This window comes from Lygodium microphyllum, chromosome 30 (assembly GCF_053477565.2).
Source record: "Lygodium microphyllum isolate KBCC chromosome 30, Lygodium_microphyllum_v1.1.10, whole genome shotgun sequence".
In the NCBI taxonomy this organism is placed as follows: Eukaryota; Viridiplantae; Streptophyta; class Polypodiopsida; order Schizaeales; family Lygodiaceae; genus Lygodium; species Lygodium microphyllum.
The window spans coordinates 37,772,330-37,844,418 of NC_141164.1; positions in this window are offsets into that span (position 1 = coordinate 37,772,330).

Below are 72,089 nucleotides of genomic sequence, written 5' to 3' on the forward strand. Positions count from 1 at the left end.
AGGTATTCATCTTCAGAGGATGCGTCCAAGAATGTCACATAGCATGGACCTTCTAGAAGCCGAGGCTTTGATAGCTCTGGCTTCTATTGGCAGGGGACATCATCATTATCTTTTCTTTGGATTGAACGGTCAGGGTGACAGGAGCCACTGGTGAACTTAATTTTTATGCTTTTAATCCATTGCTTATACAGATTCTACATACTTTGTGGTCCATTGGTCAACCCAAATGGAACCATGGTCATTCCATCCAACACCCTGAGATCTTCAGTCTCTGAGGTCTCTATAGGGACCTCAACAAGATCATCCGCTATTAGAGGAAATTCTTCATCTGCACTTTCATAACCTGCTTCATTTTCTTCCTCATCATTTTCATTCTCTTCCTCTGGAGGCTCTGTCTCTACTTCTGTAGAGGCTCTGTAGGAGAAGAATAGATCCTTTGCCTCTACATCTGCTTCTGCTTCTGCTTCTGCCTCTGTGTGACTGTCTCTGGTTCTGCCTCTGCTCTGTATCTGCTTTGTCTCTGTTTGTCTTTGTTACTATCTCTGCAAAGACTGCCATGTAACAGGGAGAACAATATATCCATGCTTCTATTTCACTGTTAGAGGTGATTTTAGAAGTCAATTCATGTTGAGGCAGGAGGTATTCTCCCATGGACAAGGACTTTGCTTCCTTTGGTAGTTGGCTTATAGTGCCCATTGTTAGGGGCTGTGCCTCTATTTTCTTGGGAAAGATCAGTTTAACAGTCTCTTCATCTCTTGATGTACCATCTGTTACCTCATTAGAGGAGTCAGTTATGACTTCAATGGATGTGGATCCATTGCCTTTTTGCGATCCATACAACTTTAACACCACTATGTTGGGTCCTCTGCCTAGGGTTAGGGTCCCTTTGAACCAATCCGTCCTGGCTCTTGCTTCAAAAAGCCAAGGTCTTCCCAACAACAGAGGGTATGAGATCCCATAAGAATTTGATTTGACCACCGGATATGTCAGCCAATAATCTCTTCTTGCAAGGGTTGTTTTTATCTATGGGAGGACGCCCAACGGTTTAATTTTGCTTTGGTCCGCCAATCTGATAAGCCATTGTGTAGGTTGAATTCCTTGCAATCCTAAGTCCTTCATTGTCACATCTGTCATTATGTTTATTGATGACCCTCCATCAATCAATGTATTTGAAATAAAGCATCCCTCTATCCATAAACTAATCCTTGGGGTTCCAAGATCTAGGAAAGCGTTAGCCAGGTCTACTTCCTTTACAGGCTCCGGGGTCTTATTGGTCTTGGTCGCTATTGAAGGAGCGATCCTTAGTCCACATCTTCTTGTCAATATGCTTTTGAATTTCTTTCAGCAGCTAGGAGACAGCATCAGCAACTATTGGGATGTTAGGTTTGGTTTAAAGGTGTCTAGGTCTTTTACCAAGTCATATTCTTTGATAGGATCCATAGGCTTCTCCAACTTGTTGGGGAATGGGGCTACACCCATTTTCATCTTTCCTTTTTCTTCTAGCAATGGCAGCATCGGCACTTCTTTTGTTTCTGGAGGTGCTTCTGCTCTCAAGATTGTGGGAGAGAAGGAAGGAGTCTTACTTGTAGCTTTCTTGCTTGCACAATGGGAGAATACACACAAAGGTGGAGGCTGAAAACAATTTTTCTCTTCTTAGTTGTGTAAGCCAAAAAGAACTCTAGTACATAGAAATAGAAGAACCCTATATATGGGTCTCAAACCAAACTCAACTAACTAAGGTGGCATACTAACTGAGCCACGAACTAGAGTAGAGATATCTCAACACTCCCCCTCGAGCTCAATCCCAATTCCTGCACACCAAGTAGGTCTCTGAACTTGCGCAACTTCTCTACGCCCAATGCCTTCGTGAATATGTCAGCTACCTAATCCTCTGTGTTGACATAAACTAGATCAATAAGACCTAGTAAAACCCTCTCCCGCACATAGTGATAATGCACCTCAATGTGCTTTGTTCTAGCATGATAGACTGGGTTATTTGCCAAGTGTATACTACTCATGTTGTCACAATAAATGACAACTAGCCCATCTGTAGATTGATGCATATCATAAAGTAGCTTATGCAACCAAGCTACCTCACATGCAGCCATTGCTACGCCCCTGTACTCAGCCTCTGTGCTCGACAAGGCAATTGTAGGCTGTTTCTTAATACTCCAAGTGACTGCAGCACTCCCAAAAGAGAACACATATCCACTGGTAGATCGTCTATAAGAAATACTACCAGCCCAATCAACATCAGTGTATCCATACAACTGTATCTGAACCCCAGTCTCATAAAGTAGTCCATACTGCAATGTAGACTTCACATACCTGAGTATGCGTCTAGCTGCATCTAAATGCAGTTTCCTTGGAGCCTGCATAAACTGACTTACCAATCCAACAACATAGCTCAAATCTGGCCTGGTAATAGTCATATAAATCAAACTTCCTACTATGCGTCTGTACATAGTAGGGTCTTCGAGAAGCTCACCTGCATCTGCACCGCTCAACTTCACATTCTGCTCCAAAGGAACTGAAATAGGCTTACAGCCTGTCATCCCATATTTGGACAGCATGTCCAATCCATACTGCCTCTGCAAGAGCTGTATCCCACTTGGTGATCTAATCACCTCAATGCCCAAGAAATAACGCAGCTCTCCCAAATCCTTCATCTCAAACTTCTGCTTCAATAGCATTTTCACATGAAGGATATCTTCATCACTGTCACCTGTCATAATCAAATCATCAACATAAATGACAAGTAGCATAATACCTTTCTCTGTTTTTCTCACATAAAGTGAAAAATTTACCTTGGAAATCTGAAAGCCATTAGTGACAATATACTGTCCTATCTTGTCAGACCATGCTCTAGGTGCTTGCTTCAAGCCGTACAATGCTTTCTTCAACCTGCAAACAAACTCAGGATGAACAACATGCACATAACCTGGTGGCTGCTCCATATAGACCTCTTCTTGCAAATCACCATGCAAGAAGGCATTCTTTACATCCATCTGATGTAAAGACCATTCCTTTGATGCAGCCATAGCAATGACTGCTCTTACGGTTGCCATCCTTGCAACCGGACTGAATGTTTCTTCATAATCAATGCCATATGTTTGTGCATACCCCTTGACTACTAATCTTGCCTTATATCTATTCACAGAACCATCTGCATTGTGCTTCACCTTATAAACCCACTTACAGCCAATTACATTCTTACCTTTAGGCAAAGGTACCAATTCCCATGTAGCATTTGCTTCCAAGCCATCCATTTCTTCATCCATGGCTTTCTCCCATTTTTCTTTTCCCATGGCTTGCTCAAAAGAAGTGGGTTCTGGTTCCTGTATCACTTTGACCATATATGCATAGTGAATGGCTGTAAATCCATCATATTTCAGCCTATCCACAGGATACCTAGCTCTGGTAGTCCTGCGCAAAGTAGGTTCCTCCCAGGTGCTCTCAAAACATCCCTGGTCTTCCTCACTCCAGGTGTAACAATAGAAGGAATACCCAACTCATCATCAATGCTCTGTTCTGAGCCACTGGATTCACCATCCACATAAGAGTGACCTGCATTCACATCAAACATGGGTTGATCTACCTTCTCTTTTCCTTTTCGTGATACATGCATACCACTATCTGCATTGCTTTGAGAAGATTCTCCTAATCTCAATCTGCCTGTCCATGGCGAAGAATGTGAACCACTGCTAGAGGACGCTCCAGGTCCACTAATATCTTGTGACTGCTGCTGTGAATTCTGTGCAAATCATCATAGTAAATATCTCCCACAGATTTGATAGAATCAAACATAATCTTCAAGATCTTCATAGAATCCATCAATAGAAAAAGGAACATAAAATAATACACCATTTTTGAATGGAAATCAATCACATTGTATTCATCTTCAATGTCTTCATAGTTTCCTCTCTTAATCTCTCATATACAGTTGCACTATTTTGATAGAATTGGCTATCTCTCTCTCTCTCTCAATAATACATCATCTCCTCACTACCATACTCTATAATGACTCTCAATAATCTTTCTTAGGTCATGGATGCACCTCCCAAGAGGTATGTTTGATGTGAAGAGGCACCAGAGCCACTACAGTGTCTCTTCATAGCTCACTACTGTCACTATCACTCCAGTCTTCTCTTTAGTCTTCAGCATCTGCTTCTTCCATTTGTTTGAGCTCTTTTGACCTTAGATTCATCCTTTCCAAAAGTTAGAAAACTTTTCCAAAGTCACACATAATTTCTACAGAACACTTATTTACAGAATAGTACAGAATAGGAACATAGTAGATACAGAACAGAGACAGAGTAGATATAGAGGCTCTACAGAAGGTTTACAAAGGGTTATAGAAGGCCATCAACAAAGAACATCAAATCCTCATAATTCATACTAAAACCATTCCAAACTATCAGAAACTATTCAATAAGCTTTCAAAAGATTTCAATCTTCATCAATCATCAATCCATGCTTTATACAGAAGAAAATCAGAACAAAACAGAAGCTATATAGAAGGTATACAAAACCAATAAAAACCTCAACAGAACCTATCAGAACATCACAAAGCCTCATATTTCTACTAAAAATCATCATGAACTTTCAAAACCTAATCAATATCATCCAAAACACTCTCAAAGATTTCCATTAACAACCATACATCACTCTAAATCCATAAAAAATCAATCATTCAAACTTCAAAAACAACAAAAATCAGTCAAAAATTTAGTCTTTTTCCACTCTCAACACCATCAACGCGTAATTCAGCACAAACCGCCGATAGTATCTTGTATGGCCTAAGAAGCATTGGACTCTCTTATAGTTGATTGGGGGTGGAAGGTCAACAATAACCTTGACTTTCGAGAAGTCAGTGGCAATGCCATTCTTCGACACCACGTGGCCTAGGATGCATCCATGCTTCACCCAAAACTGGCATTTTAAGGGGTTCAAGGAGAGATGATATAGGCGACACCACTCAAAGATTGTTTGGAGTTGTCTAAGTGTTCTATCCAGGTCGAGTGAACGTAGAGGTCATCGACAAAGACTTCCAACTCTTTGCAAAGCATGCCTTTAAATATGGTGCACATGAGGCATTGGAAAGTGGCAGGGGCATTAATCAACCTGAAAGGCATGACTATGTAAGCAAAAACACCCCACTCAGTGGCGAAGGCAATCTTATGCCTGTCGACATAATGCACTTGCACCTGATTGTATCCTGAGAAGCCATCCAGAAAACTATAGGCCTCCTTGCCCACCACTCTTTCAAGCATGTGCTCAGTGTATGAAAATGGGTAATTGTCCCTCTTAGTAGCAGCGTTCACCTTCTTGTAATTGATGCACACTCTAATTTTTCTGTTTTTCTTCATCATGATGACTATGGGTGATACCTAGTCCATGTGCTCAATTTCGTAAATGAATCCTGCTCTCATTAGCTTATCAATTTCTTCCTTGACAGCATGAACGTATTTTGGATTCATAGGGTATGATCGCTGCTTCACCAGTGTTGCGTTTGGTGTCATGGGTATATTATGAGTCACTACACTCGGATCTACCCCTTTGAGCTCTTCCAAGGACCAAGCGAATATGTCTACATACTCTCGCAAGAGAGTGACAAGACTCGTTTCTTCTTTCTTAGTCAAGTCATTGGCAATGAAGGCTGGTCAGGGTGTCTCTCCTTCCTGGGCTAGGTTCACCTCCTTGACCTTGGCTGGTCCCTCAATTGGTTCGCTTGTTTTCCCTTGTCGTTTGGCACCCAACAGGATCACTACCCTATCTCCTTTCTTGAATTTCATAAATCTTTTAGGGAGGTCCCGTGGTTTTCGTTGTTCGTCTGTTCGTGTGTCCCTGGATTGTTTCGTCCTTTCCTACTTCAATCGTCTGCACCTTAGGTGGATGGGTAAGTCCCCTTGGTGTGTCACCTAGGTATTTCTGGGTCACTATCCGAACTTACCTTTGACTTAGAGTCGAACTCCCTGTCTTCACTAGAAGAGGTGGTCTCCCCTGGTGGTCGCAGTTCAGATGGTGATTCTGTCCTAGCATTGGTGTCATTCTCGGTTGGGCTAGGACTGGTTGCTCAAAGTCTATGGCTCCTATGTGTTCTAACCATGCGTGATCACAATCCATGTGCATGACCCCTCGCTCTATCCTGAAGACACTCTTTTTCTGTGGCTTGGAGGCCCGTATTTGTTTTATTTCATGTCCCTCAGTGTCGTATTCTACGGTATCTATCTCACCCTTACTTTCATCACTAAAGGATTGGCAGTCTTCATACTTGTCATTAGAGTCCCTTGCATCAGACTGCTCGTCCTCTCCTAGGGCTTAGTATATCTCTTGTCATTGATCAAGGACTAGGGCCCAGTTGTACATGAGGTTTAAGTCATATACCCTGGTCCATTGCCACTTGGATTCATTTAAGAGATCCTAGAGTGGTTTGAAGTTTACTGCTAGATTGTCAGCTAGCTTGTCCGTTAAGTATTTCAGAATCTCGTGGAGTTCTCTTTTGTTGTTTGACACTTGGAAGGTGACGGGCTTAGGTCTCCCACGAAGGGTTCCTGCCATCATGCAAACTGTTACGGAGGGCGTGCCATTAGACTTGCCCATCATCTTGATGGCTTGCTCATATGCCTCATGATCCGAGAATGGCAGGTCGATCGTAGCAAGGACATGCATCCAATCTCGCTCATCCTCTGGGCATGGGATATACTTGATCAAGGGCCCATAAGACTTCTTCACTTGAGCATTACCTTTGAGCATCGCGAAAATGGCATCCAAGTCAACTGGTGAGGTCTTCCAAGTGTCCATCTCTACCCTCACAGCTTCCATTTTGTTGCCTAGGAAGATCAAGCCATTACCCCAATCTTTGATAACTTTGGCATTGCATATCCAGGGTTGGCCTAATAGGATATTGTAGTCCACTCCCTTCATGACTATAAAGTCGACAGAGAATTGGATACCTGCGATTTTCACTAGCCAGTTTTTAAGTATCTCGAATGGCTTCACTCTCATGCTGTTTGCTAATGTGATATTAAACCAAGCGGTCTCGATAGGTGGGTTTTCCCAAGTCTGAAGTACTGCGTGGCTCAGCACACTAACCCCAGCTCCCGTGTCTATGATCCCCTTTCTTGTTGTGTTGCCTAGGGCTAGGACCGGTATTACTGCATGCATCTCGGTGCCTTCCCAGAAAGCATTAACGTGCAAGGATTTTGGCACATAGTGCAGCATTAGACTCGGTATTTGTGTTTCTATATCATGGTCGTGCAGATCAACAGCTTGTTCTCATGGCCCCTCAACCCACTATTTCAGGTCTTGCCATAGGGTGGGATGCTGCTTAAGTAGGTCTCCCAGGCTTAATGTCATAGGGGTGGCCACTAGTGTGGTAAGGAGGTCGTTGGCTGCTCGTCTCTCTCCTAAATCAGATTGTCCTGGCCAATGGCCATGACTGCTTTGCGGGCCTGCAGCATCAAGGCTTGGCCTAGGCGGTGTTGCTTGTGGTGCGATTGCATCTCTTGACTTTGGTAAATGGGGTGAGACTGGCGTGCTTATGCTAGGGAGATCATCGATCTCATCCTCTAGGATGGGCTCAGTGTCCCTTAAGTGCTCTTGGGCCTCTTTCACCCTGTCCTTCACTTTCTCTATGGCCTCTAGTTGGCGCTTCGGATGCGGGTATTCCCCTACCTTGGCACTTCCCTTTTCGGCCGTCTTAGTGGCTGAAGTTTCTGCCTCTGCATCTGTGACCTTCTTTCCAATAAGCAAAGTTGTAGCACTCTCAGTTTTCAGTGCAATCTTAGCTTCTGACCTCTTCTTTCTTTGCTTGCAGCTCTTCTTCCCTATCAAGGTTGCATCGAGGTTGCTAGGTCCTGGCAGCTGGCCTGCTTTGTCTGGGCATAGGTCATGACCCGCAATGGGATAGGTGTGGCCTCCCCATCAAGGTTCTTGACACCAAACAGTCCCAATGGGACATATGGTACATTGACTAAACTTGAAGAAGGTTTCCGCTTTTTGGGCAATCAACGAAGAGATGGGTGATTCCGCACTCACGCACCTTACGGAAGTCTTCTCAGCAATCTGCAATGCACGACGTCGTTAGTGTAAGGTCTCGACCTAGGGTCTTGACAGTCGGCTGGCAAGTGGTTTCCACCACAGTACACGCATTGGAGGTGTGGGCGCATTGGTCATCTCGACATGTCTTGCAACTTGGCTATCTCCATCTTGACATCAGCCAAGTCTTGGTTGTCTCGGTGGCTTTCCCCTTATCTTGGGATGATGGGATTGATCGTTCACTAGAGACTGACGCTCTCTCTGAACTTTGCGAGTTGGTTTCTTCTGAGTTTGAGCTCCTGGAGCTTTGCTCTTTAAGTTGATCGTCAACTCTGATGACTTCCTCAAAAACCCTAGCTATAGCGCCTCACTACAAGCTCGACTTGCCTGCCAAATCCTTATATAGATTCTCATTTCGAATTCCATTGATGAATACAGTTGAAACTGCTCTTTCAGTCACCCATAGGGATTCTCTTGAAGAGACTCCTCACATGGGTTACGTAATCGTGAATGTCCTCCTTCTCTTTCTGCTTGACATTCATAAGTCATACTAGTAGATTGTCAGAGTATCCAGGCTCCGCAAATCTCTTGATGAAGAGATTCTCGAGGCCATTGAAGTTGGCTCGCTGCGGTATCTAAGCTTGTATACCAAGTCCTACCCTTGTCACCTAAGCAGAGCTTGAACGCTTGAGAGGGCTGAGTCAGGTCCTTGAGGCCGTTGGCTTCGCAGAATTGCTCGAACTGCTCTACAAAGCTATATGGATCGTCATGGGGTTGGTACTTGTCGAGTTGCTTTGCGACTATTGGGATTTTAGATTGGCTCTTAGAGCCTTGGGTTGCTCCTAATCCTGCCACCAGTGATGTCACCAATGCTGCGGCACTTTGCTTTGTTGAGGTGTTGTTTAGTAGTCGCTTCATGAGAAGCTCGCTCATCGTTAAGTATCCTTCTAGGGCTCTCTCATGATCCATTCGGTTTCTACTAGCTAAGTTCAGCACCCGCTGCACCTCTCACACAACTCCGTGCATTGCCTTTGACTGCTAGCATGCTGGTCTCTATTGTATTTGACTATGCTTTGCGATGCCTTGTGGGCTAGCTTTCTCTCTTCTTCTAAGTCTATGATGATAGCATCTGTTGTCCTGCCGCGGTGCTCATACCAGGCGTGCGCATCGTAGCTACTGACCAGCTGCTGAATAGCCTCTGGGAAGACGCTTAAGTCGAGTTCGTGGTTAGACCTGCGATCTAATTTGAGCTTTCTTCTACCATAGTCGAGTTCTCATGCTCCACCAAGCTATCGATCAAGTTGAGTAGATTTATGAAATCCACTTTGTTGGCGCCGCTTGCTTGGTCCTACTTTGCGTGTTGATAGTTTGTCTACATCTTTGGGTCCTCTCCTATTGGTGGGTTCCTTGAGTGGTTTATCTAAGTGAGTTTCTTGACTTATTAAATACAATCCTCAATTTATCTCCACTCAATGTGTGTGTTCTTTCTAGTGCACTTGTGCTCAATCAGGCTTTCAATTTTCCTTAAGTCCACTTCAAGTGCGGAAATTCAAGGTGAGTGCGACAAACAATCTCTAAGTGTCTTACACACTCTCGCTTCGTTTTGGGCCTGTAGGCTTTATCGATCAATTCTCTGGCCGTCTTAACGGGGTTTAGGGTTTTTCTATTATGTTTCCTTGCTCATTTTTTGGTCCAATCAGGGTTTTATGGCTCAGCGGGTTGCCTCTAGGTCTCTAGGTCTCGCGACAGCCTATTCAAGGCTGCTAAGCGACTGCGCCTTACGATTTTGTCTATTTCGTGTGCCAGAATCAAGTTTTGAGCATCAAGAGGACTTGCGACAGTTTGCGCTGCTGAGCTCTAGCCGGGTTAGGTCAAATTTCTGAAAATTTGAGACAAATTCATACTCGGCCCAACTGGTCCGAATTGCATGGGCCAAGTGGGTGATTCGGACGGGCCGAGAGACATGGACTGAGGGCCAAAATTTTCACGGGCCAAGGGCCAAGTCTTGTCATTTGGACAAGCCAAGGGCTGAATCGGGTCTTGGGCCGAGGGCCGAGTTGGTCAATGGGGCTGAATGACATCACTTGGATGGCATGAGTAGACTTTGGGCCGAGGGCCGAATTAGGTCTTCGGGCGAGGGCCGAGTTGGTCAATGGGTTTGAGTGTCGTCACTCGGACGGGCCGAGTAGACTTTGGGCCGAGGGATGATTAGGGTTTCTAGGCCGAGTCAACCGAATGGCAAGGGCCGAGGGCCGATTCTGGGACTCGGCCTAGAAATGGCCGCTCGAACGGGTCGAATGCGGCGCGATGAATACAGTGCGATGATGATTTCGATCAAATCTCAAATTTAGACAATCACTCCTAGCACAAACTTCCAGATCCTAACTAGGGTGCCAAGGGAAGTGATTGGTATACCTGAGGTGAGCGGTAATTGAATCTTTGTGGGGGCTCTCTCTCTCTCTCTCTCATTGCAATGGTTGCAAATGAGCTCTCCCTTGGCCTTTTGGCTCTTAAACCCCTTCTCGGGTAAGGTTTTGACGCTCCCAATCACTCACTTGCCGACACTAAGCATCCCAAGCAAGCTTTTTGCCATTTTTTACATGATTTATGCCCTGTTTTGCAACGGTAAACCCTACCCTTTCCCGATTTGATTTCCTAATCCTATCCTACGCTAAATGCAACAATAATCGAAAGCAATAAATTGAAATGATTTCTCCATGTTTTCCAATCATCAAACAAACTAACTAACCCAAAATACTTAATTGTTTCAAAGATCAAACCACCCAAACTTCCTACCTATCTCAAGCTTTGTTTCAAGGATGAATCCCTTACTTCGATGCTCGATATGAGGCGTGCAAGCACTCAAGCTTGAATCCGTTGGTCTCGGCACAACGGAACCAAAAATGTAGAGGGATCTCACACTCAATCGCCAAGACCCACGGACCGCTAATTGTTTCAAGCATTTCAAGCAAGCTCTAATGGCTATCTCTCACCTAGCCGACGCGCCGTCGATCCTACGATTGTAGTGATCTTACCCTGATGCCGATATGAGTTGCCTCCTCTCTTGCATACACTGGTAGCTCCACGATCCTAGATGCTAGATCAAGCATCCTCAAGCCTACTCCATCTCCAAGCTCCATCCACCATAGCTGCGTGCACGAGAAAAGAGAAGAGAAGAGAAGAGGAGATGGTGAAGAGCTTCACCCTCGATCCCTCACTCCCACACACTCACTCTCTCACACTCTCACACTCCCTCTCTCAAGAGCACACACAAGCAAGGAGAAGAGAAGAAGAGAAGAATAAGAGAACTCTTGTTAGCCACACACAAGATAATGAGCTTCCATTCACATTTTGAACTTTATATACAAGCCCTAAAATCCCATGGGCACCCATCCCTTTTTTACATGACCAGCCATTGTGGCAAGGTCCTTTCTCTATTTCCTCTTCTAGCCTTATGCTTCTAGTACAGGAGGGATCTTGGCGCTCTTTTACACGAGTTTTTGGAGTTTTTTGAGGGACTTTTTATTTAAAATTATGCTTTTGGCCCCAGCTTAGCTTTAGAGGCCGCGTGCATGTCTTTGCTCTTTTTCCATCATTTTTCTACTTTTTCGTTCATTTTTCCGCCTTCTTGACTTGGGGTTAACAATACACTTCAATCTCCCAAGAAAAAGAGGAGAAAACAATGGCAGTTACAAGTGATTGTAGATGTTAAGAAGATTGAGACCATAAGTGCTAAAGAGCTGAGGAATAAAGCATCAAGTCCATCCACCAATGAACCCATTGCCAACTCTCCTCACAGCGGTGAAACCTCAGACACTTTCATGTGTTCTAAAAAATCAAAGCAACTATTACCATCAATGGTTACTTGCAACACTCAAACCACCAACAATAGAACTCACATTGACCAATCAAGAGTGGATACAACACTGTCACAACAGGGTGACAAGACTATACCATTCACATCTGACGAGAACCATGACACAATAAGAGCAAAGTCTCAGGAGAAACATGAAAACTCCGAGGATATAAGCAATCCTAGCATTGACCAATCTTGCTCATCTAGGCCTGATTCCCCAACTATACTAAAGCCTAGAGAAACTCCTAGAACCTTGCATGAGATAGCAACCGAGCAAGCCTTCATAGAACATAGAAGTGTCACATAGTGCTTGACTGAGTTGGATGCTAAACTCAAATTATTTGCACGTGTCTATGTCCTTACAGACATGGGCACATTCCCTAGGGAGCAGCTTGAAGAATACTTGCAATGTCCTCTATCCTGGGAAGAGCAAGAATATCTTAATGACCACTATGACATGCTCCTACATGAGCGCGTGCAACTCATCTCTGACAAGGAGGCCGACGAACTATGGTTAACTATGACATTCAATGAAGCACTTTGACAACCAAATCTCTTAGAGATAGAGCAACTAAAGTGACAATTAGAGGGTTAAGTCAATTTGAAAAGCGTTGGGTTGAAAACTGTGTTACAATGGCCAAACTGGGAGTCCATATTATGACTCTGAGAGGAGCGATTGGCCAAATGGCAATCTCAACGAGACCGCCACATGTGGCTCCAACTTCCTTTTGAGTACTGGCTGCCATTCGGGGTATGGACTTAGTCAAAACTAGCCAAGAGAACTCTTTGGTTGATAAGATTCTCACGGAGGAGGAGCTAAATGTTGCGAGCAAACTCGGACAGGGTACCATGCTACTCGATGTTGCAAAATATATGTTGTTATTCAATAGGTTGCCACGAGTACTAGATGTGTGTGTCACACTCCGATACAATCCTAAGTTCTACAATTGGTTTCTATCCTCATGAAGTGACATGGATTCATAAATGTGTACATAAATAAAACAATGAGTTTTATGACTATGTATAAATAATACCAACACACACAAGCAATGATAGTCAAGAGCACGAATAAAAGTTTGGGTTTGACAGGCTAAGCTTCTCAGGTCTCCCTCTTGCCACGCGTCTAAAAGTCGTGTGACTGCTCCTGCCTCTAGGTGGAGGGGATGCAACCCTCATTACTGCCATGGAAAGCCCTGGCCAACACATCTAAGGGTGTAGATGGGGCATCGTGGCCTCCTTTTGGGGACGAGCCCTGCTCCATTCCATCTCAACTAGTCCATGCAACTCGGCATAAGCAAAGATCTGCTGTTGGTTGGAATCCGCCCCACATTTGAGGTAGGACGAATATCATCATAGGGGCCATCCCTCTACAGCAAATATTGCATGCCTCGCCTCACCCCTCATAATATGTGCTTGATAATCCGCTGTTTAATCCCTTTCATACGAGTAGCTTTGTCCTGCCTCAAGACCTAACCCTTGGTTCACATTTTGCAGGTTCCTCAACTTTAACCTATCATGGAGCACCCCATGCCACTAGCCTTGTAATGTCCCCATTACTTAGTTTATTTTAATAAACAATGTGCATATACATTCCAAGGAAAATTGATTTATATTGCACATTTTTAAAAGAATTATAAAATTGGCTCTACTTATGAAGATAATTGTTATTATTGATAAGGTATTATATGCCAGTTTATGGAAGAAAGACTTGGGAATCCCTCCCAAGACTAACTTATTAAAACTATGTTTGTAGTATAGAACAACAAAAAGAACTAGCCTAGTGGATAGTTGCTTGTCAGTTAAATGCACTTGGTGACAACACTGCCGGGATGGGCGACCTCTCGGGAAGATTTTCCTACAAGCTAGTGGGAGTTTCTCATGTGTAGCCAACGGCGCTAACGAAGTCTTCGTAGCTTGTTGTGAAGTATGCCAAGGCCAAGATGCCAAGGTCTATGCCTTGGTCGCCGCCTTGGTCCACTGCCTTAGTCGCTTGCCACGTAGTGCATAGTGTGTTCTCGCCCATAAATCTATCAATTTTTATCTTTGCACTAAAAGAAAGTGTTCACTCTTTATCATCGATGATGTCATCAAAAAAATGCTAAAAAGCAAGAGCTCTCTCTTTACCCCCCCCTCACTACTATATAAACAGGGGTGAAGCATCACATAAAAGACACAACAACCCATGCAGAAGTCTCTTTGCTGCTATTGACACGACAAAGCTCTGCTACAATCAGCCAAGCCTCTCTTTCTGTCTCTCTCTCCAACCCAGCTGCCCAAACCATCAAGCTTCTTCCATAGCTCCCAAGAGACGTCGAGGTGCTAAGTAGGATCACACTCAGAGAGCTCCCCCAGTGCAAGGAAATTGCCGATGCTAATGAGGAAATTCAACATGATGTTGAAGCGCAAGTGGAGGTTAATCCCGAATCCATCCAAACCGAAGAACCAACCATCCCACCTCAAATTGAGGTTGGGTCCATAAATCATAATCACGATGGATGGCCTAATAGAGATAATTAGATTTTATACATAAGAAAATGATTACTTTTTAATCTATTAATTCTAAAATTTCTTAATAAGGGATAAGCTAGTCCGTTACATAGATTATGATCAGTTAGAACATACTTAAACTTACAAAAGAAACATGTTAGTATTATCAAATGATTTTTAAGAAGGAACACAAAAATTGATGAAGGGAATAGATTTTATGCATCGCATTGATTGTGTTAAAATGTCTTATGATTATGACTGCTTTTGGATTTTTGAATGATGAGTTATGACTCTTATGATTCCTTGCTTGCACAGATAGACGGATTGTGGATTATGGTGGTTTAGGACATTGGGGTTCCCAACCCAATGCTCGTTAACACTCTATGGAGTGTAGAAAAACTCACCTGCGGGTGGGTCCTATGCTCCCGAGGGAGGTAGGTGTTTTGATTTGATCACTCGAGCACCTGAGAGGGCAAAGGGCCGAGTGGTAAGTGCCCCTGTTATGTAGGATGGATCTTGAGGCTCAGGGGAGCATAGAGGGGCTCTGAGCTAGTAAATTTCCCTGTTGACTACGGATGGAGTGCGATCACATACAACCCAATCTTGAGGGATTGGAAGGTCCTATCCTAGGCTGGACGATGTCTTTTGGTGGAAAGATGATTTTGTACCACTCTGCGGAGTGATGGTTTGAGATGTTATTATGAAATAAAGTATCTGATTTTTTGAATTGTTTGTTATGTGCTAAAGGTTGAGTTTAACGAACCTAGTGTAACATAGTAATGAAAGGAAGTTGATTTTATATGTCCAAATAGCGTGGTAGTATGCTTTGCTAATTAGAAAACTAAGCAAACCCATCAAGGAAAGTGGGTGGCTTCAATCCTGACGATTGGATACCTATGGCTGGGTGGGCCCAATAAGTTGGGCAACTTTCTAACATTAGATAGAGTTGATTAAATTGTGATCCTCCAGATACCGGTAGGATTAGTTACTAGGTTTAACACTGTTTTAGGGGGCCGAAGTTGAGATTTTACCTTATGGGTAGGGGGATCGAGTTACACTCTCCCTCGTCTCTCACTCTCTTTGAACCAAGTGCGGTGTTAACCTCATTTCTACCTTTGATTGATTACAAAGTGGTCTTTCTTAGGTGGGCATTAGATTGCTGTGGGAGCTTTCGCTCAACCACCAAGACCCACGGACCGCTTATTGTTTCAAGCATTCCAAGCGAGCTCTAATGGCTATTTCTCACCTAGTTGATGCGCTGTCGATCCTATGAGTGCAGTGAGCTTACCTTGATGCCGATACGAGTTGCCTCGTCTCTCACACACCCCGGTAGCTCCACGATCCTAGATGCGAGCTCAAGCATCCTCAAGCCTCCTCCATCTCCAAGCTCCATCCTTCATAGCCGAGCACACAAGAAAAGAGAAGAGAAGAGAAGAAGAGAAGAGGAGATGGTGAAGAGCTTCACCCTCTTGATCCCTCACTCTCACACACTCACTCCCTTACACTCTCACACTTCCTCTCTCAAGAGCACACACAAGCAAGAAGATGAGGAGAAGAGAAGAAAAAGAAGAATCTTTTTGCCACACACCAAAAGAATGAGCTCTCATTCACTTTTTGAACTTTATGTATACAAACCCTAAAATCCCATGGACACCCATCCCTTTTTTACATGAGCGGCCCTTGTGGCAAGGTCTTTTTTCCATTTCCCTCTTCTAGCCTCATGCCTCTAGTCTACACCCATCTAGTATTTTACAATTGGCACAGGAGGGAGCTTGGCACTCTTTTACAAGAGTTTTTCGAGTTTTTTGAGGCGCCCTTCATTTAAAATTGCGATTTTTTCCCCGGCTTGGTTTTGGAGGTCGCCTGCATGTCTTTGCTCTTTTTCCATGTTTTTTTCTGCTTTTTTCTTCATTTTTCTGCCATCTCGACCTGGGGCCATCTCGTCTTGGGGTTAACATTACCTCCTCTTAAACGGTTGCTAGTCCCATGGCACTTCTGTGTTGTTGTAGGTTGGCAGGCAATTGGCCAAGTTGTGGAATGGTGAGGGCCACTTGGAGACTTAGGTGCTTGTAGGAGCTATGAATTTTTTTGTTGGAGGAGCCAAATGGGCATTGCGTGGTCAACGGGGCCTCCGAAGTTGGTTGTTTGTTGCTCTCTGATGTTTGGAAGGAGAAGGTGCGGTGCTGTTCCTAAGGGGAGTACTTACCTCATCGTGTTAGTGCATTGTGCTCGTGCTAGTGGAATGGGGAGGTGGGTCCAAGGAGCCTGGGTGATGTCCCACACTTGAGGACCCCATTTGTGCCAAGGGGGGTGCGTTGCAAGTGGCTTAGGGTGACAGGTCTAACCATAGGTGAGTGTTACCTCCCTAGGTATGTCCTGCCCTTGATGTGCCCTAAGGGTGAAGTGGGGGAGCAAAAGGGCTAGGGGGTTGGGAGTGGAGCCAGCTGACCGAAGCCACCGGACACGCCTAACTTAAGAACCCCTAGGTGCAATGATCGTGCTTTATGTGGTGGTAAGTGCTTCTGCAAGTGGGTGGTGTTGTCCAATCAGTGTATTTTTTTTTGCCAGTAGTGGAATGAATGATAGCAAGGCCTAATCCTCTTCATCTGAATGAGGGGGGGAAGGAGGGTGGATGGATTTGCACAAAAATTGGTGGCTTTGCATGTACCCTTTCAGGTTCATGTGGACGTGGAGAGAGGTGGTGGAGAGGAAGGGGTGATTACACCTAGTAAATTGGTTGTCACTCATGTCCTCTAGGAGAGCTAGGCAAAAGGAGGGGAGTAGGCTAGCTCTCATCATTAAGAGTGCCATAGCGTAGCTATCAATAGCATTGGGATCAAAAAAGAGGGGGGGCAAGCCATTCTCCTGCAGTGTCAGATCTTGCTTGAGTAATAGCTTAAGAAGCCTAAGGTAATTACATGTAGTTATAAAGGCGGGATCTGGACAGGAGGAGAAGTCTGTGAGAAAGCGCGTCATGGAGTCAGTTAGGCTTCCTAAATCAAAAAGGAGGGCATTCTCAAAGGAGGTGGCGTTGGAATTGTAGATGATGGGGAAGTCATGCCGCCCATGGAGGGTGGCAACAAAATCCACGCCTACCCTATGAGGATACGCCATGAATGTGGGGTCATTCCTCTTGTAGAGTAGGGTGTTGCAAAATGCCATCCAGGCGAGCATGTTAATATCGCATATTCGCCTTCTCTAGAGAGGTTGGCAGTTGTAACCCCTTACAATGTATGGCACCTCGAACACTTTGTCTTGCCAAAACTCTGCTTTCTCCATGCCCCACAGAGTGAGGGTCTTTGCCCTATCTTCCAGTCCTTTTTGGCCCAGTCGGCCTGCCAGCCCCGCGATCACCTCCTCCATTACTTTAATCGGTAGGACCCTTCTTAGGTTGTTAGGCATAAGGAAACTGAAAGAAAAAGGGTCCTTTTCGATTTCCTGCCGTTCCCAGATCACCAATTCCGTGTGGAATTGCATTGGCAGGTCATCAGGGCATGGTGGGAGGGATGCGGATGGCCACACGACTGGCTTGGCTTGCAGTTGCCTTCGCTCCTTGAGCATGGTTTGTCTGTCCAGGGGTAGGTCGAGTTGTTGCTATTCCTGATCATGCGGCGAGGGGGGTTGTGGGATTACTTCTTCGCTGGTTCTTCTTATGACGGATTCAATGTCAGTGTCCTCCCCTTGCCGATCGTCTAGCTGCGCCCCTTCCTCAAAGCCGAGTGCATCCACCTCCTAGGCGGTTAGGCCGGCCAATAGCAGGTACTTTCGTTGTTCTTCTAAGCCTATCCTAACCTCCGCAGGTTGGGGTGGCATTTGTAGCCCCGCATGCAGGTCTCTGCATGCGATGCTCAGTTTCTTCTACACCACCTCCAACAACTCCTATCCCTTCGGCCAGGTTGTGTCCAGTAGTGTGTTGAGGAAAGCCTGCTTTGCTAGGCAGTGAAGGCTATCTGGGCGGAGTCCGCTTTGCTTTCTGCCAAGATTTTTTCTTTCTCCACCAAAGCGAGGTGTTGCGCCAGTGCCTTTACCCATTTCTTGTTCTGCGTGGTCCATTCCTCGGCCCTTTTGCTCATTTCTTCCATGTTCTCCCCCTACTTTTGTGCTAGGGTTACGAGCTTCTGCTCCTGGGCTCTGAGTTCTTTGCTCATGTTATCTTGCTCTTTCCTCCCGAGGTGTAGTTGATCGGTCATGGAATCGATCTCTTTTTGCTGTTGCTTCCTCTCTTGTATTCTCTCCTCTTCTTTGGCGTTTAGTTCCTCCATCAATGGTGGCGGTTTTTGCCTCTAGTTCCTTATATTGCATCAGGAGGAGCTTGTATTCCTGTTGCATTTGCACAAGTTCTCGTCTTCAAGCCGTTGTTTGTAGCTTTCTTCCCTGTCATCTTTTGCTTTCAATTCTTGCTTGAGTTCAAATATTTGACGTTGTTGCATGGTGATGATGCGGGTTTTCTCTAGTTGGAAGGCCGCCACACAGACTCTTTCTTTGCCACCAACTCAGCCACCGCCATTCTTTTTTCCTCCTTCGCCCTCTCTAGTTGGGAGAGTAGCTCGGCGATGTATTCGTTGTAACTGGCTGATGGCGTCATTATTGCATGGGTGGGGGTGGTTGAGGCCTCCACACGCAGATGCTTCTGGTCCTGCCTCGATTCTGCATCTGCAAGGCTGGCCTTTTTGGCCCTGTGGTCATGGTTTCCATGCTCTTTCCTTGGGCCATTTTTTTTACTGATGAAGTATTGCATCTAGGCCACTAGGTTGGTAACTTCCAGGCTGGTGGGGATGCTAGGGGTGAGCATAGTGGGTTCAGCGGAGGGTGCCATGAGGGTGGGGATAGGATGGAGGGGTGCTTTGCCTTTTCCTTTTGGAACTACGGGCGGCGGGGTTCTAGTACCAGCATGCTGGAGCTAGGCCCTTCTTCCCTCAGCTGGTTCCAGGCTTCTGGATCATCTGCCCTGCATTGCTGCTCGATGGACCGGTGTGTGGCCTCGGCCAAGTCCTCCTCTTCCTTTCTTATTAATTCCTCTTCCTCCTCCACAACTCTTATTCTTCTTTCCCTTTCGGCCTTTTTGTATTCTTCCTCTAGTTTCTATTTTTCTTCTTGCTCTTCTCTTCTTCTCCTTTCAGCCTCTTGCTTTGATGCCTTTTTAGCCTGCTTGACTTGCTCTGTTGTTTCTTCTTCTTCCTGCTTCCTCTTCCTCTCTTTCTCCTCAGCCTCGTTGAGGGATTGCCTTTTTGCTTTTTCCAAGTCTTCCTTCTCCTTCCTGCAGCGTTCATCCTGTTTCTTTTTCTTCTACGCTGCCTTCTTCTTGGTTTCCTTGACTTGATTTTTGCTTTTCTGTTCTTCCCCTTCTTCCTCGGTCTCAGTCTTGTCACTGGACCTCTCCTGGTGTTGATGAGGGGGTGACTTGTTAGGCATTTCCCCTTCCCCCTCTTCTGCATTCTACATCTCTTTCACGGCCTCTTGGATGAGCGTTGTTAAGATGCTCCCATAGGCGATGAACGAGGCTTTGGAGGAGGCCTTCTTTCTTTCTGCGGCCTTAGACGCTGGGGATTCTTCTCCTGCGGGCATGCTTCCTAAGGCTAGTGCTCTAGCTGCCTGGTCAATGGTTTTGCGCATGTAGCCGTTCTAGTCGACTTCATGCAGGGTATGGGCCGCCACATTCTCCAGTATCGGCACACTGATTCGGTGCATCAATGCGTTGTAGCGCTGGCTCAAAAAGAGAGCATGTATGAGTTTTTCCTGCAACCTGGCTTCTGCATCGGGGATATCTTGGATGCTGATGCCGTCGTTCAACAGCACATCCTCCTTCCTCATCCCTAGCATGGCATACATGTCTCTCTTCTTCTTCTTTTCCATTTTTGGTTCTAGTCCCAGTGCTTTTTCCACCAAGGCCAGGGTTAAGCGAACCAATACTTGCTTGGCATTCTGTCCCCTTTCCACTGTGACAGTGTCGTATTTGTTGTCAGGGTCGTAAGACGTGAGAAATTCCACACAGCTTGTGTGGTCAGGTTCTTGTGCGAATCTTTCCAGGTACTTGTTGAAGTTGCAGCTTTCAACGACTCTCCTGGCCGCCTCTTCCTTGGCCACTAATCCTTCTATATTATGAATAGTTTGAAATTTATAATTGGTTGTAGGTGCGGCTCTCCACGGTGATGCTGTACTGTGTTCTCTCCTCTTCTGTGAATGGAAGCCCGTGGGCTCGGTCTTGTTGCGACATTTTTCATTCGTGTCATAAATCAAAATTTTCATTAGTACTTTCCACATAGTAATTTGCTGATTGCTGAAAAAGAGAAACTCTATGCTTTTTGAATGAATTCATTAAGAACCATTGTAGATTTTCCTTTTCAGCCTTTGACTTTTTGCCTGTTTTTCATAATATATGTTTATGTGTTTCACTAATTTTGATTTGGTTGGCTTGATTTGATTCACCTCACTCATTCCCCCTCCCCTTCCAGCTTGAGAATAATCCTTCCTAGGATTTAGGGTCAGAAGGGCAAGGGCATTTGGCATGGTGGCGTAGGAGTTACTTGTGAAGGAGCCAATCATAGAACTGGGGTTTGTACTCCAAGTGAGCGTTGCGGTCCAGATCAGAGGGTTGAATCCCCACTTGCGTGATGTATGTGAGAACATCTGTTAGGAAGTCACCAGGTAGGGATGTTCTTTGATGTGTTCTTCCATGGGGTGGCCCCAAAGAGTGGTTAACACTCGATACGAGGTTGGCGTGACATATGTGGGGTCGTATTCCGGTGTTTTGATAGCGTGGCGTTGCTCAACGTTGGTCATTATGCGGCACCCTTCGATCTCCCATTACAGCCTAAGAGTGTACCAATGCTTTAAGAATGGGGAGTCAGTATCAACGAGCTTTGATAACACTCTGATTTCTTGATTAGTGATAGCAGAAGTGGTTCGTCGATTGTATGATGTGATGAGGTGCTGCTTTATGGCTTGCTCCCTGGAGATCTCGCTATTGAGCAATTTAGCAGCGGAGCGAGAAGCATTTGCGAATGCGAATTTAAAGGTTTCCCAAGAGCAGGGCATGGTTTGAACTTTAGTTGCAAAGGGTTCCTCTAATAATCTTAAGTCCAAGCGGTCGTAGCTTAGTGCTAACGACATGAAGGTGGTGTCTAGTCATTTAATGGATTCCACTACGTCATCCCCGGTGTCCTCAACGAGGTCGGCGGCGGCTAGCGCTAAAAAGGATTTGTGTTCGTAGGAGAGTGTAAGGCCGACGGGTGGTCGTGGTTTGCTAGAACTAGTGCTGGTGGCAACGACGAGTTGCGATTGGGTGTGTGCTTGAGTTTGGGGTTGAGCTACTTGGATTATGGGTGGATTAGGGGCAGCCATGACGGACGGGCTGCTGCACTCAGGGTGGATTTGAGGAGTCAGATTGACTGGGTCGGGTGATGACTCATGTGACAGAGTCTGTTGTTTGGGGCGATAGGCTTGTGTGACTTTCTTGGTTTTAGGTGTGGATGAGTCGAATGGCTGTGGTTTTGGAGGGCGTTGTGGCAAATGGTTTGGAGGGTTTATGGGACTTGGGTTGATCAAGCTTGAGGGCAGCATATGAGTAGCGCCTTTGGCTGTGTAGGCCTTAGGGATCCACAGCCAGGTGTTGCCCATGTAGTAGCCTTGCGCATGCAAGAGGGTTTTAGGGACCCATCTTTGCTTGATCATGCGGCGCTTGTTGTGACTGCGTCCGGGCCTCTTAGATTTAGCATTTTTGGTTTTATGAGGATAGGAGCGGCGATTCCTAAGCAGCGGTTGCGGCTGCTTAGGCTGCCATTGAGATCTAGGCAGTTGGGCTTTAGGTTTTGTTGTTGCCGCCTGTGATTCATGAAATATGGGTGGTAGCAGTCGAGCACTACTCCCTCCTTGGAGTTGGTTACGTATATTTCTACCGGTGGCGTTGCGGACAGTGATGAGGTCGCACAGCCCTTGGTGAAGGCTGTGACAATGCGAACGTTGCCTATTGCGAGGTGGATGCACTGCAACTCATAATCAACATTGCAGTGAGTCTGCTTTTTGAAAGTTCGCCCCAGCAGTGACTCCCTGCTTGCATGTCTAGCATTGGGCAACATGTAAAAAACCATTGGCACAATCTCAGACTCGATAGAAATGGCAGCTCTACATTTGCCGAGAAGTGCGTAGGAATGGGCCCCATATAGGCTTAATTTCACATTAGTGGGTTGAAGTGGTGGTCAGCCAAGTTGAGTCCAATGATCATGGGTTAAGACATTGAAGTTTGCTTCCTCGTCGATCAAGGCATTGAAAGCGCATGTTTGCTTTGCAGTGACCGTGATATGGAGGTATGCGGGCTCTACGGCTTCCTCATCCTCATTATCAATCTCCATGATTGTGGCCACTCGTATCTTGACAGGTGGTTCTAACATCGGGGGCTTGTGCAAAGGATGGGTGGGAGGGTAGAACTTCTTGACACGACTGCCATTGAAGAAGCCTATGCCCTCACCATCTAAGGTTTCGAGCTCGACATTGCCCGTGCAGCTGATCGCACGAACCTTGAAATGTCCAAGACCTCTAAATTTCATTTTCTGCTTATGCCCCTTAACTGAGTAGAGGAGCACTAAGTCGCCCTGTTCAAAGTCGCGCTGCTTGACATGCTTGTCAAACCAAGTCTTGCGTCGGGCCTTCTCACATATAAGTGCATGGGTGGCTAGAAGGCGAGTCTCTGAGAGGCGCTCGAGTTCGACTAGGCGTTGCGTCCATGCCTCCTTCCCTTCCCATCATTCTTGAAGTGCTATTCTCACGCTAGGAATGAAGAATTCTAATGATAGAACTGCTTCAGTTCCATAGGTCAGCGTGAAGGGGGTTTGATCGACAGCCATTTTATAAGCTGTGTTATAAGCCCATAGAGCTGCCACATCAGCTTGTTGTCCTAGTCGCTGCATGAGGCTGAGGCCACCTTTGTCAGGACATTGATAAGAATCTTATTTGTGGATTCTACCTGTCCATTTTCCTGAGGGTAGTATGGCCAGGATTTGCGATGGATGATGAGAAAGGTGGATAGGAGATGCGCTATCACTTCGTTGATGAAGTGCGTGCCTTGGTCACTAACCAGTTTGATGGGGCAACCGAATCGTGAGATCACTTGCTCCCATAAGAACTTGGCAGTCTTCCTAGCATCATTTTTTCGTGTCGCTCTTGCCTCTGCCCATTTCGTAAGGTAGTCCTGGCCACAATGATGTACTTGGCCTGTGAATACTGGGCCGCAGGACTGATGGGTTTTATGAAGTCAATTCCCCATTTTTCGAAGGGTTGCCGTGCGATAACAGGGATCAACTCCATTTGATCCTTGCAAATCGGGACTTTTTTCCATTGGTACTCGTCACAATGCTTGACAAATCGGGTTGCATCGCGGAAAAGCATGGGCCACCACAATTGAGATTGCAACACTTTGTGCTCTCATGTCTCCGCTAAAGTGCCCTCCAGCAATGCCATTGTGCGCCTCCGAGAGCACGTCGTGCATCTCATGTTTGCATACGCATTTGTGCAGCAATCCATCTTGCCCCAGCCTGTAGAGTTGGCGTGCGATTAACTGATAGGGTTGGATCTTAAGGATTAATCGCCTAAGTTGGGCTTTTTCTATCGGTCGATCTGGTAGTCCGTGTTTAAGAACTTGGACTATATCATCCGCCCAATATGGCGTTAGATCAGCCTTGAATAAATCTCTCTCACTGGACAGGTTAAAGATATGGGCGTTAGGTAATTCAACAATGCCTTGTCCAGCGGCCTCTCCCATGGGAATGAGCGACATATGGTCTCAGCCATGTAGTGTTGTTTTCCTTTTCGTACAACCACGGAGAAGTGAGAAGTTGAATTCCAAGAGCAGAAGGAGCCACTGAGCTATGCGTCCTATATCACAAGGTTTGTTTACTAAATAGAGCAGGGCTTGATGGTCCACAAAAAAGGTAAAAGGTGTGGCCAATAGATAGTGCCGGAATTTCTTCACAGCAAACACCATGGCTAACCCTTCTCTTTCTGTCGTCGAGTAGTTCATTTCCATCTCAATGAATTGTCTGCTAGCAAAGCTCACTGGATAGTCTAAGTTGTGTTCGCCAGGTTGGCACAACACTACCCCCACGGCAAACTTAGGAGCATCGATATGCATGTGGAAAGTAATGGTCCAATCTGGGGCTCGTAGAATTGGTGCTATGGTTAGAGCATTTTTCAATTCTTCATATGCTCGTTGGCATGCCTCAGTCCATTCGAAGACGATTAACAGCTTGTACAAGGGTCTTACGATCAATGCATAGTTCAGTATGAACCGCCGATAGTACCCCGTATGGCCTAGGAAGCATTGATCTCCCTTGTAGTTGATTGGGGGTGGAAGGTCGACAATAACCCTGACTTTTTAAAAGTCAGTGGCAATGCCGTTCTTTGACACCACGTGCCCTAAGATGCATCCATGCTTTACCCAAAACTGGCACTTTAAGGGGTTCAAGGAGAGACGATATAAGCGACACCACTAAAAGACTGTGCGGAGTTTGTCTAAGTGTTTGATCCAGGTCGAGTGAACACAAAGGTCGTCGACAAAGACTTCCAACTCCTTGCGAAGCATGTCTTTAAAGATGGTGCACATGAGGTGTTGGAAGGTGGCAGGGGCATTCGTCAACTCGAAGAGCATGATATGTGTAAGCAAAGACGGCCCACTCATTGGCGAAGGCAATCCGCAGGATGCACTTGCACCTGGTTGTATCCTGAGAAGTCGTCTAGAAAACTGTAGGCTTCCTTGCTCGCCACTCTCTCAAGCGTGTGCTCGGTGTACGACAATGGATAGTTGTCCCTCTTAGTAGTAGCATTCACCTTCTTGTAATTGACGCACACTCGGATTTTTCCATTCTTCTTCATCACGATGACTATGGGTGACACCCAGCCTGTGTGTTCAATTTCGTAAATGAATCCCGCTCTCATTAGCTTATCAATCTCCTCTTTGACAGCATGAGCATGTTTTGGATTCATGGGGTACGGTCGCTGCTTGACCGGCGTTGCGTTTAGCATCATGGGTATGTTGTGAGTCACGACACTTGGATCTACCCCCTTAAGCTCCTCTAAGGACCAGGCGAGCACGTCTATGTACTCTCGTAAGAGAGCGACAAGACTTGTTTCTTCTTCCTCATCAAGTCATCGACAATGAATACTGGTCGGGGTGTTTCCCCTTCCTAGGCTAGGTTCATCTCCTTGACCTTGGCTGCTCCCCCAATTGGTTTTCTCGTTTGCCCTTGATGCTTGGCACCTAACAGAACTACCACCCTATCCCCTTTTGTGAATTTCGTAAATCGTTTAGGGAGATCTTGCGGTTTTTGCTATTCTTCCGTTTGCGTATTTGTGGGTTGTTTTGCCTTTTTCTGTCCTAATCGTCTATACCTCAGGTGGACGGGTAGATCCCCCTTGGTGCATCTAGCCTTAGGCAGCCTAGGGATTTCTGGATCACTATCCGAACTAATCTCCGACTCAGAGTTGAACTCCCTGCCCTCGCTAGAAGAGGTGGTCTCCCCTGGTGGGCGCAGTTCGGACGGCGACTCTGTCCTAAGCACTGATGTCGTTCCTAGCTGGGCTAGGCCTGCTTGCTCAAGATCTATGGCCCCTATGTGTTCCAACTAGGCACGATTGCATTCCATGCGCATGACTCCTCGCTCTATCCTGAAGATACTCTTTTTCTACGACTTGGAGTCTGCTCTTTTTCTACGGCTTGGAGTCTACCTCACCCTCACTTTCGTCACTGAAGGATCGGCAGTCTTCGTATTCATCGTTAGAGTCCTCTATCAGACTGCTCGTCGTCTCCTAGGGCTTGGTATATCTCTTGTCGTTGGTCAAGAACTAGGGCCCAGTTATACATGAGGTTTAAGTCATGCACTCTGGTCCATTGCCACTTGTATTCACCCAGGAGATCCTGGAGTGGTTTGAAGTTGGCAGTTGGATTGCCAGCTAGTTTGTCTGTTAAGTATTCCAGTATCTCCTGGAGTTCCCTTTTGTTGGTTGGGACTTGGAAGTTGACAGGTTTAGGTTTCCCTCGAAAGGTTCCTGCCATCATGCAGACTGGTGCGGAGGGTGTGTCGTTAGACTTGCCGATTGTTTTGATGGCTTGCTTATATGCCTCGTGATTGGAGAATGGCAGGTCGATTGTAGCGAGAACGTGCATCCAATCCCGCTCGTCCTCTGGGCATGGGATATACTTGGTCAAGGACCCATAGTAGTTCTTGACCTGGGTGTTACCCTTAAGCATAGCAGAGATGGCATCTAAGTCGACCGGTGAGGTCTCCCAAGTCCATCTCTATTCTCACGGCGTCCGTTCTATTGCCAAGGAAGATCAAGCCATTACCTCAATCTTCGATGATTCTAGCATTGCGCATCCAGGGTTGGCCTAATAGGATATCGTAGTCCACTCCCTTCATGACTATAAAGTCCACAGAGAATTGGACACTTGCGATCTTCACTGGCCAATTCTTAAGCACCCCGGACGGCTTGACTCTCATACCATTCGCTAATGTGACATTAAACCTAGCAGTTTTGACAGGCGGGTTTCCCCAAGTCTGAAGCACCGCATGGCTAAGCACACTAACCCCAGCTCCCGTGTCCACGATTCCCTTTCTCATTGTATCACCTAGGGCTAAAACCGATAAGACCGCATGCATCTCGAAACCTTCCCAGAAGGCATTGATGTGTAAGGATTTAGGCATAGAGTGCAGCATCAAACTCGGTATTTGCGTCTCTGCATCATGGTCATGAGGGTCTGCCGTGACTTGCTCTCGTTACCCTTCAACCCATTGCTTAAGATCTTGCCATAGGGTGGGGTTTTGCCTAAGCAGATCTCCCATGCTAAGTGTTACAGGGGTAGTTACCAACGTGGTTAGGAAATCGTTGGGTGCTCGTCTCTCTCCTAACCTGGATCGTCCTGACCAGCGGCCGTGACTAAACTGCGGCCCTGTAGCAACAAGGCTTGGCCTTAGCGGCACTGCTTGTGGTGCGGTTGCTTCTCCCGACTTTGGTTGAGGAGGTGAGATTGGCGTACTTATGCTGGAGAGATCATCGATCTCGTCTTCTATGATGGGCTCAGCATCTTTTAGATGCTCTTGAGCCTCCTTCACCCATTCCTTCAATTTTTCTATGGCCTCTAATTGTCGCTTAGGATGCGGGTATTCCCCTACCTTAGCACTTCCCTTTTTGGGCGTCTTAGGGGCTGAAGTCTCTGCCTCTGCGTTAGAGACCTTCCTTCCAGCACAGTAGGCAGAGTTGTAGCACTCTCCATTTTTAGTGCGATTTTAGCTTCCGACCTCTTCTTCTTCCGCCTGTGACTTTTCTTCCCTATTGAAGCTGCGTCAAGGTTGCTAGGTCCAGGCAGTGATATGCCGGCCGACTTTATCTGGGCACGTGTCATGACCCGTAACGGAATAGGTGTCACCTCCCCATCGAGGTTCTTGACTCCAAATAGCCCCAATGGGACAGATGGTACGTTGACTGAGCTAGAAGATGGCTTTCGCTTTGGGCAATCGACGAAGAGATGAGTGATTTCACACTCAGCACACCTTTGGTCAGCCTTGTCTCTGTTTTGCTACTCCCTTTCAGGGCAGCGTGATGAGACATGACCTGGGTGCCCACAAGTCCAACAGGTGATTGGATCCTGCATCTACCCTCCTAGGCCTCCACCTCGTCCTCTTCCTAATGCCATCACTGACACGAGGAGATAATCCATGAGGACATCGTTGCCCTCATCGTCCTGCGAGACGTAAGGGCATATGTAAGCTTCTTCCTCATTTGGTTCTTCCACGTAGTGGAGTGGAGCATCGCTCGGTGGATGGGTCACGTAAGGACCAGGTGGTTTGGGTATGCCTATAGGGTTTATGTCCATCCTAGGAACAGTTGGCTTAATGTCATTAGGCACAGGAAGGGCTAATGGGGCTCCCCTTTCGAAGAATGGCTGCGGCCTATTCGCTAGGTAAGGCTGGCCGTAGGGTTGCGAATATGGAAGTCTTCTTGGTAATCTACAATGCGCGATGTCATGATCGAACCTACCGCAGTTAGCACAAGGTCTTGACCTAGGGTCTTGACACTCGGCTCTGGTAAGTGGTTTCTGCCACAGTACACGCATTGGATGTGTGGGCGTGTTGGTCATCTCAACATGTCTTGCAACCTGGCTAACTCCATCTTTACATCAGCCAAGTCTTGGTTCATCTCGGTGGCCTTCCCCTTATCTTGGGATGATGGGACCGATCGCTCACTAGAGGCTAACTCTCTCTCTGAGCTTCGCGAGTTGGTCTCTTCTAGGTTCGCGCTCCTGGAGCTCTGCTCCTTCAGCTGAATATCGACTCTGATGGCTTCCTCAAACACTCTAGCTAGCGCATCTCGCTGCAAGCTTGAATTGCCTGCCAAAGCCTTATATAACTCCTCATCTTGAATTCCACTGATGAATACAGTCAAAAATGCTCTTTTAGTCAGTCGCTCGCCCATAGGGATTCTCTTGAAGAGGCTTCTCACGTGGGTTATATAGTCGTGAATGTCCTCCTTCTCTTTCTGCTTGACGTTCATCAAGTGTACTAGCAGATTATCGGAGTATCCAGGCTCGGCAAATCTCTTAATGAAGAGATCCTTGAGGCCACTGAAGTCGGCTTGTTCTGCCACATCTAGGCTTGTATACCAAGTCCTTCCCTTGTTACCTAAGCAGAGCCCAAACGCTTGAGAGCGTCGAGTCAGGTCGTTGAGGCCGTTGGCTTTGCAGACTTGTTCAAACTGCTCTACAAAGTTGTATGGATGGTATTTGTTGAGAGCGGAATTTAGGTGACGGGAAGTGCTTAAAAATAGCAAAAAATTATGAATATCAAGGGAAAATTATTCACTATCAAAGGCAGCGGCTCGATCTAGGACGATTTTAAGCGTCAAAGTGCTTTAAAGGTGCCCGAGCGACACTTGTTGATTTTTCATAATTTTTCAGACAGTCGTGCAGGTTAGCAAGAGCTACTGGCCAATGCGGGATGCTAAGCCGGACGCCCAGGATTTTTCAGAGCTCGATTCCGAGTCCGGACGGGGAAATGGCCAAGAAACCGGTCAAGATGCGAAGGGGTGGACAACATTTGGCCCAAATGAGTAAGTGACTCTTGGGAGCCCAAGATTAAAAGTCACATGAAATGCTTAGGAGCAAATCGTGGTGTGAGAAGAAGAAAAAACATGATCAGAGGGCGCCGAAATTTGCGCCCTCTATGTTGATCTTGAGGGATGGAGGTTGCATACAACCCCTACAGATGATGATTGCCCTTCATTCCCCTCTGAATCCTGACTCTATCGCCGCCCTTCGCTCGCGCAATGATGCCCTCTTTAAAGATCTCTGATTTCAGTCTTTCTCTCTCCTCCCTCTCTCTCTTCTAAAGGCAAGTTCATGTGGGAAGAAGAAGGAAGAAGAAAGAATGATGGAGGCTTGTCCAGCATGGATCGGATTGCTCCACGGGCTGGAAATGGTGATTGGTGATTGTGCTGGACATGAAGTGCTGCTGATTTTCAAATTTGCAGCCATGGACATGAAACCCGAAACATGCAAATAAGCGGTAATTTAAAATTTTCAAAGGAAATTTGAGATTCTATAGCTTTTGATTGATGAAATGTTGTTCATGTGGGCTAAAAATTGTTCATGTTGCTGTTTTCCATGAGTCCTTGCTGGTCATAATCAGAAAATTAGGAAAATATGCATCTTGTGGTTCAAAATAATACATTAAAACACGAAAAACATGAAAAATCAAGGGAAAATGATGGTTTTTGGCATAAAAAGGGGGAAGTAAATAGGAACATCAACTAAACTTTCATTTTTCTACAAGAAGGAACTAAGGGCCACAGCCCATAACCTGTTTTGAATTTTCAGTAATTAAATAATGCAGGAAAATAAGGAAAAATACAAGAAAAGTGTGGAAAAAACCTTTAAAAATAGGGGAAAAATACATTTTGGGTTTCGGAAAATAAGGATAAATAAGAGCAATGTTTGTGAATGTTTGTGGGGACTGAAGCATGAGGATTTGCCTCAGTTCAACCCCACTTTCTTGTTCTAGTGTGTCTTTTTCCGCTTTCTACACATAAAATGATGGTAAAATACCCTATAAACCTATCCAACGATGCACTATTTAAACGAGGAAGGGTAAAGGAGTTGAAATATGTCTAAATGCCGTGTGAAATTATGAGAAAGTTACTGATTTCTATGCATAACATTTAGGACGGATGATAATTAAAATTAAGAGCTTAGTAGCACGAGGATCACCTCGGTGCTAAGCCCATGCAACGAAGCACGAACGGTAGTTGGAAACCATTAAAAGAATGTTTTTGCACTTGTGCACAATATTGCTTTGCTAAATGTTTGAGCACTAGGCATCCACCAAATGCATAGAGCATGAAAAAGAATTTAAAAGTATCAATGACCAACTCCTGGACATGCATTGCAATTGGTTTATTAGAACCTGGCCTACGATGAGAGGCAGTGAGGTACCCATGCTGTAGGTAGATGCGGGTCCTAAAGGGGAAAGAGAAGTAAGGACAATGGTACATTCCTGGACACGTTTATTTGGTACCTTGAGCGACTTTTGTGCGAAATGTGTAGATGTTGAGCGACGCATCGAGGGGCCAATCCCCAAGGTGTAGGAGAGTCGCAGAGGGTTGACGGCACTCAGCCGTAGGAGGAACCCCATGTGTATGTGATTCGAGCCTTTTGGCTATGTGAAAGGGACTCCCTCTGAGGAGTAATATTGGGTTAGGATCAGTTGGACTACAACGTATTACAAACGCAATGTTTAGGAAGGCAGAGATTTTGATAGACGCTCCTGGCCGCGAGGCCGAGGGGTTGTCTTGTGTGTAGTGACGAGGCCCGGCTAGTGCATGAGCCAGTGCCGGCCCATTTTTAGGTCCATCAGTGGTGCGTTTGCCGGGAGCCGCTTAAAAGTGGCGGTTCTCGAATCCTGGTTGTTTAGGGACCAACTAGCAGTTTATGCCAAAGGATACTGAGATTGATCCGTTATTTATTGATAAGCATCGTCTAGCAGAAATCCAAAAGCAAGAAAGAGACGAAAGAGCTAGGCGACGTGCTGAAATTTTTAGGAGATATTCTCCTAAGCGTAGCGGCACTGAACCCTTACGAGGGAGTGGATCTAGTGGTCTTGGGGCCACAAGAAGTAAGTTAGGAGAAGGTGTAAGCTTTAATGCTCCCCTTCCTTCTATAAGCCAGTCCACGTCAAGTACGGGAGGTGTAACCCCACCGTCCCCTATTCCTAGTGCAAATCCAATCCTTGTCATGGCGCAGCCTATTGCAATTCCAGCAGGAACGACGGATTTGCCGGCTCTAGGTTACCCGCTACCCATTTTTAATGGGCTAGTTGAGGAAGATGCTGGACTCCACATTAGGGAGTTTCAAAAGCTGATGTTTAATTGTCGCATCCAAGAAGAAGGACATTTAATGATGTTCTTCAATATGACTCTTAAAGGAAGAGCCGCTATATGGTATCATGGTTTAGAAGCCGGAACCATATTGAACATTGATGCATTTTATGGAGCTTTTCGAAGGGAGTTTGCCCCTGAAAGGGGTGGGCAATATTGGTTGCATGTACTTAACGTGACCCGCCAAGAACCTCACGAGGATATTCGTGCTTATGCGAAGAAGATAAAAGAGATTTTCCGTAAGTTGGACACCTCTATTCCTATCCCCGCAGCTGCCCAATTGCAATATTTCCTACATGGTTTGGACTTTAATATCCAATTGCAGTTGAGTAGTGTTCCCTTGGGGGATATAGATACTGCCATTACACGAGCACAAGAGGTGGAATCCCGACTACAAGCGGCCTATGCTTCTCGAGGCAATTCGAATATGGGTTTAGTATTGGGAAACAATATGGCAATGACCAATGGCAGTAGTGGTCAAGGGATAGCGATGGCTAATGGGAGAGGAAACATGATGTAGAATGTCCCTTTATTACCAGCTCCCCCTAGCATGTCGATGCCTAGGGGCAGTCAAATGATTCCAAATGGTGGAGGCTAGGTGGTCAATTCTAACACCATGCCTGTGGCTCAACAACCTGTGCCTAATCGAATTGTTAGGCCGATGGAACGACATGGTAATGACCAAGGCTATGAGTCGAGTGCTTCCAATGTTCTTGGCGAGGTTAAGGACATGATGAAGCATTATACCGATATGATTACGGAGCAGTATCGACAAATAGCCGTTGATGTCAACTTCCTTAAAAAACAACAAAATTTGATAGGAAGTAGATACCCAGAGGAGGGTGCACCTTCGAGGTTTAGTTGCAAATGGTGTGGTGGGCAGCACTATCCAAGGAATTGCCCGAATGTTAAGTGCGACATCTGTGGAAAATCCGGCCATTTAGCAGCTACTTGCTGGAGTAAGATCAGTTCCCTCCAGCGAGGAAGTCGGAAACCAGGGCCTGTTAATCATCGTGCCCAAGGAAATGATTCCCAGCGAGAGGAAGGGCCTAAACAAATACTTCAACGACCAAAGACTACAGTGGAGGAGCTACCAAGTGGTAGTGGGGTTAGTTTGATTGAGGCTATACGCGTTAATGATGCTGAAACCTCTAATCTGCGAGCTGTCCTTACAAGAGGTCAAAAAGATAGAGAGGCCGACAAGGATAAGCCTGTCGATGGAAACCCTAAACAAGGCGACAAAGGAATGCAAGTTTTGGATCCTGCCATGGAAGGGGGACCTTTGAAGCCCATGGAAAGTAAAGCCGATAAGGAACCACCAAAGAAGAAGGTGAAAGTTAAGAAAGAGGCAATAAAGCCGGTTCAGCGACCTAAAGAGTGGATGGTTTGGCGTGAAAAGCAAGCTCTATCAAACTATCATGAATTCGATTTGGCGAGCTCTCTTTGCGAAGTCAAGCCGGATGTGAATCTTTTATAGCTTATTAAGCTTTCCCCAGGAGTACGTAAGGAATTTAGAAAGATTCTACGTACCGGGTATATCGTAGAACCTTTGGGTATTGCGCGAGTTGGTGATGACTGGTTCGAGCATGCTGAGAAGCATTGCCCAAGGGTTGCGGCCTATATCGATGGGATATTAGTAGATTATGGCATTGTCGACACGGGATCATCTGTTAACATTATGAGTTCTGAACTGATGGAAAGGTTGGGTCTTGCGATCCAGAAAGATACCTCCACAATTCTCAGAATGGCAGATGATAGTTTGAGACAGCCGGAAGGCTGCATTACTAAGGTCCATGTCACTGTTGCAAATGTAGAATGCATGTTGGACTTTAGGGTGATTCGTTTTGCAGGCCGTCCAAGTTACCGAGTATTACTCGGACGACCTTGGATCTTGCAAGCGGACTGCCAAGTAGATATACCTGCCGGTCGACTGATATTCGGCAGAGGTGCCCAGCGTGTGGTGGTTGATGCTTATCCTGAGTCCCCGCAGAGTGAGAGAGCTCCTCTATCTTCTACAGAATTGGAGACATTAGAAGATTTATCTGCCAGTGAGACATCATAGAGTGATGAGTCCAAAGAGGGATCCACCACGGAAGACATCTATCAGATCACTTTGAACGAGCCGATAGAGGGCCAAGATCGTATAAGAGATGCAAATGTTATCGAGCTAGACCTTGGTATGCTTGATGATTCGCGGCCAATCAAATTAGGTTCTATGCTCAGCTCAGCAGAAAGGGAGGACTATGTGGCCTTGATCCAGGAATTCCGTGATATCTTTGCCTGGAGTTATGATGAGTTGAGAGGCATTCCTCCTAGTCTTGCTATTCATACAATTCCGTTGAAAGAGGGCAGTCGTCCTGTACGGCAGAAAGTAAGGCGTATGCCTTTTGAACTGAGGGACGGCCTGTTTGAAGAGTTACAGAAGCTTCGAAAAGCGGGTTTGATTTTTCCTGTGCAACACACGGAATAGTGTTCGCCAGTTGTGATTAGAAAGAAGAATAATAATCAAATCCGTTTATGTGTAGACTTTAGGGAGCTGAATAAGTAGACAGTTAAGGACTACTACCCGTTGTCATTTATTGACCAGATTTTGGATCAATTAGCGGGTAGGGAGATATATTCGTTTATGGATTGCTTTGCAGGATACAACCAAATGGCAATTGCAGAAGAGGACAAGTTGAAAACTACTTTCATCACTGTATTTGGTACTTTTGCGTACCATGTGATGGCCTTTGATTTATGCAATGCGCCTGGTTCGTGGCAACGAACAACAGATAAGACATTCGGTGACATATCCCCCGAAGAGTTGAAGGTGTTTATTGACGACTTAGGGGCCACCACCGTGAGAGAAAGGCAGTTGATCATTCTAAGAAAATGCTTTGAGCGTTGTAGACAATTTTGCAATGCCCTAAACCCACGAAAGTGTGTTTTTGGAGTACCTTATGGACTATTGCTGGGTCATGTGGTCAGTTCGGTAGGAATTGCGACAGACCCCGAGAAGGTCAAAGTTATAGTTGCCATGGGTCCACCATGCACTCCGAAGGAAGTTCATAGCTTTCTGTCTTCGGTTGGTTACTACCGTAGATTCATCAACGCCTTAGCAGAAAGAACATTGCCGCTTACAAATTTATTGTCCTTTAGCTGTTCATTTGTATGGGGTGACCCTTGTAAGGTAGCATTCGAGGATGTGAAACAAGAGCTAGCAAGAGCACCCGTTTTAAAAGCACCTAAAAGAGGAGAGGTGTTCTATATATTCTCAGCGGCCACCATGTATAGTATCAGCTGCTGTTTAGCCCAAATTTGGGAAAAGAAGTGGTACGACCCGATTGCTTTTGCTAGCCGGAAGCTGGGGATATCCGAAATCAACTATACTTACATGGAGAAATTGTGTCTAGCGATGGTCTTTGGGACCAAGAAATTCAGGCATTACATTCTCTATGAGAAAGTCGTGCTTTATACGAAGGCGGAGGGACTTCGACTATTGATAAATAAGTTACAGCCGCCTGATCGTCTAGAAAAGTAGTTAATCACTTTGCAGGAATTTGATTATGAAATCAAGAGTAAGCCACCAAGGTTGCAAGGCATCGTGGAATGTCTTGTGGACTTTGGGGAGCCGAAAGAATCTGGGCTGAAGGTAGTGACATGGAGTTGTTATTTAAAATAGAGACGGCATATATTCCCTCCTGGTATGCTGCAATAACACATTATTTATCGACAAGAGAGGTGGGATCCGAATTATCTAGAGCTGAGAGAAGGAAAATTAAGCAGCAAAGCGTTAAAGTTTGCGTTGATCGCAGGTACATTATATCGGCAAGGGGTTGATGACATCTATCGCTGATGTGTGATGCCTGATGAGGTGCCATTTATTTTGGAAGAATGACATGATTCTGCTTGCGGTGGCCATTTTGCTGGACGGCTTACAGCACAAAAGGCTTTAAGAGCAGGTTATTGGTGGCCTGCCATTTTCCAGGATGCGTTTGCGTATGTTAAGCGATGCGATATTTGCCAACGACATGATAGTCGAGAGAATAGGAAACGACCACTCACCCCTATTATGGCGATACTTCCATTTGAGAAGTGGGGAATAGACTTTGTGGGTCCTATTACTCCGTCGTCGACTACACAAAAGAGGTACATCATTGTAGCAACTGACTACTTCACAAAGTGGTCAGAAGCACGTGCAACAAGGAAAGATGATGCTAAAGAAACTGCTAGTTTCCTTTTAGAGCAGATAATATGCCGGTTTGGTCCGCCGAAAGAATTAGTGTCGGACCGCGGAACCCATTTCCTGAATAAGGTGATCAAAGGTTTGACAGAGATGTGGCAAATTAAGCATAACAAGACAACCCCATATAACCCGCAAGCCAATGGGCAAGTTGAAAGCACCAACAAGCAGCTTGTGGGCATCCTGTCCAAAATTGTGTCGGAAAAGAAACGGGATTGGGATAAAAAGTTATACATGGCAGTGTGGGCTTACAATACGACTTTCAAACGAGCCACTGGCCATACCCCGTTCAAGTTAGTATATGGGGAGGAGTGTGTATTGCCTTTAGAAATTGAGCTGCTGACTATTCGGTTTGCCATCAATCATTCTTTGAGTGATGAAGATGCACTTTTTGAGCGCTTGACGACACTGGCACATTTAGATGAGCTTAAGTTGCAGAGCTTATTGCACCAAGAAGTGGCGAAGCGTCGAATGAAGCAGCTACACGACCTCAAAGCCAAGAAATACACCTTCAAGAAAGGACAGCTTGTTCTGTATTATGACGCACGATGTGAATTATTTCCAGGCAAGCTAGAGCCCAAATGGGATGGGCCCTATAGGATCGTTAGGATAGGAAAGAATAATTCCACAGTCTTGTTAGCTGACCTGGAGGGGATAGAATTTAAAAATAAGGTTAATCTTAATAAGATTAAACCCTATTACTTCTGATTGCACTAATGCTATGACTGCCTTGCAAGTCTAGGCGAGATCGATCAAACATCTGCAAGGAAATCGTGATAGAGGTTGATGGGTCGTCTGATCCCTTATTTAGAAACCCATATTTGGAACAGAGGTATCATCAGGGAAAACTCATTTGGTGGAGCAAAGGATACAAGGTGATTGAGCAAGAAGACGGGACATTTATTTGGGAGATCAAGGTCTTCTGCCATCACTGCCTGCAAATTTTGACGAGTATCCCTGTTGAATTCAATGATGATGGAGGGATGGAGCCTACAGTCCACCCATTGAATATGCTGAATTTCGATTACCATAATTACGAGTAGAGTTCCAGATGGTGGGATATGTAAACCCTTTATGGACGTACACCTTGTACTTTGATGGGGCATCCAGGGGTCCATGCAAAAAAGGAAGTGTAGGAGTTGTCATCCGAGACCCCGACGACGCATTGTCATGAAGTTAGCTGCTTATCTCGGGGCGAATTTTACCAATAATATGGCAGAATACAAAGCCCTGATTATGGGTTTGAATATTGCGAAGAAGGGTGGTATCCGCCAATTGTTGGTGAAAGGGGACTCTCAATTGGTTTTAAATCAACTCAATGGGACATACATGGTCCGGAACCCCATCCTTTGTATGTACCATCATACTACCATAGCCTTGCTAGACGAATTCGATAGAGTGTCTTTTCAGCTGATTCCACGGAATTGGAATCAGTTTGCTGATTCTTTGGCTAATTTTGCGTATGAAGAAGACATCTTCTTTAACTGTGGCCCGTGTCCCAATATATCTATTGATGCTGAGACAGGACCTGGTCGTTTGTGGGGTATGCTTTCTGAACATGCCCTCTTTGGCAGATGATGGTTAATTTGGGTGATGCAGAGGGTAAGCGAGACTCATCTGCCCTTATTATCTTGGACCCATAGACTGGTTAGATGACATGTGATGCGAACACCTCTTGCGATATACGCAGGAGGGATGGGTCATAATTTAATGCACCTAGTTTAGGGCTACGAGCCTTTGTTCCCCTAGGAATGGTATGCTTTGATGTCTATCCTAGTTGTTTCCAGGTGGATGTTACGCATAGTATTGTTTTATTTCATTAGGCCAAGAGGGCCGATGTAGTTTTGTAGTGAAGTGTTTGATTTCATTAGGCCAAGAGGGCCATTTCCCTGTCTAGTGCGGGTGCGTTTAATTGAGTTTTTGTTTAAGTGTTGTGCTGGACAGGTTTAGTGGAATTTGGTGGAGCCTGGAGGAGCCTTTGCTGCGATGGAAGCTTCTTGTGGTCAATCCAGGTGATATCTCTCCTTTACGAGTACCTTTATTTCCTGTTATATGTGTATTTGTACTTATCGAGGGGATACATTTTTGTTGGGGACCGGCAATCAAGGCATGAAGTCCCAGGTTTAGGTTGAGTATGATTGAGGGAGGTCGGAGTAGTCATTGCCTCCTGCAACGACATTGTTAGACATTGAAAGATCTGTTTTAGACGGAAGTCCTAGTGGCCCTGTCCTGCTAGCCTGCTAGGCAGCCGTTCTAGGAGTTCTTGTTAGTAGTGAGGCAGTTAAAGAAGCCTGCCAGGAGATAATAAAGATGATGCCCAGAAACTTTGTACATCCTGAAAGATGAATATAAATACGAAGGTGTGTAAAAAGGGGTTCTAACCCCTATCAAAGAAAAGAAAAGAAATGAAAATATATAAGCAGTTGATCATTGCCTTGCGAAGGCCTGGTAGGTTCCTGGGGACGAATCAGACCTGGGGCCGATACCTTGTCTTCCTAGGGGTGGCTTCTTGCTGGAAAAAATTGACAAAACAAGGAAGGTTGGAGCGAAAATAAAAGTGAGCATTAGAAAAGGATTAAGTGTCGCCTTGCGAGGGCTTGGTAGGTTCTTGGGCGCCGAGACAGGTCCTGAGACCGATGCCCTGTTCTCCTTGCGTCACTACGCTCAGCTCCCTCCTTTTTACATGCCCAAGTATGTTGATAAAATAAACAACCCTAAAAGAAGAAATGTACTGAAAGAAAATACTCTTTGATCAGGCTAGATAAATAAGAGCAATGTTTGTGAATGTTTGTGGGGACTGAAGCATGAGGATTTGCCTCAGTTCAACCCCACTTTCTTGTTCTAGTGTGTCTTTTTCCACTTTCTACACATAAAATGATGGTAAAATACCCTATAAACCTATCCAACGATGCACTATTTAAACGGGGGAGGGTAAAGGAGTTGAAATATGTCTAAATGCCGTGTGAAATGATGGGAAAGTTGCTGATTTCTATGCATAACATTTAGGACGGATGATAATTAAAATTAAGAGCTTAGTAGCACGAGGATCACCTCGGTGCTAAGCCCATGCAACGAAGCACGAACGGTAGTTGGAAACCATTAAAAGAATGTTTTTGCACTTGTGCACGATACTGTTTTGCTAAATGTTTGAGCACTAGGCATCCACCAAATGCATAGAGCATGAAAAAGAATTTAAAAGTATCAATGACCAACTCCTGGACATGCATTGCAATTGGTTTATTAGAACCTGACCTACGATGAGAGGCAGTGAGGTATCCATGCTGTAGGTAGATGCGGGTCCTAAAGGGGAAAGAGAAGTAAGGACAATGGTACATTCCTGGACACGTTTATTTGGTACCTTGAGCGACTTTTGTGCGAAATGTGTAGATGTTGAGCGACGCATCGAGGGGCCAATCCCCAAGGTGTAGGAGAGTCGCAGAGGGTTGACGGCACTCAGCCGTAGGAGGAACCCCATGTGTATGTGATTCGAGCCTTTTGGCTATGTGAAAGGGACTCCCTCTGAGGAGTAATATTGGGTTAGGATCAGTTGGACTACAACGTATTACAAACGCAATGTTTAGGAAGGCAGAGATTTTGATAGACGCTCCTGGCCGCGAGGCCGAGGGGTTGTCTTGTGTGTAGTGACGAGGCCCGGCTAGTGCATGAGCCAGTGCCGGCCCATTTTTAGGTCCATCATTTGTCGAGTTGCTTGGCAATGATAGGGATTTTAGATTGGCTCTTTGAGCCTTGGTTTGCTCCTAATCCTGCAAGCAAAGATGTCGCTAGTGCCGCAGCACTTTGCTCTGCTACTGTGTTATCTAGCAGCTGCTTCATGAGAAGCTCGCTCAATGTCAAGTCTCCTTCTAGGGCTCTCTCGTGATCTGTTTGGTTTCTTCTTGCTAGATTCAGCACTCACTGCACCTCACACAACTCCGTGCTTTGCCTTTGGCTCCTAGCCTGATGGTCCCTATTGTATTCGACTATGCTTTGCAAAGCCTTGCGGGCTAGTTTCCTCTCTTCTTCTAGGTCTGCGATGATAGCATTTGTCGTCTTGCCATGGTGCTTGTACCGGTCGAGTGCATCGTAGTCGCTGACTAGCTGCTAAATAGCCTCCGGGAAGACGTTCAAGTCGAGTTCCTCATTAGACCTATGGTTTGAGCCTTCTTTTGCCATAGTCGTGTTGTTGTGCTCTGCCAAGCTGTTGATCAGGTTGAGTGTATTTGTCAGATCCACGTCATTGATGCCACCTGCTTGGTCCTACTTCGTGCGTTGATGGTTTGTCTACGTCTTGGGTCCTCTCCTATTGGTGGGTTCCTTGAGTGGTTTATCTGAGTGAGTTCCTTCAGTTATTGAATACAATCCTCAATTTATGGTCACTCAACGTGCATGTCGCCCCTAGTGCACTTGTGCTCAACCAGGCTTTCAATTTCTTTAAGTGCATTCAAGTGCGGAAATTCAAGGTGAGTGCAGCAACAACCTCGAATCGTCTTATGCACTCTCGCTTTGTTTCGGGCCTGATAGGCTTGTTGGTCAATTTTCTAGCTTCCTTGACAGGGTTCAGGGTCTTTTTAGTATGTTGCCTCGTTTGTTCTTGGCCAATCAGGTTTTAACTGCTCAGCGCTTTGCATCTAGGTCTCTGGGTCTCGCTGCTGCCTACTTCAAGCTGCCAAGCGGCTGCTCCCTACGATTCTGTCTATTCCAAGTGCCAGAATCGACTTCTGAGCATCAGGACTTTAAACAAGTTGCGCTATTGAGCTCTAGCCGGATCAGCTCAAATTTTGGAAAATTTGATAAAAATTTCCACTCAGTCCAACTGGTTCGAATTAGAGGGTCCGAGTGGGTCACTCGGACAGGATGAGGCGCATGGGGCCAAGGGCCAAATTCAAGACTTGGACAGGGTAGGCTTGGACAGGTTGGCTCGGACGGGCTGAGTGGTCTATTCGGACGAGGTCACTCGGACGGGCCGAGGGACTTGGGCCGAGGGCCAAGAATGACACGTGGCCGAGGGCTGAATTGGTCGATGGTCCGAAAGGTCGACTCGGACGGGCCGAGTAGGTCTGGCCGAGGGCTGATTAGGGTTTTGGGCCGAGTGGGCCGAGCGAAAGGGCCAAGAGCCGATTCTAGGACTCGGCCCAGAAGTGACCATTCAGACGGGCCGAACGCGGCTCACGTTGACAGCGAGAGTTTGATTTCGGTCGTTTCTTGCAATTTACCCAATCGTATCAAGCACAAACCTCCAAATCCTATCTAGGGGGGTAGGGAAAGGGATTCATATACTTGAATAGAGCGGTAGGCTTGTCGATGGTGTGATCGGATCGAATCAGGAGATAGCTCTCTCTCTCTCTCTCTCTCTCTCTCTCTCTCTCTCACATACACACACAGAGAAATGGTCACAAATGAGCTCTACCTTGGCCTCTTGGCTCTTATGCCCCTTCTCGGGTATGGTGTTGATGCCCCCGATCACTCACTTGCCGATCTTAGGCATCACAAGCGAGCTTTTTGGCAAGTTTTTCACGATTTTTTCCCTGTTTTGCCCTACTTTGCAACAGTAAACCCTACCCTTCTCCGGTGCGATTTCCTAATCCTATCCTACTCTAAATGCAACAAGAATCGAAAGCAAAAAACTGAAATAATTTCTCCATGTTTCCCAATCATCAAACAAACAAAATATACCAAAATACTTACTTGTTTTGAAGATAAAAAACACCCAAACTTCCTATCTATCTCAAGCTTCGTCTCGGGGATGAATCCCTTACTTCGATGCTCGATATGAGGCGCGCAAGTGCTCAAGCTTGAATCCCTTGTCCCGACAATGGAACCAAATTAAGTTGATGGTTTGAGCCACCATAGATCTAGCACTGCTCTTTTGGATCACCTTATTAATTGTAGATAACTTGATCTCCTTTAGCCCTTGGGGAATACATACATAATTTTCTCCCCAATCCTTTTTCAATTTAGCTAATTTAAACCAAGGTCTATCCAAAAGCATGCTGTAAGCTTCTCCAACTTCCAACATTCTTGACACTACAAAAGTGACTTTAAACTTCAAGCTTGCCATTTTTCAAAATTCCTAATGGCTGTAATCTCATTTGATCTACTAGGTGTAGGAAATAAACTTCCATACTTCTTAGCCAAATATGTCTCTTCCGTCAAAATATTTACTTCGGAGCCACCATCAAGGACATCATCAACCCCAACATATTCAACTTGAACTGTAGGAACCTCATAATCCACCATATCTATATTTGTTGGTATCATTATCTAACATTTAGGAATTCTTAATCTTGCCAAAATTCCCCTTCAAGAACTTTGTGCTACTTCTATTTAATTTTTAGAAGAAGCCTTTCATTGAATCTAGGTATCAACCCCAAGATCTAATCCAAAGTCAATTGTAGAGAACATGTTGCTAGGGCCTGGAATAACTCATATGAGCCTCCTCCTTGCAAATTTTTAGAAATTGTATCTTTAGATTGGTGGTTTTCCTGATCAAGACTCAAGCTATCCTGCTCATCTTGATCTTCAAAATCTCCAAGAACTACTTTTCTTGACTCTTTTTGCAACTTCCTAACTTATTTAGTGGCCATTCTCTTGGCCTTCTCTTGCTTTTCCCAATGAAGCTTCATATAGGCTTGACTTCTAATTATGGATAATACAATAACCTCTTTAAGGGCAATCCTCAACATTAATACAATTTGAACAATCACATTGAACATGCATACTTACAGCATTCATATTATTGCACACCTCCTCTACCCTCTCTTTCTCTTGCTTTTAATGAATGTCTTCATAACCAGTAGTCACTGCATCTTCAAGGGGCTGCATTTGCTCATCTTAGTCAGGTAACTCTATTAAGATTTTTGCAACAACAACTGGGTTGGTGAATGTTGTTGATAAGGTACTCTTGTTGCAGGTCTTCTGTCATTGCGGGTCCTTGCTACTACTGGCATTTCTCTCTTAGTCCTATGTCTTGCCCATAGTTCATAATTTGGTCCTACAAAGTGGCATTGACCTCCACAATAGTGGCATGCTCCTGTTTGTGCAAATTGTTGTTTTTTGTAAAAGCTATTCCATGACTATTGTAGAGGCGCAACTGCCAAGATCCACGGACCGCTTATTGTTCAAGTGTTTCAAGCGAGCACTAATGGATACCTCTCACATAGCCAATGCGCTATCCCCCTCTATGAGTGTAGTGAGCTTGCCTAGATGCCCAATAGAGTTGCTTCCTCTCTCAAGCACTCCGATAGCTCCACAATTCGTGATGCAAGCTCAAGCATCCTCAAGCCTCTTCCTTGAAGCTCCATCTTCCATAGCCACATACGAGACGAGAAAAGAGAAGAAAAGAAGAAGAAGAGAGGAGATGGAGGAGGGCTTCTCCACCATGGTTCCTCAACCTCACACACTCCCTCCCTCCCTCAAGCACTAATAAGCAAGCAAGAGAAGAGAAGATAAGAGAAGAAGAGAAGCCGAAGAGTCCACTTTGCCACACACCAAAGAATGAGCTCTCATTCACTTTTTGAACTTTATAAACAAAACCCTTTTTCCCTTGGGCGGTCATACCCTTTTTACATGGCCCCTAGGCCCTTTTTTCCATTGTTCTCCTATCTTCCTAGCTTCCTTCCTACTGCCCATCTACCTTTACAATTTTCACGGGTGAGAGCCTGACACTCTTTTACAGAAGTTTTGGTTGCGCCTTTATATTTAAAGGTGTGCCTTTTTGCTTTTGGCTTCTTGCGGCTTCCATGGTTGCATCTTGTACTCCTAGTGGTTGTTTCCATGCTTTTAGATTTCTTCTAGGCCCATTTTCTTGTATGACACCTTTTTCTTTTTTTCACCTTGCCTCGTTTCCCACTTCCTTTGCTTTGTAGTAAACATTACCCCCCTTCTAGTTGAGTACCAGTCCCATGGCACGACTGGGTGGTGAGTCGAACAGTGTTGTTGGGGTAGCCATGTGGCTTTTTGAGTGTGTATACAAGCCCTGTTGGGAAGTGTGTTCGAGGGATTTATGGAACTAGAAGGCCCTTGCGTTGGATGTGATCCCTAGTGTTGGAGGGATTTATGGAACTGAAAGGTCCTTGAGTTTGGAATGAGCCCTAGTGTTGGAGGGATTTATGGATTTGGAAGGCCCTTGCGTTGGATATGATCCTTTTGGTGTTGGAGGGATTTTTGGACTTGAAAGGCCCTTATACGAGCCCGAGTGTGGAAGATGTGGTGGAGGGATTTATGCCTTTGAAATGGAAGATAAAGTTGGACGAATCCTTGTGTGGAGAGAGGTTGATGGGTGGATCCATCTTTAAATTGAGGGGAGTGCATTGCATGGATGATGGGGTCTCCGGAGCTAGTGGTTGGGGCCTTTGTTTGTACCTGAAAAAAAAAGAAGGTGCACTACATGTGGGTGTGCTCCATTGTCGTGTGGTGCATTGTGCTCATGCTAGTGGGACTGGGAGATGGGTCTAACAAGCCCTCGGTGGTGTCCCACACTTGAGGACCTAGTTTGTGTAGAGGGGAGGTGCGGTGCATGGGGCTTAGGGTGACAAGTCTAACCATAGGCAAGAGTTACCTTCCTAGGCATGTCCTACCCTTGATGTCCCTAAGCATGTGTCGTGGGGGATCCAAAGGTCTAGGGGGCAGACTGAGGCCACCGGACACACCTAACTTGAGAACCCCTAGGTGCAATGACTGTGATCTATGTGTGACTTGCAGTTTTTGCATGGTGTCTCGTCCCATTTCTTTTTCTTATTTCTCTTTTTTTGAATAAAAATTTTCTTGACTTTGGTGAGGTAGTACAAGATAGAGGATTCATTCTTTGGGTTCGTGGGTGTGGGATGGGGAGGTTGGGGGCTTTAATGATTTACTAAGAAAGTGCCTACTTAGCATATACCCTTTTTGGCCTATTCTAACATGGGGAGGGGTGGTGGACAAGAATGGATGGCTACAGTTGGCGAATTGACTACCGTTCATGTCCTCAAGGAGGGCCATGCAAAAAGATGGGAGTAAAGCAGCACGCAGCATTAGCCGAGTCATGGCATACCCATCTATTTCCACATTAATGTAAAAAAGAGTGGCAGAAGATGGTACTCTATTGGTGAGGGGGGTTGCTTGAGGAGAGTCCTAAGTAATCTAATATAATTACATGTTGTTACAAAGGCAGGGTCTAGGCAAGAGGAGAATTCCATCAGGAAATGGGCTATGGAGTCCCATAGATCTTGTTATGAGAAGGTGAGCGCCTCCTCTAGTTTTTGTGGCATTGATGTTGTAGATATTTGGGAAGTTGTATTGGTCATGGATGTCCAAGTCAAAATCTACTCTCACCCTCTGAGGATATGGTAGATAGGCCGAGTCATTCTGTTAGAAGTATAGGGAGCCACAAAATGGCATCCATGCATCCACGTTGCCATTCTCTAGACTCTTCTCCTCCACTTAGGTTGGGATTCATAGCCTTTCACCGTGTGGGGTACCTCTTCAACCTTGTTTTCTTAGTAATCAAGGGATTCTGTCCCCCAAGCTTGAGAGCGGAATTTAGGTGACGGGAAGTGCTTAAAAATAGCAAAAAATTATGAATATCAAGGGAAAAATATTCACTGTCAAAGGCGGCGACTCGATTTAGGATGATTTTAAGCGCCAAAGTGCTTTAAAGGCGCCCGAGCGACACTTGTTGATTTTTCATAATTTTTCAGACAGTCGTGCGGGTTGACACGAACTACTGGCCAATGCGGGATGCTAAGCCGGACGCCCAGGATTTTTCAGAGCTCGATTCCGAGTCCGAACGGAAAAATGGCCAAGAAACCGGTCAAGATGTGAAGAGGTGGACAAAATTTGGCCAAAATGGGCAAGTGACCTTTGGGAGCCCAAATTTAAATGTAGCATGAAACTTTCATGCAAATGAGAGATGAAATCGTGGAGAGAAGGCGTGGCTGTAGGCGCTGAAAAATGCGCTATGGAGATGGAGGAGCATCATGCTGCCTGCAAACAACCCCTACAGATGAGCATTGCCCTTCATTCCCTCCTGGATGCTGATCATTTCACCGCCCTTCGCCCGTCGAATGATGCCCTCTTTGAAGATCTCTGATTTCAGTCTTTCTCTCTCCTCCCTCTCTCTCTTCTAAAGGCAAGTTCATGTGGGGAGAAGAAGGAAGAAGAAAGAATGGTGGAGGCTTGTCCGGCATGGATCGGATTGCTCTACGGGCTGGAAATGGTGATTGGTGATTGTGCTGGACATGAAGTGCTGCTGATTTCCAAATCTACAGCCATGGACATGAAACCCGAAACACGCAAATAAGCGGTAATTTAAAATTTTCAAAGGAAATTTGAGCTTTTATGGCTTTTGATGTATGAAATGTTGTTCATGTGGGATAAAAATCGTTCAGGTTGCTGTTTTCTATGAGTTCTTGCTGGTCATAATCAAAAAATCAGAAAAATATGCATTTTGTGGTTCAAAATAATATGCTGAAACACGTAAAACATGGAAAATCAAGGGAAAATGAGGGTTTTTGGCATAAAAATGGGAAAGTAAATAGGAACATCAACTAAACTTTCATTTTTCTGCAAGAAGGAACTAAGGGCACAGCCCATAACCTGTTTTGAATTTTTAGTAATTAAATAATGCAGGAAAATAAGGGAAAATACAAGAAAAGGGTGGAAAAACCCTAAAAAATGGGAGAAAAATGCATTTTGGGTTCCGAAAAATAAGGATAAATAAGAGCAATGTTTATGAATGTTTTTGGGGACTGAAGCATGAGGATTTGCCTCAGTTCAACCCCACTTTCTTGTTCTAGTGTGTCTTTTTCCGCTTTCTACACATAAAATGATGATAAAATACCCTATAAATCTATCCAACGATGCAATACTTAAACGGGGAAGGGTAGAGGAGTTGAAATATGTCTAAAGGTTGTGTGAAGATGATGGGAAAGTTGATGATTTCTATGCATAGCATTTAGGACGGATTATAATTAAAATTAAGAGCTTAGTAGCACGAGGATCACCTCGGTGCTAAGCCCATGCAACGAAGCACGAACGGTAGTTGGAAACCATTAAAAGAATATTTTTGCACTTGTGCACGATACTGTTTTGCTGAATGTTTGAGCACTAGGCATCCACCAAATGCATAGAGCATGAAAAGAATTTAAAAGTATCAGTGATCAGCTCCTGGACATGCATTGCAATTGGTTTATGAGGACATGACCTACGTTGAGAGGCAGTGAGGTACCCATGCTGTAGGCTAGTCGTGGGGGTCAAGGGGAAAGAGAAGTAAGGACAATGGTACATTCCTGGACACGCTTATTTGGTACCTTGAGTGACGTTTGTGTGAAATGTCTATATGTTGAGCGACGCATCGAGGGGCCAATCCCCAAGGTGTAGGAGAGTCGCAGAGGGTTGACAGCATTCAGCTGTAGGAGGAACCCCATGTGTATGTGATTCGAGCCTTTTGGCTATGTGGAAGGGACTCCCTTTGAGGAGTAATATTGGGTTAGGATCAGTTGGACTACAACGTATTACAAACGCAATGTTTAGGAAGGCAGAGATTTCGATAGACGCTCCTGGACGCGAGGCCGAGGGGTTGTCTTGTGTGTAGTGACGAGGCCCGGCTAGTGCATGAGCCAGTGCCGGCCCGTTTTTAGGTCCATCGGTGGTGCGTCTGCCGGGAGCCGCTTAAAAGTGGCGGTTCTCGAATCTTGGTTGTTTAGGGACCAACTAGCAGTTTATGCCAAAGGATAGTGAGATTGATCCGTTATTTATTGATAAGCATCGTCTAGCAGAAATCCAAAAGCAAGAAAGAGACGAAAGAGCTAGGCGACGTGCTGAAATTTTTAGGAGATATTCCCCTAAGCGTAGCGGCACTGAACCCTTACGAGGGAGTGGATCTAGTGGTCTTAGTACCACAAGCAGCAAGTTAGGAGAAGGTAGAAGCTCTAGTGCTCCCCTTCCTTCTATAAGCCAGTCCACATCAATTGCGGGAGGTGTAACCCCACCATCCCCTATTCTTAGTACAAATCCAATCCGCGTCATGGCGCAGCCTATTGCAATTCCAGCAGGAACGACGGATTTGCCCTCTCTAGGTTACCCGCTACCCATTTTTAATGGGTTAGTTGAGGAAGATGCGGAACTCCACATTAGGGAGTTTCAAAAGCTGATGTTTAACTGTCGCGTTCAAGAGGAAGGACATTTAATGATGTTCTTCAATATGACTCTCAAAGGAAGAGCCGCTATATGGTATCATGGTTTAGAAGCCGGGACCATATTGAACATTGATGCATTTTATGGAGCTTTTCGAAGGGAGTTTGCCCCTGAAAGGGGTGGGCAATATTGGTTGCGTGTACTTAACGTGACCCGTCAAGAACCACATGAGGATATTCGTGCTTATGCGAAGAAGATAAAAGAGGTTTTTCGTAAGTTTGACACCTCTATTCCTATCCCCGTAGCTGCCCAATTGCAATATTTCCTACATGGGTTGGACTTTAATATCCAATTGCAATTGAGTAGTGTCCCCTTGGGGGATATAGATACTGCCATTACACGAGCACAAGAGGTGGAATCCCGACTACAAGCAGCCTATGCTTCTCGAGGCAATTCGAACATGGGTTTAGTATTGGGAAACAATATGGCAATAGCCAATGGCAGTAGTGGCCAAGGGATAGCGATGGCTAACCCTAATGGGAGAGGGAACATGATGCAGAATGTCCCTTTATTACCAGCTCCCCCTAGCATGTCGATGCCTACGGGCAGTCAGATGGCTCCAAGTGGTGGAAGCCAGGCGGTCAATTCTAACACCATGCCTGTGGCTCAACAGCCAATGCTTAATCGAATTGTTAGGCCGATGGAACGACATGGTAATGACCAGGGCTATGAGTCGAGTTCTTCCAATGTTCTTGGCGAGGTTAAGGACATGATGAAGCATTATACCGACATGATTACGGAGCAGTATCGACAAATAGCCGTTGATGTCAACTTCCTTAAAAAACAACAAAATTTGATAGGAAGTAGATACCCAGAGGAGGGTGCACCTTCGAGGTTTAGCTGCAAATGGTGTGGTGGGCAGCACTATCCAAGAAATTGCCCAAATGTTAAGTGCGACATCTGTGGAAAATCCGGCCATTTAGCAGCTACTTGCTGGAGTAAGATCAGTTCCCTCCAGCGAGGAAGTCGGCAGCCAGGGCCAGTTAATCATCGTGCCCAAGGAAATGATTCCCAACGAGAGGACGGGCCTAAACAAATACTTCAATGACCAAAGACTACAGTAGAAGAGCTACCAAGTGGTAGTGGGGTTAGTTTGATTGAGGCTGTACACGTTAACGATGCTGAAACCTCTAATCTGCGAGCTGTTCTTACAAGAGGTCAAAAGGGTAGAGAAGCCGACAAGGATAAGCCTGTCGACGGAAACCCTAAACAAGGCGACAAAGGAACACAAGTTTTGGACCCTTCCATGGAAGGGGGACCTTTGAAGCCCGTAGAAAGTAAAGCCGATAAGGAACCACCAAAGAAGAAGGTGAAAGTTAAGAAAGAGGCAATAAAGCCAGTTCAATGGCCTAAAGAGCGGATGGTTTGGCGTGAAAAGCGAGCTCTATCAAACTATCATGAATTCGATTTGGCGAGCTCTCTTTGCGAAGTCAAGCCGGATGTGAATCTTTTACAGCTTATTAAGCTTTCCCCAGGAGTACGTAAGGAATTTAGAAAGATCCTACGTACCGGGTATATCGTAGAACCTTTGGGAATTGCGCGAGTTGGTGATGACTGGTTCGAGCATGCTGAGAAGCATTGCCCAAGGGTTGCAGCCTATGTCGATGGGATATTAGTAGATTATGCCATTGTTGACACGGGATCATCTGTTAACATTATGAGTTCTGAACTGATGGAAAGGTTGGGTCTTGCGATTCAGAAAGATACCTCCACAATTCTCAGAATGGCAGATGATAGTTTGAGACAGCCGGAAGGCTGCATTACTAAGGTCCATGTCACTGTTGCAAATGTAGAATGCCTGTTGGACTTTAGGGTGATTCGTTTTGCAGGGCGGCCAAGTTACCAAGTATTACTCGGATGACCTTGGATCTTACAAGCGGACTGCCAAGTAGATATACCCGCTGGTCGACTGATATTCGGCAGAGGTGCCCAGCATGTGGTGGTTGATGCTTATCCTGAGTCCCCGTAGAGTGAGAGAGCTCCTCTATCTTCTACAGAACTGGAGACATTAGAAGATTTATCTGCCAGTGAGACATCATCGAGTGATGAGTCCAAAGAGGGATCCACCACGGAGGACATCTATCAGATCACTTTGAATGAGCCGATAGAGGGCCAAGATCGTATAAGAGATGCAGATGTTATCGAGCTAGACCTTGGTATGCCTGATGATTCGCGGCCAATCAAATTAGGTTCTATGCTCAGCTCAGCAGAAAGGGAGGACTATGTGGCCTTGATCCAGGAATTCCGTGATATCTTTGCCTGGAGTTATGATGAGTTGAGAGGCATTCCTCCTAGTCTTGCTGTTCATACAATTCCGTTGAAAGAGGGTAGTCGTCCTGTACGGCAGAAAGTAAGGCGTATACCTTTCGAATTGAGGGACGGCCTGTTTGAAGAGTTACAGAAGCTTCGAAAAGCGGGTTTGATTTTTCCTATGCAACACACGGAATGGTGTTCACCAGTTGTGATTAGAAAGAAGAAGAATAATCAAATCCGTTTATGTGTAGACTTTAGGGAGCTGAATAAGCAGACAGTTAAGGACTACTACCCGTTGCCATTTATTGACCAGATTTTGGATCAATTAGCGGGTAGGGAGATATATTCATTTATGGATTGCTTTGCAGGATACAACCAAATGGCAATTGCAGAAGAGGATAAGTTGAAAACAACTTTTATCACTGTATTTGGTACTTTTGCGTACCATGTGATGGCCTTTGGTTTATGCAATGCGCCTGGTTCGTGGCAACGAACAGCAGATAAGACATTCGGTGACATATCCCCTGAAGAGTTGAAGGTGTTTATTGATGACTTAGGGGCCGCCACCGTGAGAGAAAGGCAGTTGAGCATTCTAAGAAAATGCTTTGAGCGCTGTAGACAATTCTGCATTGCCTTAAACCCACGGAAGTGTGTTTTTGGAGTACCTTATGGGCTATTGCTGGGTCATGTGGTCAGTTCGGTAGGAATTGCGACAGACCCCGAGAAGGTCAAAGTTATAGTTGCCATGGGTCCACCACGCACACCGAAAGAGGTTCATAGCTTTCTGTCTTCAGTTGGTTATTACCGTAGATTCATAAATGCCTTGGCAGAAAGAATGTTGCTGCTTACAAACTTATTGTACTTTAGCTGTTCGTTTGTATGGGGTGACCCTTGTAAGGTAGCATTCGAGGATGTGAAACAAGAGCTAGCAAGAGCACCCGTTTTAAAAGCACCTAAAAGAGGTGAGGCGTTCTATATATTTTCGGCAGTCACCATGTATAGTATCAGCTGCTGTTTAGCCCAAATTTGGGAAGAGAAGTGGTACCACCCGATTGCTTTTGCTAGTCGGAAGCTGGGGGTATCCGAAATCAATTATACCTACATGGAGAAGTTGTGTCTAGCGATGGTCTTTGGGACCAAGAAATTCAGGCATTACATTCTCTATGAGAAAGTCGTGCTTTATACGAAGGCGGAGGGACTTCGACTATTGATGAACAAGCTACAGCCGCCTGATCGTCTAGCAAAGTGGTTGATCACTTTGCAGGAATTTAATTATGAAATCAAGAGTAAGCCACCAAGGTTGCAAGGCATCGTGGAATGCCTTGTGGACTTTGGGGAGCCGAAAGAATCTGTGGCTGAAGGTAGTGACATGGAGTTGTTATTTAAAATAGATACGGCATCTATTCCCTCCTGGTATGCTGCAATAACGCATTATTTATCGACAGGAGAGGCGGGATCCGAATTATCTAAAGCTGAGAAAAGGAAAATTAAGCAGAAAGCGTTAAAGTTTGCTTTGATCGCAGGTACATTATATCGGCAAGGGGTTGATGACATCTATCGCCGATGTGTGATGCCTGATGAGGTGCCATTCATTTTGGAAGAGTGCCATGATTCTGCTTGCGGTGGCCATTTTACTGGACGGCTTACAGCACAAAAGGCTTTAAGAGCAGGTTCTTGGTGGCCTGCCATCTTCCAGGATGCATTTACGTATGTTAAGCGATGCGATATTTGCCAACGACATGATAGTCGAGAGAATAGGAAACGACCACTCACCCCTATTATGGCGATACTTCCATTTGAGAAGTGGGGAATAGACTTTGTGGGTCCTATTACTCTGTCATCGACTACACAAAAGAGGTACATCATTGTAGCAACTGACTACTTCACAAAGTGGTCAGAAGCACGTGCAACAAGGAAAGATGATGCTAAAGAAACTGCTAGTTTCCTTTTAGAGCAGATAATATGCCGTTTTGGTCCGCCGAAAGAATTAGTGTCGAACCGTGGAACCCATTTCCTGAATAAGGTGATCAAAGGTTTGACAGAGATGTGGCAATTCAAGCATAACAAGACAACCCCATATAACCCGCAAGCCAATGGACAGGTTGAGAGCACCAACAAGCAGCTTGTGGGCATCCTGTCCAAAATTGTGTCGGAAAAGAAACAGGATTGGGATAAAAAGTTATACATGGCAGTGTGGGCTTATAATACGACCTTCAAACGAGCCACTGGCCATACCCCGTTCAAGCTAGTATATGGGGAGGAGTGTGTCTTGCCTTTAGAGATTGAGCTGCCGACTATTCGGTTTGCCATCAATCATTCTTTGAGCGATGAAGATGCACTTTTTGAGCGCTTGACGACACTGACACATTTAGATGAGCTTAAGTTGCAGAGCTTATTGCACCAAGAAGTGGCGAAGCGCCGAATGAAGCAGCTACACGACCTCAAAGCCAAGAAATACACCTTCAAGAAAGGACAGCTTGTTCTGTATTATGATGCACGACGTGAATTATTTCCAGGCAAGCTAGAGCCCAAATGGGATTGGCCCTATAGGATCGTTAGAATAGGAAAGAATAAATCCACAGTTTTGTTAGCTGACCTTGAGGGGATAGAATTTAAAAATAAGGTTAATCTTAATAAGATTAAACCTTATTACTTCTGATTGCACTAATTCTATGACTGCCTTGCAGGTCTAGGCGAGATCGATCAAACATCTGCAAGGAAATCGTGATAGAGGTTGATGGGTCGTCTGATCCCTTATTTAGAACACCCATATTTGGAACAGAGGTATCATCAGGGAAAACTCATTTGGTGGAGCAAAGGATACAAGGTGATTGAGCAAGAAGACGGGACATTTATTTGGGAGATCAAGGTCTTCTGCCATCACTGCCTGCAAATTTTGACGAGCATCCCTGTTGAATTCAATGATGATGGAGGGATGGAGCCTACAGTCCACCCATTGAATATGCTGAATTTCGATTACCATAATTACGAGTAGAGTTCCGGATGGTGAGATATGTAAACCCTTTATGGATGTACACCTTGTACTTTGATGGGGCGTCCAGGGGTCCATGCAAAAAAGGAAGTGTAGGAGTTGTCATCCGAGACCCCCACGACACATTGTCATGAAGTTAGCTGCTTATCTCGGGGTGAATTTTACCAATAATATGGAAGAATACAAAGCCCTAATTATGGGTTTGAATATTGCAAAGAAGGGTGGTATCCGCCAGTTATTGGTGAAAGGGGACTCTCAGTTGGTTTTAAATCAACTCAATGGGACGTACATGGTACGAAACCCCATCCTTTGCATGTACCATCATACTGCCATAGCCCTGCTAGACGAATTCGATAGAGTGTCTTTTCAGCTGATTCCACGGAATTGGAAACAGTTTGCCGATTCTTTGGCTAATTTCGCGTATGAAGAAGACCTCTTCTTTAATTGTGGCCCTTGTCCCGATATATCTATTGATGCTGAGACATGACCTGGTCGTTTGTGGGGTATGCTTTCTGAACATGCCCTCTTTGGTAGACGATGGTTAATTTGGGTGATGCAGAGGGTAAGCGAGACTCATCTGCCTTTATTATCTTGGACCCATAGACTGATTCGACGACATGTGATGCGAACACCTCTTGTGATATACGCAGGAGGGATAGGTCATAATTTAATGCACCTAGTTTAGGGCTACGAGCCCTGTTCCCCTGGGAATGGTGTGCTTTGATGTCCATCATGATTGTTTCCAGGAGGATGTTATGCGTAGTATTGTTTGATTTCATTAGGCCAAGAGGGCCGATTCAATTTTGTAGTGAAGTGTTTGATTTCATTAGGCCAAGAGGGCCATTTCCTGTCTAGTGCGGGTGCGTTTAATCGCGTTTTTGTTTTAAGTGTTGTGCTAGACAAGTTTCGTGTTCGTGAATGTTGGTGGAGCCTGGAGGAGCCTTTGCTGCGATGGAAGCTTCTTGTGGCCCATCCAGGTGATACCTCTCCTTTATGAGTACCTTTCTTTCCTATTATATGTGTTTTTGTACTTGTCGAGGGGATATATTTTTGTTGGGGACCGGCAATCAAGGCATGAAGTCCCAGGTTTAGGTTGAGTATATTTGAGGGAGGTCGGAGTAGTCCTTGCCTCCTGCAAAGACATTGTCAGACATTGAAAGACCTGTCTTAGAAGGAAGTCCTAGTGGCCCTGTTCTGCTAGCCTGCTAGGCAGCCGTTCTAGGAGTTCTTGTTAGTAGTGAGGCAGTTAGAGAAGCCTGCCAGGAGATAATAATGATGATGCCCAGAAACTTTGTATATCCTAAAAGATGAATATAAATACGAAGGTGTGTAAAAAGGGGTTCTAACCCCTATCAAAGAAAAGAAAAGAAATGAAAATATATTAGCAGTTAATCATTGCCTTGCGAAGGCCTGGTAGGTTCCTGGGGACGAATCAGACCCGGGGCCGATACCTTGTCTTCCTAGGGGTGGCTTCTTGCTGGAAAAATAATACCAAAACAAGGAAGGTTGGAGCGAAAATAAAAGTGAGCGTTAGAAAAGGATTAAGTGTCGCCTTGCGAGGGCTTGGTAGGTTCTTGGGTGCCGAGACAGGTCCTGAGACCGATGCCCTGTTCTGCTTGGGTCACTATGCTCAGCTCCCTCCTTTTTACATGCCCAAGTATGTTCATCTAATACAAACCCTAAAAGAAGACATGTACTGAAAGAAAATATCCTTTGATCAGGCTATAGGAGTCCTTGCCTTGCAGGAGCTCCTAGTTGTGTTGTCTTTAGTTAGTCAGTAGTGCAGACTACCACTTAGGGCAACCTCTTTGATAGGGTTTTTAGTTTGGCTGTGTTGGAGCAGCTGGTTAGTGACTCACTGCGGATCTTCTATTAGATGATGCTAGGCCTACTCCTTGTGGATGTCATGCCTTGGTTCTGTCCAGGGGTAGGGGAAGAATTGTGCTGAGTTTTAGTATATAATTGTTTTGTATCAGTTTGATGCTTCTTTGGTTGTTTATGTGCAGATATGTTCGTGGATTCGACGGGCTGAGTCGCCCTATCCCACGGTCGCCAATGAGAGCAGAATTTAGGTGACGGGAAGTGCTTAAAAATAGCAAAAAATTATGAATATCAAGGAAAAAATATTCACTGTCAAAGGCGGCGACTCGATCTAGGATGATTTTAAGCGCCAAAGTGCTTTAAAGGTGCCCGAGCGACACTTGTTGATTTTTCATAATTTTTCAGACAGTCGTGCGGGTTGACACGAACTATTGGCCAATGCGGGATGTTAAGCCGGACGCCCAGGATTTTTCAGAGCTCGATTCCGAGTCCGGACGGGGAAATGGCCAAGAAACCGGTCAAGATGCGAAGAGGTGGACAAAATTTGGCCAAAATGGGCAAGTGACCTTTGGGAGCCCAAATTTAAATGTAGCATGAAACTTTCATGCAAATGAGAGATGAAATCGTGGAGAGAAGGCATGGCTGTAGGCGCCGAAAAATGCGCTATGGAGATGGAGGAGCATCATGCTGCCTGCAAACAACCCCTACAGATGAGCATTGCCCTTCATTCCCTCCTGGATGCTGATCATTTCGCCGCCCTTCGCCCGTCGAATGATGCCCTCTTTGAAGATCTCTGATTTCAGTCTTTCTCTCTCCTCCCTCTCTCTCTTCTAAAGGCAAGTTCATGTGGGGAGAAGAAGGAAGAAGAAAGAATGGTGGAGGCTTGTCCGGCATGGATCGGATTGCTCTACGGGCTGGAAATGGTGATTGGTGATTGTGCTGGACATGAAGTGCTGCTGATTTCCAAATCTACAGCCATGGACATGAAACCCGAAACACGCAAATAAGCGGTAATTTAAAATTTTCAAAGGAAATTTGAGCTTTTATGGCTTTTGATGTATGAAATGTTGTTCATGTGGGATGAAAATCGTTCAGGTTGCTGTTTTCTATGAGTTCTTGCTGGTCATAATCAAAAAATCAGAAAAATATGCATTTTGTGGTTCAAAATAATATGCTGAAACACATAAAACATGGAAAATCAAGGGAAAATGAGGGTTTTTGGCATAAAAATGGGAAAGTAAATAGGAACATCAACTAAACTTTCATTTTTCTGCAAGAAGGAACTAAGGGCACAGCCCATAACCTGTTTTGAATTTTTAGTAATTAAATAATGCAGGAAAATAAGGGAAAATACAAGAAAAGGGTGGAAAAACCCTAAAAAATGGGAGAAAAATGCATTTTGGGTTCCGAAAAATAAGGATAAATAAGAGCAATGTTTATGAATGTTTTTGGGGACTGAAGCATGAGGATTTGCCTCAGTTCAACCCCACTTTCTTGTTCTAGTGTGTCTTTTTCCGCTTTCTACACATAAAATGATGATAAAATACCCTATAAATCTATCCAACGATGCAATACTTAAACGGGGAAGGGTAGAGGAGTTGAAATATGTCTAAAGGTTGTGTGAAGATGATGGGAAAGTTGATGATTTCTATGCATAGCATTTAGGACGGATTATAATTAAAATTAAGAGCTTAGTAGCACGAGGATCACCTCGGTGCTAAGCCCATGCAACGAAGCACGAACGGTAGTTGGAAACCATTAAAAGAATATTTTTGCACTTGTGCACGATACTGTTTTGCTGAATGTTTGAGCACTAGGCATCCACCAAATGCATAGAGCATGAAAAGAATTTAAAAGTATCAGTGATCAGCTCCTGGACATGCATTGCAATTGGTTTATGAGGACATGACCTACGTTGAGAGGCAGTGAGGTACCCATGCTGTAGGCTAGTCGTGGGGGTCAAGGGGAAAGAGAAGTAAGGACAATGGTACATTCCTGGACACGCTTATTTGGTACCTTGGGTGACGTTTGTGTGAAATGTCTATATGTTGAGCGACGCATCGAGGGGCCAATCCCCAAGGTGTAGGAGAGTCGCAGAGGGTTGACGGCATTCAGTTGTAGGAGGAACCCCATGTGTATGTGATTCGAGCCTTTTGGCTATGTGGAAGGGACTCCCTTTGAGGAGTAATATTGGGTTAGGATCAGTTGGACTACAACGTATTACAAACGCAATGTTTAGGAAGGCAGAGATTTTGATAGACGCTCCTGGCCGCGAGGCCGAGGGGTTGTCTTGTGCGTAGTGACGAGGCCCGGCTAGTGCATGAGCCAGTGCCGGCCCGTTTTTAGGTCCATCAAAGCTATTGGATTTTTCTCTCTTTCAGTGAGCCATCTGTCACCAAGCCTTCTTCCCATGGTGATCACTTCCATTACCACTTCAGTGGATAGTACTTTTCTCAAGGCTGCTGGGTATTGAAAGGTGAAATCAAAGGGTTGGCAGTGATTTTCACACTGCTCCCACATTGATAGCTCCATATTCCAGTTCATGGGTAAGCAGTCCCTTTTTAGTGGGATGGGCGGCTGTGGAACTGCAAGCGGTTGCGCTTGAGCTCTATTTCATGCTCGATCCAACATTCTAGCCCTCTTCTTTTTTGCTTTTGCCTTCCTTTTCATTATGGCATCTTGTTCTTGAGGGGGCTCTGGTTGTGGTGAGAGGGGTGGTGGAATCCACTCCTCATCTTGTTGCGTTCCTTCATGCCGACCCTGCCCCTGCCTCCTGGGGTTGTTCTTCTTGAAGTTTCAATGTGTCCCAACCGATTCTCTCTTGACTGATTGGGTTGAGACTTGTGTCTTGGACCTGGGAGTACAACCCTTGTTTGATCACCTTGTGGGATATTTTTAGTTTCCTTTTAAGCACATAAACTGCCTCCTTCTCCTTAGAGAGTACGATGTCTAAGATCGTGCTGAGGAAGGCATGTTGTTGGACTTTAAGTCTAGCTTGAGGGGCGCCTACCCTGCTTTCTTCTAGTATTTGGATTCCCTCTACAAGTGCCAAGCAGCTCACTAGGTCCTTCACTTACTTCTCACTCTTGGCTTCCCATTCCCTTTGTCTTCTTTTTCATCTCTTCCAAGCTCTCGCTTTGCCTTTGTGATAGGGCCACTATCACTGACTCTTGCCTTTTCCATTTTTGTACAATATCCTCTTTTTCTTCTGTTAGCGATCTCCTTTTCTAGTATTGCTCGTTCTTCCCTTTGTCTTTGCATTCCACATTCTACTTCTTCTCTCTCTTTTTTTTGTTCTTCATGCTCTTGTGCTCTCTTTGCTTCCAACGCGGTGAGCTCTTCCATGCCCTCTTGGAGTTTTCTCACCTGTGCTTCAAGCTCCGCCTGTTGTAGAACCAGGAGTTTGTATTCCCTTTGCACTACGACCAGCTCCTAGTTCTCTTCCTACAGTCTTTTTTGCCACTATTCTTTGTCGTCTTCCTTGGCCCTTAGCTCTGCTTTCAACACATGGATTTCTTTTTGTTGCAAGGCCACTTGGCAGGTCTTTTCTAGTTGAAAGGCATCTGAAATTTTTCTTTACACTTTCAGCTTCTCGCCATTGCTGCTCTCTTCTCCTCCTTTTCCCTTTCCAATTGAGCATAAAGCTCCATGACATGCTCATATTGGTCAGCCACAGGCTGCGGCTCCGTGGTAGTAGTACCTGCTCTTGGTCGCTTGGGCCCCTGTTGAGATTTGGCGTCTGCAAACTACTGGTCTTTTTACTCCTATCATTGGGGTTCTTGCACTAGAGATGGGCATTGGGGTATGTGCCTTATCGACCAAGAACTGCACCCATGCCATGAGGTTGTTGGCATCCACTGTGGTTGGAGTGCCTGGCATTACTGCGATGGTTGGGGTATTTGGCAAGAGGGTAGGCGGGGTCAGGTGGAGTGCGGCCTTGCCCTTTCCTTCTGGGACGGGTAGAGGTAAGTCTTCTGAGGCTTATTGGCCATTGGTTCTTGACCTATCGTGCCTTGGTAGGCTCATTGCTGCTAGTTCCTCCTGCCTACATTACTGCTCTATGGACATGTGCATGGCTTGTGCCATGTCCTCTTCTTCTTTTCTTCTCAAGTCCTCCTCCTGTTTGGCAGCTTTTCTCCTCCTCTCTTCCTCGACTCTTTTTGACACAGCCTTGGCTTTTAGTAGGTCTGCTTCCTTCTTTCTCTTCCTCTCTTCCGCCTGCTTCATTGTTGTCTTCTTTTTAGGTGTCTTCACCTTCCTCTTGCTGGATTGAGCTTCTTGCACTCCCTATTCTTCACTCACTGTCCTCTTACTTGATTGTTCTTTGTCGTGATGAGGAGGTGACCTCTCAGGCGTTTCTTCTGATCCCTCTTCTCTGTCTTGTGCCTCTTTTATTGCCTCTCAGATAAGGGCGGGTCAAGAATCCTTCATACCCTATGAATGAGGGCTTGGCTGAGGGCTTCTTCCTGTCAGTTCCCTTTGATGTTGGGGATTCTCCACCCGTTGGGTCTACTTCCAAGGTCTAGTGTGTTGGCTGATTGATCTATGGTTTTCTTGACATAGCCGTTCCAATTCACTTCATGCAGCGAATGAGCCGCCATGATCTCCAGCACGGGTAGGCTAATCCTATGCATGAGCAATTGTATCTTAGGCTGGAGAAGAGGGCATGGATCACCTTGGCTTGTAGCCTCTGACCTATGTGTTGGGAATGTCTTGGATACTTATGCCATCATTTGTTAAGATACTTTTCTTCCTCATCCCCAACATGGCATATACATCTCTTTTATGCCTCTTCTCCATCTTCGATTCCAACCCCAATGCCTTTTCCACTAAGGCTTTGCTGAGCGGGATGTGCATCTACTTGATTCCTTTTCTGCTTGCCAAGGACATTTTCCCACTCTCCTTATCGGGATCATACGTCCTTAGGAATTCTACACACTTAGTTTCAAACTTTTCGATATACGTGGCGAGGTTGCACTAGTCCACAATCCTCCTAACGACTTCATCGTTGGTCACTACCCCTTCAATGTTGTGGATATTCCTTAACCTAAGCTGGTTGTATGCCTGATTCTCAAGGGAGAGGCTGTACTTTACTCTTTCCTCTTCCATGAAGGGTCGGTGATAGGCTTGGTCTTGTTGCGACATCTTCAGCTCCTATCATAAGCCATGGTTTGCCATTAGTGCTTTTCCAAATAGTCCCTTGCTGAAAGAAAAGACTTCATGCTTGGTAGATTAAATTGTTTTTAGTACAGAATTAGAATTTTTCCTCCAAGCAATTTAAGTCTATTGCTTCCAAATTTTATTATCAATTTCTCAATCACAAGTTGCTTTGTCTTACCATTGAGGTCCCCCATGTGTGCTTTTCCTTTACTGTTCTCCTTATGTGTTTGGTTTGATTCACCGTATCCCCTCCCCCCCCCCGCTTTTTGAATTGAGAAGAATCCTTCCTAGGATTAATGTTTAGTGGATGAAGAGCTTGCAGCACATAATATTAGTGTCTTACAGTAGCATGAGCCAAGCATAGAAATTAGGGTTGTATTCTAAAGTAGCATAGCTATCCATATCTAAAGGGCATATGCCTGCATGCGTAATGTAAGTGAGGTCATCACGCAAGAAGTCATCGGAGTCCACTTGACTAGCAACTTGCAACTCCTCCTAAGTGAGGATGCGATCTAAATAAGGATGTTCCTTAATGTGTTCTTTTAGGGGTCAATTATGAATGGTAGTCAACACTGTATGGGAAGTTGGAGTGATGGGTCATATTCAGATGCCTTGATTGCATGTCAGTGTTTAGAATTGGTCATTATTTGGCATCCCTCTAACTCCCATTGCAATTGTAGAGCGTACCATTTTTGCAAGAAGGAGGAGTTGTTGCCAGCAAGCTATTGCAACTTCTCGATTTCCTAGTTTGTGGCCATGATTGTGTTCTTGCTATACAATGTAATGAGACGCTGTTTGATTTCTTGTTCCTTGGATATCTCGATTGAAATTAACTCCTCAACTTCTTCAAAAACTTTAATGAATACAAATCCTGACTCCTCCCAAGAGCAAGGGAGTGTTTGTACTTCTGTCGCTATAGGTCCTTCCAAGAGGCCTAAGTCTAGTCGATTAAAGCTTTTAGTCAATGCCATGAAAGTAGCGTCCAAGCGTCAACGCAAGAAACCGAGTCTTCCCCAGTATTTTCAGCTAAATCCGCAGCCAAGGTTAGAATTGATCGCCTCTAATAAGAGGGCCTAAGCCCGCCGATGGAGAGTTTAGCCAGCTAATGGTCGCAGCATGGTTTGCTCCTTAGGTTGTAGGTTGGCCTCATGTTTGATGGGTTGGGTTGTAGTTGCAATTGTGGTGCTACTAGATGCATTTGAGGTCTAAGGGGCACCACCAAGGCTAGATTTGGGTGGTTTGCAAGCTGCAGTTTTGGGCAATAGATTGGTTCAGGCCATGCTAAGCTAGGCTTTGGAGGTTCTATGGACTTAGTGGCCTGATTTTCTTGTGGTTTGAGTGTCTCTGTAATGATGTTTTGTGTGGTTAAGCTTGAGGGTGGCATTTGAGTAGGGTCATTGGTTGTTTTGGCTTTAGGCAACTCTCACCCGTTCAAATTGTAAAGGTAAATGGGTGGTAGGAAGGAAGCTAGGAAGATAGGAGGACAATGGGAAAAAGGGCCTAGGTCACGACCAGCCATGTAAAAAAGGGGATAAGGGGATGGCCACCTAAAAGGGATTTAGGGTTTTGTATATAAAGTTGAAAAGTGAATGAGAAGCTCATTCTTGTGTGTGACTAAAAGTAGTTCTCCTCCTCCTCTTCTTGTTCTTCTTCTTTCTTTCTTGAGCTTGTTCTTGAGAAAGGGAGTGTAAGAGTGTGAGGGCGAGGGACCATGGTGGAGAAGCGCTCCATCTTCTCCTCTCTTCTTCTCTTCTCTTCTCTTCTCTTCTCTTGCTCATGGCAATGGAGATTGGAGCATGGAGCTTGAGGATGCTTGCACTTAGATTGTGGAGCTACCGGAGTGCTCGGGAGAGGAGGTAACTCGATCAGGCATGGAGGTAAGCTCACTATACTCATAGAGAGAGATAGTGTGTCGATCGTGTGAGAGGTAGCCATTAATGCTTGGCTTGAAACACTTGAACAATAAGTGGTCTGTGGGTCTTGATGGTTGAGCATAAGCTTCCCTTTACATTTTGGTTCCATTGCCGGGACCAACGGATTCAAGCCTTGAGTGCTTGCGTGCTCCAAATCGAGCATTGAAGTAGGGTTTTCCTTGAATCGGTGCTTGAGGTAGATAGGTAGGAAGTGAGGGAGTTTGAAGAGGTCTTTGATGTCCTTAGCAAGTAAGTTTTTGGTTTTTTGGATTTGGAAAAGTAGGTTAGAATAGTGTAGGTGTTTGCTTTTTTATTTGGATGCATTAGGGTAAGAAAAAATGAAGGAAAAAAAAGAAAAATATGCAGTAGGGTTTTTGTTGTCATAACAGGGCAAGAGGGTTTGATTTGTTTGTCGATTTGCATTTTGGAGTTTATTTACTATTCCAGGTATATACAACTCTTCCCCTTTACCCATAGCTTTGATTTGGAGGTGCATGCGATAGGCTGTGACCTAAATCATGTGATTCAAGTGATTTATTATTGCTTCGGCCAAAATTGTGTTGTATTCGACCCACTCCAGTGATGACGATTCTGGGTCGAATCCCAGAATTGACCCTCAACCCCTCATTCCTCCTGTATTCAGCCATTCAGCCCACCACCATATTCGAATGCTTAGGAATTGGCCAGGCCAAATCAACTATTTGGCCCATTTTACTCGGACACATGAAAATTCAGCCCTTTGCCTTACCGATTCGGCCCAACCCCACTCAGACATTCGGCCTGGTCGAATTCACCATTCGGACCAACTTTGCATTTGGCCCACTTGACTCGGCCCTTAACCATTCGGCCCAAACCTATGTAGACAAACCACTTGGCCCTCAGCCCGATCAATTCGACCCATTACTATTCATCCATTTGGACATTCAGACGGGCCGGATCAGACATTCAGCCCTTGTAATTCAAACTTGTTAGACCGAATTTGGATTTTTTCAAATTTTAAACATGTAGACCTTGAAATCGACCGAGAGACCATATAGAGCCAAAGCACATCATAAGTCTACCACTAGGTTGAAATCTAGAGTAAGTAGCTCAAAATTTGGCTATAAACAGTTCTTCAAATCGCACATGGTATTTAGCGTAATGGCCCTGTGGGCCGAGGGGACTGCCCCCCCGCATCCTGTAAAGGGGGCTCTGCCCCTTTTGCACCTCCCCCAAGTAGGTTGGAGAGAAAATGTGCATCGTGATAGGTCCTCCAAATTAGATCCTAGTGTAGTAATGGCTCTGCACAAGCATAGATTCTCACTTGCAAAAGAGCAACCAAAAGCCCATACCAGACAAATAGAGGCCTTAGAACCTCAATGGGAAAATCTAGTCAACAAGGGCAAATAGGCCACACAACAAAAACATGTATAGGTTGCATTCGGATTGCATCTATTCAAAGCGGAATGCAACAATATCAAGCTACAACTGCGAGGATGACTAGACATGACAGTCTTGACAATAGATGCACCTTAAATGGCACTGCACAAACAATCCAAGACATTAGTAGAGAATCTAGTTGTGCAGTTGGGGACTCAAAGACATGTATCAGAAGGCTTGAATTTATAAGCCAAGACTCGGAAGATGAAGACATATCCTATTCCATGTTCCTCTTCCAAATAATGCTCATTGTGGAAAGGAAGACCTCCTAGGAAGACCCTTCAAAAGGGCGACGAAGTGCAAGGTTGATTATGTAGCATAGAGGATACACTTGATACTACCAGGTGTGAGGATAATCACAGGGTGACCCCATCAAACCTCGTGGGAAAGACAAGGAACATTCTGACATAAGAGGTAAGCCTAGTAATGAGAGTAAGGACTTGATGAAAGATTTGATACAAGCGCATGTTGAACAAAGAGAACCAGTGAGCGAGGCCATGCTTGAAATAACAAAGTTAGGAGACAATGCCAAGGATAGGGCTTTGGACTTACAAATATCATAGAAGACCACAAAAGAAGCCCAAGCCTTATAGACGAAGGCATCGATGGAGAACCAGCACAACACCACAATGGATATCCAAAGTGTTGCTATGTGCTCAAGGGTATTACACAGGCATCCGATGGATTTGGGTAGCAAAGCCCCCTACTAAACCACCTCTATTAGCTAAAGGCAAGATCATATCAAAAGACAAGAAGCACATGAGAAAATCTAAATGAAAAACTAAGTCTTGAGGCAAGAAACCAAACATGACTATTCAAAAGGTAGATCCTTAGCCTAGCATGCTTAACAAGCGGATGTCAGAGAGTGTGCACAAAGACCACTAGCGCCCAAGGAGCCTTTGACTTCCCAAGAGGATAATGAGCACCACATGCACGATACTGCTCATGATAAGGCTGATTGCTCAACAAAGCAAATGGCAGAATCATCTAACAGCCACGAGCAAATCTTCTAGCCAGCACCTAGGAGTCCCAAATCTTTTACACCTTATTTTCCTAAACGGACACAAGAAGTACAATAGAAGTCGCCAAGTGCAACTACTCAATCCCAATCTCTATCTCCATTTGAGCTTCCAAATGTCGAAGGTGCGGGACATGACACCACCTCTAATTCTCAACCTAAGGATATGCCTATGCAATCCACTCGCTCAACTGATGCTCAATCTGCACAAATGAATCCGCAAAGGGAAACAAAAGACGCAACCACTTCTGACTAGCCTAAGGACTTGACACCCCAATCTACCAATAGTAGATAGTCCAATAAACTAGCCGCTACTACTTCTTCCAATCAGGAATCACAGCAGTCATAGCCTTTGGTTGTGATGATACCCCTTGCAGAACATGTCCTTAGCAATACACCTGTAGAATAGCAATCGACATCCTTGACACCTCCAGCACTTCCAAAGCACCTAAAGCCTAGGCTTGAGGAGAAATCTCTTGAAGATTTGGACAAAGAGATAGCGCATCTGATCGATGAACTAGAGATGTTCCTGATGAATCTTGATCACAAGCTGACAACCATTACACATACGTACATCCATGTGGACATTGGAAGGCCAACACTAGAGCACACAAAGCTCATAGCCAAACCCTTGACTTGGGATGGTGGGCAACATGTTTGCTCTCGCTATGTAGCTATCGTTGAAGAAGTCATAAAGGATATCCCAAAATCCACAGCCAAGGAATTGTGCTTGATACACACAGCTAGTCCAAATGAAAGGTTGATAGCCTCAATGTATTGCCTTGGTTGTATTCATTTTATAAAAAAAAAGAGAGAGAAAACAAAAAGAAAAGAAAAAAAAAGAACTCATGATCACAGTGTAGCACCTAGAGGTACACCCAGTAACCTTGGTTGGCTGGCTTCGTCCCTAGTCACCTAGCCCTTTACACATCCCCCACAATTGTTCAAGGCACATCAAGGGCAAGACATACCTAGGGCACTCATCTCGCCTATGGTTGGACCTATCACCCTGAACCATTTGCACAATTCTTTTTTGCACTCCATCTCAATGCCATTGCAATCAATAGTGGTAAGCAAGGTATGGAAGACCATGGAAAGTACACTGTACTCTTCAACCACTACAAGTAGCAACCAACTACAAAAAGCTAAGGCGTCAATGAGCTCAAGTATGCTACATCATGTTGTCAAAATCACAAATGATGTTTCAAGAAGCCTTTAAGTGTACTTCTCCTCAACATCGACAAATTTTTCCACCCCATTGAACCCTTGCTTCATCCACACACTGCTACGAGGAACCTAACCAATAGTCTTCTAACTACGTTTTTGACATAGAAAAACCGTAGAATCTCTACAGGATTTACAAAAAGTAGGACTAGTTTACTAAAATAGTTTGAAATCTCTAGTATCATGTTTAGATAAGTTAATTTTAAGTTTAGATGGATCCAAACATATATTGTGACTTATTTCAAAGGGAATAAGTCATCCAAGATAAAAGATAGAGAAAAATAGCGTGATTTACAAAAATTAATATTTTTTTTCTATTTTTTGGCAGATTTGCGTAATTTTTCCTACATATGCTTATTGATTAGATGTGTTCCAATTGTTTTGAGTACCTGGACGACTATATTCGGAGTTCATACGACGAAGTTATAATCCAAACAAGTTGCAGATAAGAACATGGCAAAAAAAAACAAAAATAGTGAAAAGTAGAAAAAAAAGCATAAGCTTTAACACTGAACGCCTTAAGCTTTTACGAGTGAAAGGGAGTGGAGAAAAACTGTAAAAGGGAGGACAAGGAGAGAAGGAGGGGGCATCATCAAAATCAAGTGTGTGCAATGCTAGAGGTTGAGCTTGAATCTCTCGCCTTCTTTGAGGATCCTCATCGAATTTTGGAGAGAAGACTTGAGGTCGAGCTTGACCCCTCGCCTACATCAAAGTTTTGTCATCGCGAGTTGCTATGAAGCTTGGTGCCCCTTATTTTCCTTGATTCCACCTTCTTCTCTTCTTTCTCAAATTGATTTTGATCATATCCGAAAAGTCTTTTGATCATGTATCTTGCATATATCTTAATTCAAGAATTTGTTTTTCTCATTTGACTTGAAACTAAACTCTTCTGGATAATTATTTTATGTTGAGTTCTCCCATCTCAAAGCGTCCCTGCGAGACGAGCGACTTTCAGAACCCCCTATGTGACACCTAGTGAACCTAACGTGAAAGCATCATTTCTGATCATCGAGATGGGAGACTCTTTGAATGCTCCCCCCACTTCATCGTCGAGTGCTTCTTCCTTTTTGACCGATGATATGAAAAATTTATTGCAAACTCTTTCTTCAGCCACATTATGATGCACAATCAATAGATGTAGTCATTTATGCAACAGCAACAATAGTTACATCAGCAACAATTGGATCAACAACGAATGTTGCATCAAGAACAAGAGCATACACATGGTGCAACTAAGGCCATCAAAGTTGTGGTTAGTGAGTGTAAATTATTTGATGGCCGGAATGTTTCAGCCTATCTTAAAGCCTTTGAAAGACATATGCGCTTCTTTGGAGTTCCTACCAATTGGAGCAACTATTTTCTACAGCTTGTCACACCTGCTTTGTAGGTTAGACTAACTTATCTATTTGTGCAAGACTCAAACTAGAATGTTTTCAAGAAAGCACTCAAAGATGAATATTTTCTCGAGGATTATGGTATTGCTACGTGGAAGACATTTGGAGAATGGGTCTATCAGCCCAATAAAGAACTTGTTGCTTTTGAGTTATTGCACGAGTTTGAAGAATGTTACAACCAGTTGGATGCACTTGAGCAAAGAGCCCTAAACTCGAAGAAAGTGGACTTATTCTTGTAGGCGGATGATCTTGCACTTCAAGACAAGTTGGGAGAGCTTCTTGAAGACCATACGCAACCTATGGGATTAAAGATGAATTGGCAAGATGCTATTGATGCGGTTTCTACATTCACAAGAGGTGGAGATGGAAGGATCGCTTGCAGAATAGAATGCAGTCACCATCAGCAATGTCTTCTCCTACCATGACTTCTCCTATTTCTCATGTTGCACCATCCACTACTCCTATTTCTCATCATATGTCTATGCCTACTTTCTATGTCTATGCCTATGCCTATTCCTGTTGCAGTTGTCAAACCATCTGTAAATTCGACTGTCGAAGAAATGATGAAGGAGATTTTAAAGAACTTAAAATACCTACAAAACAAGATGGCTAGAAGGGAGCAGCAACCAACTCCAGTTTCAGCCCCAAATTTATCTGTCTTTGCAAATTCTTCCAAGATGGTGAATTCTTAGGGAGTCAAAGTGCTTGTTGAGGAGAAGCAGAGAAGAGATGATGATCAATTTGAAGGTTCGAAGGGGATGACTAGGAGGCGTGATCCAATTTCCCAGCCTTCTTCTTCAGGAGACCAGAGCAGAGTATGGCTGATGTTCAAAAGCTGAAAGTGCAAGAAGATCAAAAAGCCCCGAAGACAAAGGATTCGAAGTCGAAAAAGCAACCTGGATTCAAGCTACTACCCGACACTGACTTGAAGAAGATTGAGGAGATTGATTTTGATGAAGAGGTTACTGATGGTCTTTATAATGGGCTATTATGCTCAGATACTATGGAGGATATTTCAACATTGCTAAAAATTGAAAATCAAGAGTTATCATATGTCTCACATATCAATTCTCTGGCAGTGATTTGTGAGATTGCTGATTTACAGTAGCAAACATGATTTACAGCCAAAGTAAGCTATGAGCCTCACTGTTGGGCTGCTAATATGCAATCTGAAAAAGATATGGTTGATTTTTGTCAGTCAAAAGAATTGGGTGTTGTTTATACACAACAAAATTTGTGTTTTCTAGGGTATTTGTAGCAAGAGCTGAAATTTGTAGGTTATAGCAAAGAAGTCAGAGTATAGAGAAAATATAAGTATGTTGACCAGAAGGTCAGATTACCTTTGGATAGTGTTGATGATTTGCCAATGATGGATATGAATAAGATTGGAGTCACAGGATGGTTTGATGATGAATCGACCAAAGAAGATCTTAAAGCTATGGAGCAAATTTTTCTAAGAGAGAAGACTATGCCATTGGATGCTATGATGATCTATGAAAACTTACCTACTTTGATTTGTCCATATGATCCAGGAGGATGCTGTGATAACCCATGCCAACTTACCTACATGTCATATTACCTAGATGATTACCCATATGATCCTAGTGGGAACAATATTGTAAGTGGTAAACAAGTTGGCACATGTTGGAGGATGTGCAGGTTTGGAGGGGACGATTGTCATGGTGTTGCAGGTCCACACATAGAAAACTACAGAATCTCTACAGGATTTATAGAAAGCAGGACTGGTTTACTAGAATAGTTTGAAATCTCTACTATCATATTTAGATGACTTAATTTCCACTTTAGATGGATCCAAACATATACTGTGACTTATTTTGAAGGGAATAAGTCGTCCAAGACAAAAGATGGAGAAAAATAACATAATTTATGAAAATCAATATTTTCTTCTATTTTTGATAGATTTTTGCAATTCTACCCACTTTGGCTTATCGATTAGATGTGTTCCAATTGTTTTGAGTATTTGGACGACTATATTCGGAGTTTATATGACAAAGTTATGATCCAAACAAGTTGCAGAGAAGAACATGGTAGAAAAAACAAAAATAGTGAAAAGCAGTTTTAAAAAAACATAAGCTTTAAAGTTGAATGCCTTAAGCTTTTATGAGTGAAAGGGAGTGGAGAAAAACTATAAAAGGGAGGACAAGGAGAGAAGGAGGGGGCATCATCAAAACCAAATGTGTGCAAGGCTAGAGGTTGAGCTTGAGTCCCTCGCCTTCTTCGAGGACCCTCATCGAATTTTAGAGAGAAGACTTGAGGTCGAGCTTGATCCCCTTGCCTACATCAAAGTTTTGTCATCGCGAGTTGCTATGAAGCTTGGTGCCCCTTGTCTTCCTCGATTCCACCTTCTTCTCTTCTTTCTCAAATTGATTTTGATCATATCCGAAAAGTCTTTTGATCATGTATCTTGCATATATCTTAATTCAAGAATTTATTTTTCTCATTCAACTTGAAACTAAAATTTTCTGGATAATTATTTTATGTTGAGTTCTCCCATCTCAAAGCGTCCTTGTGGCGAGTGACTTTCACAAACCCCTTGCGCGAATCCTGTGCGACAACGTACTATCTATGTATACACTTGCACTCACATAATATCTACATCACAATATGTACACAGTTTGGGTTCTCAAGTGCAGGACAATACTCTCAGTTTGCTTAGAGTTCGACCTATCACCCAAACTAATCAAACTACATCTTGTGCATGATGAGAAGGCTAGCACTACCCCCAGGGAGAGACCACATATGAGAGATTTTCAATTGCAGATATTGAAGACTCCAATGAAAGTACCGTTAGCTCTTCATCAACACTCAACTCTGAATTCTTATCCTTTATCATCCTGCAAGCCCACCAAAGAATCGTCACCCGTAAAATCCCCAGAACATCAATACCTGTGCTAGCCATGACTGCAACTCCCAATAAAAACCAACCCTATCACCAACTTCAACAACCCTATCACTAGCCAATCAGGCCAACAACGTGCCCCCAACAACCTTCATCCACACCACCACCACCAAAACTCCTCCACTGCAAACCACAGATGTCCCTTCCACCCACGTCTTCGATGCATGCCAAAGCCTGGTACCTACAATGGTGAGTGCCATGGTACTGGCACTTGTCTAGAAGGGGGGTAATGTTAACCCTCAGATGAACAAGGTGAAAAATCTACAGCGGAAGATAGGGCCAAGGCAAAAGTGAAACGGAAGACGAAGGCGCGGCAAGAAAAATATGGAAACAAAAGAAGTATAGAAAATTCCTAAATCAAGGAGAAAGGCACACAAGAAAAAGCACAAGTCAATACTTTTGTAAAAGAGTGCCATGCTCTCACCGGTGCAAATTGTAACGGTAGATGGGCGGTAGAAAGCTAGGAAGATAGGAGGACAATGGGAAAAAAGACCTAGGCCATGGTCGACCATGTGAAAAAGGGGATAAGGGGATGATTTCCCAAAAGGGATTTAGGGTTTTGTATATAAAGTTGAAAAGTGAATGAGAAGCTCATTTTTGTGTGTGACCAAAAGTAGCTCACCTCTTCTTCTTCTTCTTCTTCTTGTTCTTACTTACTTGAGCTTGTGCTTGAGAGAGGGAGTGTGAGGGTGAGGGACTGTGGTGGAGAAGCTCTCCATCTTCTCCTCTCTTCTTCTCTTCTCTTCTCTTGCTTGCGGCGATGGAGCTTGGAGCGTGGAGCTTGAGGATTGAGCGAGCTTGCTCAAAGCTTGCACTTGGATCATGGAGCTACCAGAGTGCTCGGGAGAGGAGGTAACTCGATCAGGCATGGAGGTAAGCTCACTACACTCGTAGAGAGAGATAGCGCGTCGGCTATGTGAGAGGTAGCCAGTAGTGCTCGGCTTGAAATGCTTGAACAATAAGTGGTCCATGGGTCTTCCGGTTGATTGCCTTTATAGAAAGATACATATCTTTTGTGCCATGCATTTAGGTTTGGTACTCTGTGCATGGATATAACTAAAACTTTGGCATGGCAATTTATCTTTCTTCCAAGCTATAGATGATGAAATGTCACCTATGTATGGTCAGGTTAGTGTAATTTCTATGTTTAGAAATGTGGTACTAGCTGTGTTATATGTGTTTTTATTGGATATGATATGTAGTGGGTATTTTCTCATATAGTCATCTTGAGATAAGGGTTGCTATTATTCAAACAATCAACAATGAACTGGTTATTTATAAAGCACATGTCATCCATAAATCAAAATGATAATTTGAAATCTGAGAGCATGTCAAACTTCCTATACTTGGAAAGTGTTTTAATAAACTAAATTTCAAAGAAGCATATACATAGGTCATGCCATAAGGGGGAACGAGCATATCCTATTGGGATGCCTTTTACTTTTTGTTTAATGGTATGCCCAAAACAAACAAAGTAGTTTTCTAGGACTTCTTGATTCAGTTAAATGAATTTCTCGAGGGAAAAGAATGCCTCTTTTACTTTTTTGGTCATTTTGATTGAGTTTCTATACATCCTAAATACAACATATTCCAACTTCTTGGCAAATTTAGTTAGGCCAATCATAGCCCCCATCAGACTATTAGAACCATGGTGTGAGATAGCTTCATAATTGGAAGCAATATCAAACATATGGATGGAGTAAATTTCCTCTAGTAAAGTGGTTAAGAAGTCATATTGATTCTCGATTATCCAGTAGGCATTAATTTGGATTTTTGAAAAT